Source organism: Manis javanica, chromosome 3, assembly GCF_040802235.1.
Source record: "Manis javanica isolate MJ-LG chromosome 3, MJ_LKY, whole genome shotgun sequence".
In the NCBI taxonomy this organism is placed as follows: Eukaryota; Metazoa; Chordata; class Mammalia; order Pholidota; family Manidae; genus Manis; species Manis javanica.
This window is the reverse complement of record NC_133158.1, coordinates 174,110,459-174,182,547: the sequence shown is the minus strand read 5'-3', so window position 1 is coordinate 174,182,547 and position 72,089 is coordinate 174,110,459. Positions and strand designations below refer to the sequence as shown.

At 44.6% G+C, this 72,089-nt stretch overlaps 1 protein-coding gene across 1 annotated transcript; it reads left to right on the top strand.

Moving 5' to 3' along the window:
* The first annotated feature begins 45,102 nt into the window (after positions 1 to 45,102).
* On the top strand, positions 45,103 to 70,240 carry LOC108401019 (mRNA export factor GLE1-like). Its single transcript, XM_073230442.1, is given in 17 exon segments — positions 45,103 to 45,201; positions 50,092 to 50,316; positions 51,691 to 51,801; positions 53,226 to 53,374; positions 53,606 to 53,693; positions 53,915 to 54,169; positions 59,172 to 59,403; positions 59,963 to 60,075; positions 60,223 to 60,292; positions 63,796 to 63,938; positions 64,032 to 64,222; positions 64,754 to 64,791; positions 64,794 to 64,882; positions 65,755 to 65,859; positions 66,964 to 67,046; positions 67,724 to 67,787; positions 70,066 to 70,240. Coding segments are annotated over 17 exon segments (2,124 nt in total). The 3' UTR covers positions 70,135 to 70,240.
* The last annotated feature ends 1,849 nt before the right edge of the window (positions 70,241 to 72,089 follow it).

The following is a 72,089-nucleotide window of genomic DNA, read 5'->3' as shown; positions in this document are numbered from 1 at the left end:
ATTATTAACTTATCCTTTCCGCACAACAGACAAACCAGTAATCCAAACCGTAGCAATGAATTTTTCACCTGTCCTTTCACCGTAACCTTTGGCATCACCCACGGTTCACCGTAATCCTGAAACTCAATCTCGCACGTGCCCTCACATCAGAGAGAAACACTAAATCTTTACGTGATCCTATCCTTCCTGTACACCTTACGGAACACAGTACCCTAACTCTAGCCCTGGCCAATTTACCTGAACCAACACCATCAGCTTCAACATCTCCCAAGCCGCACCATAAACCTGAAGCTCAATCTGGCCATCGTCCTCACATGAGGTTCAAGTGCATACTCTAAATGTAACTTCATATTCCTGTAAATCTTACTGAACACCTAACCCTAACCCTAGCCACAAGCCCTGGACTAGCTCCTTCACCTTCAACATTGCTGTCAACTACGACACAACTTAAACCTGAGCCTCAATCTCACACTCGCCCTCACATCAGAAGTGAACCCTAATTCTCTCAGTAACCATGTCATCGCATAGATTTTCTCTTACAGGAAAACCTAACCCAATCCCAGGCCCCTTTCACTGAACGGTAACCATCAGCATTGACGTCTGTCATTCCTCCCCATAATGCTGAAGCTCATTCTGGCCATTGCCCTCATAATAGAGTCGGATCAGAACTCTATCAATCAATCTTCTGCGTACTCCTTACCTTGCAAGTAATGCTAAGCCTACCCCTGGCACCAGGATCTGACACTTCACCTTCATCATTGATGTCACCCATACTTCACCTTAAACCTGAAAATTATTCCCTCACTGGCCGTCACATCAGAGCCAGATCCGAAGTATAACTGTAACCCTGTCTCACGCGTACTCTTTACAAACACCTATCCCTAACACTTGACACGACCCGTGGACCACATACTTGACTTTCACCATTGATATCCATTATGACTACCTTAATCCTGTGACTCGATCTCACACTCGCCCTCACTTCAGAATTGCACCCTAATTATGTTCATACCCATATCTTCTGCATAGACATTTCCTTACAGAAAACCTTAACTCTAGTCCAGGTCCTTTAACCTGAACCCTCACCTCAGCATTGATGTTACCGAAGCAACACTAGAATGATGAAAATCAATCTGGCCTTCTCCCTCACATCAGAGCAGAATCATTACTCTACCCATAACCCCATCCACCACATACCATTTAACATTTACCTAACCCTAAAACTAGCACATAGCTGTGTCCTGACCCTCCAGCATCAGCATGGTTATCACACTTGCCTCAGTGTAATCCTGAAACTGAATTGTACACTCCCACTATCATTAGAGAAGGACCCTAAGTATAAGCGTAACAATAACCTACGTCTACAGCTTTCCAAAAACCTAACCCTAACCCTAGCCCTGGCTCATGGCCCTGACAGCTCACCTTGAACATTGACGTCAACCATGCCTCACGATAAACCTGAACCTCCATCTTGCACTCCCTGTGAGATCAGACCCAGAACCTAACTCTTCCCATATTGGGAATGTCTCTGTAAACTAGAGAGAACACGTAATTTGGCACTAGCACTCAGTCCTGGACCTATACACACAACGTCAGATCGACATCACCGATGGGCTCTCCTCAACACTGAATGGCAATTTCACACTAGCGCTCACATCACAGCTGGACCCTAACACTAATTATTAACTTAACCTTTCTCAACAACAGAACAAACCAGTAATCCTCACCCTAGCTATGACTCTTTCACCTGTCCCTTCTCTGTAACCACAGGCATCACCCACGCGTCACCATAATCCTGAATATCAATCTCGCACTTGCCCTCACATCAGAGACAAAACCTAAATCTTTACATAACCCTCTCCTTCCTGTACACCTTACAGAACACAATACCCTATATCTAGCCCTGGCCACATTACCTGAACCAACACCATCAGCTTCAACATCTCTCAAGCCACACCATAAACCTGTAGCTCACTCTGGCCATCGTCCTCACATCAAGTTCAAATGCGAACACTAAATGTAACCCCATATTCCTGTAAATCTTACTAAACACCTAACCCTAACCCTAGCCACAAGACCTGTACTAGCTCCTTCACCTTCAACATTTATGTCATGTACGACACGTCTTAACCCTGAGCCTCAATCTCACACTCGCCCTCACATCAGAAGTGAACCCTAATTCTCTCGGTAACCATCTCATCTGCATAGATTTTCTCTTACAAGAAACCCTAACCCTAGCCCAGGCCGCTTTCAATGAATGGAACCATCAGCATCGACGTCTGTAATTCCTCCCCATAATACTGAAGCTGATTCTGGCCATTGCTCTAATATCAGAGTTGGATCAGAACTCTGTCACTCAATCTTCCGCATACTCCTTACCTTGCAACTAATGCTAAGCATAGCCCAGGCGCCAGTATGTGACACTTCACCTTCATCATTAATGTCACCCACACTTCTCCTTAAACGTGAAAGTTATTCCTGCACTCGCCCTCATGTCAGACCCGGATCCAAAGTCTAACTGTAACCCTATCTTACCCGTACTCCTTATCAAACACCTAACCCTAAACCTAGAACCAACCCGTGGACCAGATACTTCACCTTTACCATTGGTATCAACTATGACTCCCTTAATACTGTGACTCGATCTCACGCTCGCCCTCATATCAGAATTGCACCCTAATCATGTTCATAACCATATCTTCTGCATAGACATGTCCTTACAGAAAACACTAACCCAAGCCCGGGACCTTTAACCTGTACCCTCAACATCAGCACTGATATCACCGTTGCCACACCATAATGATGAAGATGAATCTGGACTTTGCACTCACATCAGAGAACTATCCTAACTCTACCCATAAAATCATGCACTGCATACCATTTAACGATCACCTAACCCTAACCCTAGCACATTTCTGTGACCTCATGCACCAGCATCAGCATGGATATCACACTTGCCTCACCGTAATCCTGAAAATGAATTGCATAGTCCCACTAACATTAGAGAAGGACTCTAAGTATAAACGTAACAATAACCGGCATCCAGAGCTTTCCAAAAACCTAACCCTAACCCTGGTCCTGGTTCGTCGTCCTGACACCTCAACTTGAACCTTGAAGTCAACCATGATTCATCATAAACCTGAATCTCCATCTTGCACTCCCAGACACATCTGACCCAGAACCTAACTCTTTCCATATTGGGAATGTCTCCGTACACCAGAGAGAACATATAATTTTGCACTAGCACTGACTCCTTGACCTTTACAGACGTCAGATGCACAACACCCTTAGGCTCTCCTCAACACTGAATCGCAATTTCACACTCGCACTCACATCAGAGCTGGACCCTAGGCCTAATTATTAACTTATCCTTTCTCCACCACAGAACAAACCAGTAATCCTAACCCTAGCCATGACTCTTTCAACTGTCCCTTCACCGTAACCACTGGCATCACCCATGCATCACCGTATTCCTGATACTCAATCTCGCACTTGCCCTCACATCAGAGATAAACCCTAAATCTTTATGTAACCCTCTCCTTAGTGTACACCTTAAGGAACACAATACACTAACTCTAGCCCTGGCCACGTTACCTGAACGAAACACCATCAGCTGCAACGTCTCTCACGCTGCAACATAAACCTGAAGCCGAATCTGGCCATCGTCCTCACATCAGGTTGAGATGCGTACACTAAATGTAACTCCATGTTCCTGTAAATCTTACTGAACACCTAACACTAAATCTATCCCCAAGCCCTGGACTAGCTCACTCACCTTCAACATTGATGTCAACTATGACACATATTAACACTGAGCCTCAATCTCACACTCGCCGTCACATCAGAAGTGAACCCTAATTCTTTTGGTAACCATCTCATCAGCATTGATTTTCTCTTACAGGAAATCCTAACCCTAGCACAGTCCCATTTCACTGAATGGCCACCCTCAGCATCGACGTCTTTCATTCCTCCCCATAATACTGAAGCTCATTCAGGCCATTGCCCTAATCTCAGAGTCGGATCAGAACTCTAACTGTCACTCAATCTTCCGCATTCTACTTACCTTGCAACTAATGCTAAGCCTAGCCCTGGCACTAGAATCTGATACTACACCTTCATCATTGATGTCACCGACACTTCACCTTAAACCTGAAATTTATTCCTGCACTCGCCCTCACATCAACCCGGATTCGAAGTCTAACTCTAACCTTATCTCACCCATATTCCTTATCGAACACCTAACCCTAACCCTAGACCCGACCCATGGACCAGATACTTCAACTTCATTGATATCAACAATGACTCCCTTAATCCTGTGACTCGATCTCACACTCGCCCTCACATCATAATTACACCCTAATCCTGTTCATAACCAAATCTTCTGCATAGAGATTTCCTTACAGAAAACCCTAACCCTAGCCCAGGTCCTTTATCCTGAACCCTCACTGAAAGCATTGATGTCACCGTTGCCACATCATACTGATGAAGATCAATCTGGACATGGCCCTCACATCAGAGTAGGATCCTAACTCTACCCATAATGCCATGCACCACATACTATTTAAACATTACGTAAACTTAACCCTAACACATACCTGTGGCATGACCCTCCAGCATCAGCATGGATATGACACTTGCCTCACTCTAATCCTGAAAATGAACTGAGCAGTCCCACTAACATTAGAGAAGGACCCTACGTATAAATGTAATAATACCGTGCATCCACAGCTTTCTAAAATCCTAACCCTAACCCTAGACCTGTCTCGTTGTCCTGACACCTCACCTTGAACATGGAAGTCAACCATGCCTCGTCATAAACCTGAATCTCTGTCTTGCGCTCCATGTTACATCAGACCCAGAACCTATCTCTTTCCATATTGGAATGTCTCCATGAACCAGAGAGAACACACAATTTAGCACTAGCACTAAGTCCTGGACCTATACACACAACATCATATCGACGTGAACCTTGGGCTCTGCTCAACACTGAATCGCACTTTCACACACGCACTCACAACAGAGCTGGACCCTAACCCTAATTATTATCTTATCCGTTCTGCAGAAGAGAACAAACAAGTAATCCTAACCCTAGCCATGACGCTTTCACCTGTCCCTTCACCGTAACCACTGGCATCACCCACGCGTCACCGTTATCCTGAACCTCAATCACGCACTTGCCCTGACATTAGGGAAAAACCCTAAATCTTTACAGAACCTTCTCCTTCCTGTACACCTTACGGAACACAGTATGCTAATTGTTGCCCTGGCCACTTTACCTGAACCAACACCAACAGCTTCAACGTCTCCCAAGCCCCACCATACACCTGAAGCTCAATCTGGCCATCGTCCCACATCATGTTCAAATGCGTACTCTAAATGTAACTCCATATTCCTGTATATCTTACTGAACACCTAACCCTAACCCTAGCCCCAAGCCCTGGACTATCTCCTTCGCCTTCAACATTGATGTCAACTACGACACATCTTAACCCTGAGCCTCAATCTCACACTCGCCCTCACATCATAAATGAACTCTAATTCTCTCAATAACCATATCATCTGCATAGATTTTCTTTTAGATGAAACCCTAAGCCTAGCCCAGGCCCCTTTCACTGAACGGCCACCATCAGCATTGATGTCTTTCATACTACCCCATAATACTGAAGCTCATTCTGGCCATTGCTCTAATATCAGAGTCGGATCAGAACTCTAACTGTCACTCAATCTTCCGCATACTCCTTACCTTAATACTAATTCTAAGCCTAGCCCTGGCGCCAGGATCTGACACTCAACTTCATCATTAATGTCAACCACACTTCACCTTAAACCTTATTCCTGCACACGCCATCACGTCAGACCCGGATCCATAGACTAACTGTGACCCTACCTCAACCATACTACTTATGAAACACCTAACCCTAACCCTAGACCCGACCCATGGACCAGATTATTCATCTTCACCATTGATATGAACAATGACTCCCTTAATTCTGTGTATCGATCTAACACTCGCCCTCACATCAGAATTGCACCCTAATCCTGTACATAACCGAATCTTCCGCATAGACGTTTCCTTACGGAAAACCCTCACCCTAGCCCATGTCCTTTAACCTGAACCTTCACCATCTGTATTGTTGTCACTGTTACCACACCATAATGATGAAGATAAATCTGGACTTCGCCCTCACATCAGAGTATGATCCTAACTCTACCCGTAACCCCATGCACCACATACAATTTAACAGTTACCTAACCCAAACCCTAGCACATACCTGCGGCCTGACCCTCCTGCATCAGCATGGATATCACACTTGCCTCACTGTTATCCTGAAAATGAACTGCACAGTCCCAGTAACTTTAGAGAAGGACCCTACGGATAAATGTAACAATACCGTGCATCTACAGCTTTCAAAAATCCTAACCCTAACCCTAGCCCTTTCTCGTTGTCCTGACACGTCACCTTGAACATTGAAGTCAACGATGCCTCGTCATAAACCTGAATTTCCTTCTTTCACTCCACGTCACATCAGACCCCGAACCGAACTCTATCCATATTGGGAATGTCTCCCTAAACCAGAGAGAACACATAATTTAGCACTAGCTCTGAGTCCTGGACCTATACGCAAAACGTCAGATCGACATCACCCTTGGGCTCTGCTCAACACTGAATCGCAATTTCACACTCACACACACAACAGAGCTGGACCCTAACCCTTATTATTAACTTATCATTTCGGCACAACAGAACAAACCAGTAATGCAAACCTAGCCATGACAATTTCACCTGTCCCTTCTCAGTAAACACTGGCATCACCCACGCGTCACCGTTATCCTGAACCTCAAACACGCACTTGCCCGCACATCAGAGAAAAACCATAAACCTTTACATAACCCTCTCCTTCCTGTACACCTTATGGAAAACAGTACCCTAACTCTAGCCCTGGCCAGTATACCTGAAATAACACCATCAGCTTACATGTCTCCCAAGCTGCAACATAAACCTGAAGCTCAATCTGGCCATCGTCCTCACATCAGGTTCTAATGTATACTCTAAATGTATCACCATATTCCTGTAAATCTTACTGAACACCTAACCCGAACCCTAGCCCCAAGCCGTGGACTAGCTCCTTCACCTTCAACATTGATGTCAACTACGACACATCTTAAAGCTGAGCCTCAATTTCAAACACGCCCTCACATCAGAAGTGAACCCTAATTCTCTTGGTAACCATCTCATCCGCATAGATTTTCTCTTACAAGAAACCCTAACCCTTGCCAAGGCCCCTTTCACTGAAAGGCCACCATCAGCATCGACGTCTGTCCTTCCTCCCCATAATCCTGAAGCTCATTATGGCCATTGCCCTCATATCAGAGTCGGATCAAAACTCTAACAGTCACTCAATCTTCCGCATAATCCTTACATTACAGCTAATGCTAAGCCTAGCCCTGGCACCAGGATCTGACATTTCACCTTCATCATTGATGTCACCCACACTTCACCTTAAACCTGAAAGCTTTTCTGCACTCGCCCTCATGTCAGAACCGAATCTGAAGTCTAACTGTAACCCTATCTCACCCGTACTCCTTATCAAACACCTAACCCTAACCCTAGAGCCGACCCATGGACCAGATACTTCACCTTCACCATTTATATCAACTCTGACTCCTTAATCCTGTGACTGGATATCACACACGCCCTCACATCAGAATTGCACCCTTATCCTGTTCATAAACGTATCTTCTGCATAGACATTTCCTTACTTAAAACCCTAACCCTATCCCAGGTCCTTTAACCTGAACGGTCACCATCAACATTGATGTCACCATTGCCATACCATAATGATGAAGATCAATCTGGACTTTGCCCTCACATCAGACTACGATCCTAACTCTACCCGTAACCCCGTGCACCACATACAATTTAATGATTACCTAACCACATCCTTAGCACATACCTCTGCCCTGACACTCTAGCATCAGCGTGGATATCACACTTGCCTCACGCTACTCATGAAAATGAATTTCACAGTCCGTCTAACATTGGAGAAGGACCCTAAGTATAAACGTAACAATACCCTGCCTCTACAGCTTTCTAAATACCTAACCATAGCCCTAGCCCTGGCTCGTGGTCCTGACACCTCACCTTGAACATTGACGACAACCATACCTTATGATAAACCTGAACCTCCATCTTGCGCTCCCCATCACATGTGACAGAAAACCAAACTCTTTCCATATTGGGAATGTCTCCGTAAACCAGAGAGAACACGTAATTTAGCACTAGCACTGAGTCCTGGACCTATACACACAACGTCAGATCGACATCACCCTTGGGCTCTGCTCAACATTGAATCGCAATTTCACAATCGCACTCACAACAGAGCTGGACCCTAACCCTAATTATTAACTTATCCTTCCTGCACAACAGAACAAACCAGTAATCCTGACCCTAGTCATGACGCTTTCACCTGTCCCTTCACCGTAACCACTGGCATTACCCAAGCATCACCATTATCCTGAACCTAAATCACGAACTTGCCCTAACATTAGAGTAAATCCCTAAATCTTTACAGAACCCTCTACTTCCTGTACACCTTACAGAACACAGTCCCCTAACTCTAGCCCTGTCCACTTTACCTGAAACAACACCTTCAGATTCAATGTCTCCAAAGCCGCACCATAAACCTGAAGCGCAATCTGGTCATCGTCCTCACATCAGGTTCAAATGCGTACTCTAAATGTAAATCCATATTCCTGTTAATCTTACTGAACACCTAACCATAACCCTAGCCCCAAGCCCGGGCCTAGCTCCTTCACCTTCAATATTGATGTCAACTATGACACATCTTAACCCTAAGCCTCAATCTCACACTTGCCTTCACATCAGTAGTGAACTCTAAATCTCTCGGTAACCATCTCATCCGCAGTACATTTTCTCTTACAGGAATCGCTAACCCTAGCTCTGGCCCCTTTCACTGAAAGGCCACTATTAGTATCGACGTCTGTCATTCCTCCCCATAAACCTGAAGCTCATTCTGGCCATTGCCCTCATATCAGAGTCGGATCAGATCTCTAACTGTCAGTCAATCTTCCGCATACTCCTTACCTTGCAACTAATGCTATGCCTAGCCCTGGCACCAGGATCTGACAGTACACCTTCATCATTGATGTCACCCACACTTCACCTTAAACCTGAAAGTTATTCCTGCACTCACCCTCACGTCAGACCCGGATCCAAAGTCTAACTGTAAACCTATCTCACCCGTACTCCTTATTGAACACATAACCCTAAACCTACAACCGACTCATGGACTATATACTTTACCTTCACCATTGCTTTCAACAATGACTCCCTTAATCCTGTGAATCGATCTCACACTCGACCTCACATCAGAATTGCACCCCAATCCTGTTCATAACCGAATCTTCCGCATAGACGCTTCCTTACAGAAAACCCTCACCCTAGCCCAGGTCCTTTATCCTGAACCCACACCATCAGTATTGATGTCACCGTTGCCACACCATACTGATGAACATCAATCTGGACATCGCCCTCACATCAGAGTTGGATCCTAACTCTACCCGTAACCCCATGCACCACATACTATTGAAACATTACCAGCCTTAACCCTAACACATAGCTTTGGCGTGACCCTCCAGCATCAGCATGGATATCACACTTGCCTCACTCTAATCCTGAAAATGAACTGCACAGTCTCACTAACATTAGAGAAGGACCCTATGTATAAACGTAACAATACCGTACATCTACAGCTTTCCAAAATCCTAACCCTAACCCTAGCCCTGTCTTGTGTTCCTGACACGTCACCTGGAACATTGAAGTCAACCATGCCTCATCATAAACCTGAATCTCCATCTTGCACTCCCCATCACATCTGACCCAAAACCTAACTCTTTCCATATTGGGAATGTCTCCGTAAACCTGAGAGAACACATAATTAAGCACTAGCACTGATTGCTGGACCTATACACACAACATCAGATCGACTTCACCCTTGGGCTCTCCTCAACACTGAATCGCAATTTCACACTCCAACTCCATCAGAGCTGTACCCTAACACTGATTATTAACTTATCCTTTCTGCACAGCAGAACAAATCTGTAATCCTAACCCTAGTGTTGACTCTTTCACCTATCCGTTCACTGTAACTACTGGCATCACCCATGCGTCACAGGATTCCTGAACCTCAATCTCGCACTTGACCTCACATCAGAGACAAACCCTAAATCTTTATGTTCCCTCTCCTTCCTGCACACTTTTGGAACACAATACCGTAACTCTAGCTGTGGCCACATTACCTGAAACAACACTATCAGCTTCAACGTCTCACAAGCCGCATCCTAAACCTGAAGCTCAATCTGACCATCGTCCTCACATCAGTTTCAAATGCGTACTCTAAATGTAACTCCATATTCCTGTAAATCATACTGAACACCTAACCCTTACCCTAGCCCCAAGCCCTGGACTAGCTCCTTCACCTTCAACATTGATGTCAACTACGACACATCTTAACCCTGATCCTCAATCTCACACTCGCCCTCACATCAGACATGAACCCTAATTCTCTCGGTAATGATCTCATCTGCATAGATTTTCTCTTACAGGAAAACCTAACCCAAGCCCAGGCCCCTTTCGCTGAAAGGCTGCCATTAGCAACGACGTCTGTCATTCCTCCCCATAATCCTGAAGCTCATTCTAGCAATTTCCCTCATATCAGAGTCTGATGAGAACTCTGTCTATCAGTCTTCTGCATATACCTTACCTTGCAACTAATACTAAGCCTAGCCTTGGCGCCAGGATGTGAGACTTCACCTTCATCATTGATGTCACCCACACTTCACCTGAAACCTGAAAGTGATTCCTGCACTCGCCCTCACCTCAGACCCGGATCCGAATTGTAACTGTAACCCTATCTCACCCGTACTCCTTATTGAACACCTAACCCTAATCCTAGCCCAGTCTCATTGTCCTGACAGCTCCCCTTGACCATTGACATCAACCATGCCTCACCATAAACCTGAACTCTATCTTGTGCTCCCCATCACATCTGACCCAGAATCTAACTCTTTCCATATTGAGAATGTCTCTGTAAACCAGAGAGAACAAAATATTTAGCACTAGCACTGAGTCCTGGACCTAAACACACAATGTCAGATCGACATCACCCTTGGGCTCTCCTCAAAACTGAATTGCAATATCACACTCACACTCACATCAGAGCTGAACCCTAACCCTGATTATTAACTTATCCTTTCTGCACAACAGAACAAACCAGTAATCCTAACCCTAGCCATGACTCTTTCACCTGTCCCTTCACCGTAACCACTGCCATCACCGACGCATCAACATAATCCTGAACATCAGTCTCGCACTTGCCCTCACATCAGAGACAAACCCTAAATCTTTACATAACCCTCTCCTTCCTGTACACCTTACGGTACACAATACCCTAATTCTAGCCCTGGCCACGTTACCTGAAACAACACCATCAGCTTCTACGTCTCTCAAGGTGCACCATAAACCTGGAGCTCAATCTGGCTATCATCCTCACATCAGGTTCAGATGCGTACTCTAAATGTAACTCTATATTCCTGCTAATCTTTCTGAACACCTAACCATACCTCTAGCCCCAGGCCGGGACTAGCTCCTTCACCTTCAACATTGATGTCAAATATGACACATCTTAAAGCTGAGCCTCAATCTCACAATCGCCCACAGATGAGAAGTGATCACTAAATCTCTTGGTAACCATATCATCTGCATAGATTTTCTCTTACAGGAATCCCTACAACTACCCCAGGCCCCTTTCACTGAACAGCCACCATCAGCATCGACGTCTGTTTTTCCTCCCCATAATCCTGATGCTCATTCTGGCCGTTGCCCTCATATCAGAGTCAGATCATAAATCTAACTGTCACTCAATCTTCTGCATTCTCCTTACCTTACAACTAATTCTAAGCATAGGCTTGGCGGCAGATTCTGACACTTCACCTTCATCATTGATATCAACCACATTTCACCTTAAACCTGAATGTTATTCCTGCACTCGCCCTCACATCAGACCCGGATCCAAAGTCTAACTGTAACCCTATCTCACCAGTACACCTTATCGAACACCTAAACCTAACCCTAGACCCGACCCAGGGACCAGATACTTCACCTTCACCACTGATATCATCTATGACTCCCTTAATCCTGTAACTCGATCTCACACTCGCCCTCACATCAGAATTGCACCCTAATCATGTTCATAACCATATCTTCTGCATAGACATTTCCTTACAGAAAACCCTAACCCTAGCCCAGGTCCTTTAACCTGAACCCTCACTGTCTGCAGTGATGTCACCATTGCCACACCGTTATAATGAAGATCAATCTGGACTTCGCTCTCACATCAGAGTAGGATCCTAACTCTACCCGTAACCCTATGCACCACGTACAATTTAATGATAACATAACCCTAACCCTAGCACATACCTGGGGCCTGACCCTCCAGCATCAGCATGGATATCACACTTGCCTCACTGTAGTCCTGAAAATGAACTGCACAGTCCCACTAACATTAGAGAAGGACCCTAAGTATAAACTTAAAAATACCCTGCCTCCACAGCTTTCCATTAACCTATCCCTAACCCTAGAACTGGCTCATTGTCCTGACACCTCACTTGGAACCTTGACGTCAACCAAGCCTCACCATAAACCTGAACCTCCATCTTGTGCTCCCAGTTACATCTGACGCACAACCTAACACTTTCCATATTGGGAATGTCTCCATAAACCATACAGAACACATAATTTAGCACTAGCACTGAGTCCTGGACCTATACACACAACATCAGATCGACATCACCCGTGGGCTCTTCTCAACACTGAATTGCAATTACAAACTCGAACTCACATCAGAGCTGGACCCTAACCCTGATTATTAACTTATCCTTTCTGCAAAACAGAACAAACCAGTAATCCTAACCGTAGCCATGTCTCTTTCACCTGTCCCTTCACGATGACCATTGGCATCACCCAGGCGTCACTGTTATCCTGAACCCAAATTCGCACTTGCCCTCACAACAGAGACAAACCCTAAATCTTTATGTCACCCTATCCTGCTTGTTCACCTTATGGAGCACAATACCCTATCTCTACCCTGGCCTCTTTACCTGAACCAACACCATCAACTTCAACGTCTCCAAAACCGCACCATAAACTTGAAACTCAAACTGGCCATCGTCCTCACATCAGGTTCGGATGAGTTCTCTAAATGTAACTCCATGTTCCTGTAAAACTTACTGAACACCTAACCCTAACCCTTGCCCCAAGCCCTAGAGTAGCTCCTTTACCTTCAACATTGATGTCAACTACGACTCATCTTAACCCTGAGACTCAATCTCACTCTTGCCCTCACATCAGAAGTGAACTGTAATTCTCTCGGTAACCATCTCATCTGCATAGATATTCTCTTTCAGGAAACTCTAAACCTAGCCCAGGCCCATGTCATTGAACGGCCACCAACAGCATCAACGTCTGTCATTCCACCCCATAATCCTGAAGCTCATTCTGGTCATTGCCCTCCTATCATATTCAGAACACACCTCTAACTGTAACTCAATCTTCCGCATACTCCTTACCTTACAACTAATGCTAAGCCTAGCCTTGGCGCCAGGATCTGACACTACACCTTCATCATTGATGTCACCCACACTTCACCTTAAACCTGAAAATTATTCCTGCACTCACCTTCACGACAGACCTGGATCCAAAGAGTAACTGTAACCCTATCTCACCCGTACTCCTTATCGAACACCTAACCCTAACCCTAGAACCTACCCACGGACCAGATACTTCACCTTCACCATTGTTTTCAACAATGACTCCCTTAATTCTGTGACTCGAACACACATCGCCCTCACATAAGAATTGCACCCTAATCCTGTTCATAACCGAATCTTCCGCAAGGACGTTTCCTTACAGAAAACCCTCACCCTGGCCCAGGTCATTTATCCTGAACCCACACCGACAACATTGATGACACCGTTGTGACACCATACTGATGAAGATCAGTCTGGTCATCGCCCTCACATCAGAGGTGGATCCTAACTCTACCCGTAACCCCATGCACCACATACTATTTAAACATTACCTAACCTTAACCCTAACACATACCTGTGGCGTGACCCGCCAGCATCAGCATCGATATGACACTTGCCTAACTCTAATCCTGAAAATGAACTGCACAGTCCACTAACATTAAAGAAGGACCCTACGTATAAATGTAACAATACCGTGCATCTACAGCTTTCCAACATCCTAACACTAACCCTAACCCTGTCTCATTGTCATGACACCTCACCTTGAACATTGAAGTCAACTGTGCCTCGTCATAAACCTGAATCTCCTTCTTGAACTCAACGACACATCAGACCCAGAACCTAACTCTTTCCATATTGGAAATATCTCCCTAAACCAGAGAGAACACATAATTTAGCACTAGCACTGAGTCCTGGACATATACACACAACGTGAGATCGACATCACCCTTGGGCTCTGCTCAACACTGAATCGCAATTTCACACTGCCACTCACAACAGTGCTGGACCCTATCCGTAATTATTAACTTAACCTTTCTGCACAACAGAACAAACCAGTAATCCTAAACCTAGCCATGACTCTTTCACCTTGTCCCTTCTCCGTAAACACTGGCATCACCCACGCGTCACCGTTATCCTGAACCTCAAACACGCACTTGCCCTCACATCAGAGAAAAACCCTAAACCTTTACATAACCCTCTCCTTCCTGTACACCTTATGGAACACAGTATCCTAACTCTAGCCCTGGCCAGTTTACCTAAAACAACACCATCAGCTTACATGTCTCCCAAGCCGCAACATAAACCTCAAGCTCAATCTGGCCATCGTCCTCACATCAGGTTCTAATGTATACTCTAAATGTATCTCCATATTCCTGTAAATCTTACTGAACACCTAACCCGAACCCTAGCCCCAAGCCGTGGACTAGCTCCATCACCTTCAACATTGATGTCAACTACGACACATCTTAAAGCTGAGCCTCAATTTCAAACATGCCCTCACATCAGAAGTGAACCCTAATTCTCTTAGTAACCATCTCATCCGCATAGATTTTCTCTTACAAGAAACCCTAACCCTTGCCAAGGCTCCTTTCACTGAATGGCCACCATCAGCATCGACGTCTGTCATTCCTCCCAATAATCCTGAAGCTCATTATGGCCATTGCCCTCATATCACAGTCGGATCAGAACTCCAACAGACACTCAATCTTCCACATAATCATTACATTACAGCTAATGCTAAGCCTAGCCCTGGAGCCAGGATCTGACATTTCACCTTCATCATTGATGTCACCCACACTTCACCTTAAACCTGAAAGCTTTTCTGCACTCGCCCTCATGTCAGAACCGAATCTGAAGTCTAACTGTAACCCTATCTCACCCGTACTCCTTATCAAACACCTAACCCTAACCCTAGAGCCGACCCATGGACCAGATACTTCACCTTCACCATTTATATCAACTCTGACTCCTTAATCCTGTGACTGGATATCACACACGCCCTCACATCAGAATTTCACCCTAATCCTGTTCATAAACGTATCTTCTGCATAGACATTTCCTTACTTAAAACCCTAACCCTATCCCAGGTCCTTTAACCTGAACTGTCACCGTCAACATTGATGTCACCATTGCCATACCATAATGATGAAGATCAATCTGGACTTCGCCCTCACATCAGAGTACAATCCTAACTCTACCCATAATCCCGTGCACCACATACAATTTAATGATTACCTAACCACATCCCTAGCACATACCTCTGCCCTGACACTCTATCATCAGCGTGGATATCACACTTGCCTCACTCTAATCCTGAAAATGAATTCCACAGTCCGTCTAACATTAGAGAAGGACCCTAAGTATAAACGTAACAATACCCTGCCTCTACAGCTTTCTGAAAACCTAACCAATGCCCTAGCCCTGCATCGTGGTCCTGACACCTCACCTTGAACATTAACGACAACCATACCTCACCATAAACCTGAACCTCCATCTTGCGCTCCCCATCACATGTGACAGAAAAGCAAACTCTTTCCATATTGGGAATGTCTCCGTAAACCAGAGAGAACACGTAATTTAGCACAAGCACTGAGTCCTGGACCTATACACACAACATCAGATCGACTTCACCCTTGGGCTCTCCTCAACACTAAATCGCAATTTCACACTCACACTCACATCACAGCTGGACACTAACTATGATTATCAACTTACCCTTTCTGCACAACAGAACAAACCAGTAATATTAACCTAGCCATGACACTTTAACCTATCCCTTCCCCATTCAAATGGCATCACCCACGCATCACTGTAATCCTGAACCTCAATCTCACACTTGCTCTCACATCAGAGACAAACCCTAAATCTCCTTCCTGCACACCTTTCGGAACACAATACCCTAACTTCAGCCCTGGCCACTTTATCTGAACCAACACCATCAGCTTCAACGTCTCTAAAGTGGCACCATAATCTTGAAGCTCAATCTGGCCATCTTCCTCAAATCAGGTTCAGATGCGTACTCTAAATGTAACTCCACATTCCTGTAAATCTTACTGAAAACCTAACCCTAACCCTAGCCCCAAGCCCTGGACTAGCTCCTTCAACTTCAACATTGATATCAACTACGACACATCTTAACCCTGAGCCTCAATATCACACTCGCCCTCACATCAGAAGTGAAACCTAATTCTCTCAGTAACTATCTCATCCACATAGATTTTCTCTTACAAGAAACCCTAACCCTAGCCCAGTCCACTTCCACTGAACGGCCACCATCAGCATCGACGTCTGTCATTCCTGCCCATAAAACTGAAGCTAATTCTGGCCATTGCCCTCATTTCATAGTAGGATCAGAACTAATGCTAAGCCTAGCCCTGGTGAAAGGATCTGACACTACACCTTCATCATTGATGTCACCCACACTTCACCTTAAACCTGAAAGTTATTCCTGCACTCGCCCTCATGTCAGACCCGGATCCGAAGACTAACTGTAACCCTACCTCACCCGTACTACTTATGGAGCACCTAACCCAATCCTTAGACACGACCGATGGCCCAGACACTTCACCTTCACCATTGATATCAACAATGACTCCCTTAATCCTGTGACTCGATCTCACACTCGCCCTCACATCAGAATTGCACCCTAATCCTGCTCATAACCGAATCTTCTGCATAGACACTTCCTTACAGAAAACTCTAACCGTAGCCCAGGTAGTTTAATCTGAACCCTCACCCTCAGCATTGATGTCACCATTGCCACATCATAAAGATGAAGATCAATCTGGATATCACCCACACATCAGATTAGGATCCTAACTCTACCCGTAACCCCATGCACCACATACTATTTAACGATTACCTAACACTAACCCTAGCACATACCTGTGGCTTGACCCTACAGCATCAGGATGGATGTGACACTTGCCTCACTTTAATCCTGAAAATGAACTGCACAGTCCCACTAACATTAGAGAAGGACCCTACATATAAACGTAACAATACCCTGCATCTACAGCTTTCCAAAAACCTAACACTAAACCTAGCCCTTTCTCGTTTTGCTGACACCTCACCTTGAACATTGACTTCAACCATGCCTCATCATAAACCTGAATCCCCATCTTGTGCTCCCATCACATCAGACCCAGATCCTAACTTTTTCTATATTGGGAATGTCTCTGTAAACCAGGGAGAACACATAATTTAGCATTAGCACTGAGTCCTGGACTTATACACACAACGTTAGATAGACATCACCCTTGGGCTCTGCAAAACACTGAATCGCAATTTCACACTCGCACTGCCATCAGAAATGGACCGTAACCCTATTTATATGCTTATCCTCTCTGCACAACAGAACAAACCAGTAATCCTAATCCTAGCCATGATGCTTTCACCTGTCCCTTTCTGGTAACCAGTGGCATCAACCACTCGTAAATGCAACCCTGAACCTCCACCTCGCACTTGCCCTCAAATTACAAAAAAAACCCTAAATCTTTACATTGCCCTCTACTTCCTGTACACCTTATGGAACACAACTTTAGCCCTGGCCACTTTATCTGAACGAACACCATCAGCTTCAATGTCTCCCAAGCCACACCACAAACCTGAAGCTCAATCTGGCCATCGTCCTCACATCAGGTTCAAATGCGTACTCTAAATGTAACTCTATATTCCTGTAAATCTTACAGAACACCTAACCCTAACCCTAGCCCCAAGCCCTAGACTAGCTCCCTCAACTTCATCATTGATGTCAACTACGACACATCTTAACCCTGAGTATCAATCTCACAATCGCCCTCACATCAGAAGTGAACCCTAATTCTCTTGGTAACCATCTCATATGAATAGATTTTCTCTTACAGGAAACCCTAACCCTAGCCCTGGCCCCTTTCACTGAACGGCCACCATTAGCATCGACGTCTGTCATTCCTCCCCAGAATCCTGAAGCTCATTCTGGCCATTGCCCTCATATCAGTGTAGGATCAGATCGCTAACTGTCACTCAATCTTCCGCATACTCCTTACCTTGCAACTAATGCATACCCTAGCCCTGGTGCCAGGATCTTACACTACACCTTCATCATTGATGTCACCCACATTTCACCTTAAGCCTTAAAGTTATTCCTGCACTCGCGCTGACATCAGACCCGATCCTGACTTCTAACTGTAAACCTATCTCACCCGTACTCCTTATCGAACACCTAAACATAACCCTGGACCCGACCCATGGACCAGATACTTCACCTTCACCCTTGATATCAACATTGACTCCCTTAATCCTGTGACTCGATCTCACTCTCTCAATCACATCAGAATTGCACCCTAATCCTGTTCATAACCGAATCTTCTGCATAGACGTTTCCTCACGGAAAACCCTAACCCTAGCCTAGGTCCTTTATCCTGAACCCTCACCGTCAGCATGGATGTCACCGTTGCCACACCATACTGATGAAGATCAATCTGGACATTGCCCTCATATCAGAGTAGGATCTTAACTCTACCCGTAACCCCATGCACCACATACTATTTAAAGATTACATAACCCTAACCCTAGCACATACCTGTGGCGTGACCCTCCATCATCAGCATCGATATGACACTTGCCCCACTCTAATCCTGAAAGTGAACTGCACAATCCCACTTACATTAGAGAAGGACCCTACATATGAACTTAACAATACCGTGCATCTACAGCTTTCCAAAATACTAACCCTAACCCTAGCCCTGTCTCGTTGTCCTGACACCTCACCTTGAACATTGAAGTCAACCATTCCTCATCATAAACCTGAATATACATCTTGTGGTCCACGTCACTTCAGACCAAGAACCTAAATCTTTCCATACTGGGAATGTCTCCCTAAACCAGAGAGAACACATAATTTTGCACTAACACTGAGTCCTGGACATATACACACAACGTCAGATAGACAACACCCTTGGGCTCTGCTCAAAACTGAATCGCAATTTCACACTCGCATTCACAACTGAGCTGGACCCTAACCCTAATTATTAACTTATCCTTTCTGCACAACAGAACAAACCAGTAATCCTAACCCTAGCCATGACGCTTTTACCTGTCCCTTCACCGTAACCACAGGCATCACCCACGTGTCACCGTTATCCTGAACCTCAATCACGCCCTTGCCCTCACATCAGAGAAAAACCCTAAATCTTTACAGAACCCTCTCCTTCCTGTACACCTTAGAGAACACAGTACCCTTTCTCTAGCCCTGCCCACTTTACCTGAACCAACACCATCAGCTTCAATGTCTCCAAAGCCGCACCATAAACCTGAAGCTCAATCTGGCCACCATCCTCACATCAGGTTCAAATGCGTACTCTAAATGTAACTCCATATTCTTGTTAATCTTACTGAACACCTTACCCTAACCCTAGCTCCATGCCCTGGACTAGCTCCTTCACCTTCAACACTGATGTCAACTATGACACATCTTAACCCTGAGCCTCAATCTCACACTCGCCCCCACATCAGAAGTGAACCCTAATTCTCTCGGTAACCATGCCATCTGCATAGATTTTCTCTTACAAGAATACCTAACCCTAGCCCAGGCCCCTTTCACTGAACGGTAACAATCAGCATCGACGTCTGTCATTCCTCCCCATAATCCTGAAGCTCATTCTGGCCATTGCCCTCATATCAGAGTCGAATCAGAACTCTGTCAATCTTCTGCACACCCCTTACCTTAGAAGTAATGCTAAGCCTAGCCCTGGCGCCAGGATCTGACACTTCACCTTCATCATTTATGTCACCCACACTTCACCTAAAACCTGAAAGTTATTCCAGAACTCGCCGTCACATCAGGCCCGGATCCAAAGTCTAACTGTAACCCTATCAAACCTGTACTCCTTTTGGAACACCTAACCCTATCCCTAGACCCAATCCATGGACCAGATACATCACCTTCACCATTGATTTCAGCTAAGACTCCCTTTATCCTGTGACTCGATCTCACACTCGCAATCACATCAGAATTGCACCCTAATCCTGCTCATAACCGTATCTTCTGCGTAGACATTTCCCTATAGAAAACCCTAACCCTAGCCCAGGTCCTTTAACCTGAACCCTCACTATAAGCTCTGAGGTCACTGTTGACACACCATAATGATGAAGATCAATCTGGACTTCGCCCTCACATCAGAGTAGGATCCAAACTCTACTCGTAAACCCATGTACCACATACCATTTAAGGATAACCTAACCCTAACCATAGCAGATACCTGTGGCGTGACCCTCCAGCATCAGCACAGATATGACACGACTCACTCTAATCGTGAAAATGAACTGTACAGTCCCACTATCTTTAGAGAAGGACCCTACGTATAAACGTAACAATACCCTGCATCGACAGCTTTCCAAAAACCTAACACTAAACCTAGCCCTTTCTCATTGTCCTGCACCTCACCTTGAACATTGACGTCAACCATGCCTCATCATAAACCTGAATCCCCATCTTTTGCTCCCCGTCACATCAGACCCAGAACCTAACTCTTTCCATATTGGGAATGTCTCCATAAACCAGAGAAAACACATAATTTAGCACTAGCACTGATTCCTGGACCTATATATACAAGGTCATATCGACATCACCTTTGGGCTCTGGAAAAAAAACCTGAATTGCAATTTCACACTTGCACTGACATCAGAGCTGGACCCTTATCCTAATTATTCACTTATCCTTTCAGCACAACAGAACAAATCAGTAATCCTAACCCTAGCCATCACGCTTTCACCTGTCCCTTCACTGTAACCACTGGCATCACCAAGTCTTCACCGTAATTCTGAACCTCAATCTCACACTTGCCCTCACATCAGAGACAAACACTAAATATTTAGGTAAACCTCTCTTTCCTGTACACCTTACAGAACACAGTACCTTTACTCTAGCCCTGACCACTTTACCTGAACCAACACCTTCAGCTTCAATGTCTCCCAACCGCACCATAAACCTGAACTAAATCTGGCCATCGTCCTCACATCAGGTTCAAATGCATACTCTAAATGTAACTCCATATTCCTGTAAATCTTAATGAACACCTATCCCTAACCCTAGCCCCAAGCCGTGGACTAGCTCCTTCAACTTCAACATTGATGTCAACTACGACGCATCTCTAGTCTGAGCCTCAATCTCACACTCGCCCTCACATCAGAAGTGAACCATAATACACTCTATAACTATCTCATCCGCATAGGTTTTCTGTTACAGGAAACCCCAAACCTAGTCCTGGCACCTTCACTCAACGGCCACCATCAGTATCGACGTCTGTCATTCCTCCCCATAATCTTGAATCTCGTTCTGGCCATTGCTCTAATATCAGAGTCGGATCAGAATTCTAACTGTCACTCAATCTTCTGCATACTCCTTGCCTTGCAACAAAGGCTAAGCCTAGCACTGGCGCCAGGATCTGAGACTACACCTTCATCATTGATGTCACCTACACTTCACTTTAAATCTTAAAGTTATTCCTGCACTCGCCCTCATGTCAGACCCGGATCCGAATTCTAACTGTAACCCTGTCTCACCTGTACACCTTATCGAACACTTAACCCTAACCGTAGATCCGACATATGGACCAGATTCTTCACCTTCACCGTTGATATCAACAATGACTCCCTTAATCCTGTGACTCGATCTCACACTCGCCCTCACATCAGAATTGGACCCTAATTCTGTTCATAACCGAATCTTCTGCATAGACATTTCCTTACAGAAAAGCCTAACCCTAGCCCAGGTCGTTTATCCTGAACCCACACCGTCAGCATTGATGTCACAGTTACCACACAATACTGATGAAAATCAATCTGGACATCGCCCTCACATCAGAGTAGGTTCCTAACTCTACCCGTAACCCCATGCACCACATACTATTTAAATATTACCTAAGCCTAACCCTAGCATGTACCTCTGGCGTGACACTACAGCATCAGCATGGATATGACACTTGCCTCAGTCTAAACCTGAAAATGAACTGCACAGTCCCACTAACATTAGAGAAGGAGCCTACATATAAACGTAACAATACCGTGCATCTACAGCTTTACAAATTACTAACCCTAACCCTAGCCATGTCTCGTTGTCCTGACACCTCACCTTGAACATTGAACTCAACCATGCATCGTCACAAACCTGAATCTCCATCTTGTGCTCCACGTCACATCAGACCCAGAACCTAACTCTTCCCATATTGGGAATGTCTCCCTAAACCAGAGAGAGCACATAATTTAGCACTAGCACTGAGTCCTGGACCTATACACACAAAGTCATATCGACATCACCCTTGGGCTCTTCTCAACACTGAATTGCAATTACAAACTCGAACTCACATCAGAGCTGGACCCTAACCCTGATTATTAACTTATCCTTTCTGCAAAACAGAACAAACCAGTAATCCTAACCATAGCCATGTCTCTTTCACCTGTCCCTTCACGATAACCATTGGCATCACCCAGGCGTCACTGTTATCCTGAACCCAAATTCGCACTTGCCCTCACAACATAGACAAACCCTAAATCTTTATGTCACCCTATCCTTCTTGTTCACCTTACGGAACACAATACCATATCTCTAGCCCTGGCATCTTTACCTGAACCAACACCATCAGCTTCAATGTCTCCCAAGCCACACCACAAATCTGAAGATCAATCTGGCCTTCATCCGCACATCAGGTTCAAATGCATACTCTAAATGTAACTCCATATTCCTGTAAATCTTACTGAACTTCTAACCCTAACGCTAGTCCCAAACCGTGGACTAGCTCCTTCAACTCCAATATTGATGTCAACAACGACACATCTTAACTCTGAGCCTCCATCTCACACTCGCACTCACATCAGAAGTGAACCCTAATTCTCTCGGTAACCATCTCATCTGCATAGATTTTCTCTTACAGAAAACCCGAACCGTAGCCCAGGCCCCTTTCACTGAACGGCCACCATCAGCATCGAAATCTGTCATTCCTCCCCATAATACTGAAGCTCACTCTGGCAATTTCCCTCATATCTGAGTCTGCTGAGAACTCTGTCAATCAATCTTCTGCATATACCTTACCTTGCAACTAATACTAAGCCTTGCCTTGGCGCCAGAATGTGACACTTCACGTTCATCATTGATGTCACCCACACTTCACCTGAAACCTGAATGTTATTCCTGCACACGTCCTCACCTCAGGCCCGGATCTGAATTGTAACTGTAACCCTATCTCACCCGTACTCCTTATTGAACAAATAACCCTAAACAGAGCCCAGTCTCATTGTCCTGACATCTCCCCTTGTCTATTGACATCACCCATGCCTCACCATAAACTTGAACTCCATCTTGCGCTCCCCGTCACATGTGACCCAGAATTTAACTCTTTATCCCACTAATATTAGAGAAGGACCCTACGTATAAATGTAACAATACCCTGCCTCTAGAGCTTTAAAAAACTAACCCTAACCCTAGCCCTGTCTCATTGTCCTGACACCTCACCTTGAACATTGACGTCAACCATGCCTCGTCATAAACCTGAATCTCTATCTTGTGCTCCCCGTCACGTCAGACCCAGAACCTAACTCTTTCCATATTGGGGATGTCTCTGTAAACCATAGAGAACACATAATTTAGCATTAGCACTGAGTCCGGGACCTATACACACAACGTCGGATCGACATAACCCTTGGGCTCTCCTCAACACTGAATCGCAATTTCACACTCGCACTCACATCAGAGCTGGACCCTAACCCTGATTATTAACTTATCCTTTTGCACAACAGAACAAACCAGTAATCTTATCCCTAGCCATGACTCTTTCACCTGTTCATTCACAGTAACCACTGGCATCACCCAAGCGTCATCGTAATCCTGAACCTCAATCTCACACTTGCCCTCACATCAGAGAAAAACCCTAAATCTTTACGTAACCGTCTCCTTCCTGTACACCTTATGGAACACTATAAATTAACTCTAGCCCTGGCCACTTCAACTGCAACAACACCATCAGCTTCAACGTCTCTTAAGCCGCACCATAAAAATGAAGCTCAATCTGGCCATCGTCCTCACATCAGTTTCTCATGCGTACTCTAAATGTAACTCCATATTCCTGTAAATCTTACTGAATACCTTACCTTAACCCTAGGCCCAATCCCTGGACTAGCTCATCCACCTTCAACAGTAATGTCAACAATGACACATCTTAACACTGTGCCTCAATCTCACACTCGCCCTCACATCAGAAGTGAACACAAATTCTCTAGGTAAGCATCTCATCCTCAGTAGATTTCCTCTTACAGGAAACGCTAACCCTACCCCAGGCCCCTTTCACTGAACGGCCACCATCAGCATTGACATCTGTCATTCCTACCCATAATACTGAAGCTCATTCTGGCCATTGCCCTCATATCAGAGTAGGATCAGAACTCTAACTGTCACTCAATCTTCCGCATACTCCTTACCTTACAACTAATGCTAAGCCTAGCCCTGGCGCCAGGATCTGACACTACACCTTCATCATTGATGTCACCCACACCTCACCTAAAACCTGAAAGTTATTCCTGCACTCGCCCTCAGGTCAGACCCGGATCTGATGTCTAACTGTAACCCTGTCTCACCCATACTCCTTATCGAACACGTACCTCTAACCCTAGAACCGACCCATGGAACAGATACTTCACCTTCACCATTGATATCAACTATGACTACATTAATCCTGTGACTCGAAATCACACTCGCCCTCACATCAGATTTGCACCCTAATCCTGTTCATAACCATATCTTCTGGATAGACATTTCCTTACAGAAAACCCTAACTCTAGCCCAGGTCCTTTAACCTGAACCCTCACCTCAGCATTGATGTTACCTAATCAACACAATAATGATGAAAATCAATATGGCCTTCTCCCTCTCATCAGAGCTGAATCCTAATTCTACACGTAACCCCATCCAACACATACCATTTAACGTTTACCTAACCCTAAAACTAGCACATAGCTGTGGCCTGACCATCCAGCATCAGCATGGATATCATACTTGCCTCAGTGTAATCCTGAAACTGAATTGCACACTCCCACTATCATTAGAGAAGGACCCTAAGTATAAACATAACAATTCCCTCAGTCTACAGGTTTCCAAAAACCTCACCCTAACCCTAGCCCTGGCTCGTGGTCCTGACACCTCAACTTGATCATTGATGTCAACCATGCCTCAACATAAATCTGAATCCCCATCTTATGTTCCACGTCATATCATACCCAGAATGTAACTCTTTCCATATTGGGAATATCTCCCTAAAAGAGAGAGAACACATAATTTAGCACTAGCACTGAGTCCTGAACCTCTACACACAACGTCAGATCAACATCACCATTGTTCTCTGCTCAACAGTGAATTGCAATTTCACACTCGCACTCACAACAGAGCTGAACCGTAACCCTGATTATTAACTTATCCTTTCTGCAAAACAGAACAAACCAGTAATCCTAACCCTAGCCATGACACTTTTACCTGTCCTTCAACGTAACCACTGCCATCACCCACGAGTCACTGTTATCCTGAACCTCAATCACGCACTTGCCCTCACATCAGAGAAAAACCCTAAATCTTTACGTAACCCTATAATTCCTGTACACCTTATGGAACACACTACCCTAACTCTAGCCCTGTCCTCTTTACCTGAACCAACACCACCAGCTTCAACATCTCCCAAGCCGAACCATAAACCTGAAGCTCAATCTGGCCATCGTCTTCACATCAGGTTCAAATGCGTACTCTAAATGTAAGTACATATTCCTGTAAATCTTACTGAACGTTTAACCCTAACCCTACCCCCATTCCATGGACTAGCTCCCTCACCTTCAACATTGATGTCAACTACGACACCTCTTAACACTGAGCCTCAATCTCACACTTGCCCTCACATCAGAAGTGAACCCTAATTCTCTCGGTAACCATCTCGTCCGCATAGATTTTCTCTTACAGGAAACCCTAACCCTAGCCCAGGTCCCTTTCACTGAACGGCCACCATGAGCATCGACTTCTGTCATTCCTCCCCATAATACTGTAGCTCGTTCTGGCCATTGCTCTAATATCAGAGTCAGAATAGAACTCTAACTGTCACTCAATCTTCTGCATACTCCTTACCTTTCAACTAATGCTAAGCCTAGCCCTGGCACCAGGATCTGACACTACACCTTAATCATTGATGTCACAGACACTTCAACTTAAACCTGAAAGTTATTCCTGCACTCGCCCTCACGTCAGAACTGGATCCAAAGTCTTACTGAACCCTATCTCACCCGTACTCCTTATCGAACTCCTAACCCTAACCCTAGACCCAACCCATGGACCAGATCCTTCACCTTCACCATTGCTTTCAACAATGACTCCCTTAATCCTGTGACTCGACCTCACACTCGCCCTCACATCAGAATTGTACCTAATCCTGTTCATTACCGTATCTTCCTTATAGACATTTCCATACAGAAAACCCTAACCCTAGCCCAGGTCCTTTAACTTGAACCCTCACCATAAGCATTGATGTCACCTTTGCCACACCATAATGAAGATCACTCTGGACTTTGCCCTCACATCTGAGTAGGATCCTTACTCTACCCGTAACCGCATTCACCACATACCATTTAACGATTACCTAACCCTAACCCTAGCACATAAGTGTGGCGAGAAACTCCAGCATCAGCATGGATATGACACTTGCCTGACTCTAATCCTGAGAATGAACTGCACAGTCCCACTAATATTAGAGAAGGACCCTATGTATAAACGTAACAATAGCCAGCCTCTACAGCTTTAAAAACCTAACCCTATTCCTCGCCCAGGCTCATTGTCCTGACACCTCACCTTGAACATTGACGTCAACCATGCTTCATCATAAACCTGAATCTCCATCTTCCGCTCTCCGTCACATCAGACCCAGAACCTAACTCTTTCCATATTGGGCATGTCTCCGTAAACCAAAGAGAACACATAATTTAGCACTAGCACTGAGTCCTGGACCTATACACACAACGTCAGATTGACACCACCCTTGGGCTCTGAGCAACACTGAATCGCAATTTCACACGCACTCACAACAGAGCTGGACCCTAACTCTAATTATTAACTATCCTTTCTGCACAACAGAACAAACCAGTAATCGTAACCCTAGCCATGACTCTTTCACCTGTCCCTTCACCGTAACCATTTGCATCACCCACGGTTCACCGTAATCCTGAACCTCAATCTCACACTTGCTCTCACATCAGAGACAAACACTAAATCTTTACTTGACCCTATTCTTCCTGTACACCTTATGGAACACAATACCCTAACTCTAGCCCTGTCCACTTTACCTGAACAGACACCATCTGCTTCAACATCTGTGAAGCCGCACCATAAGCCTGAAGCTCAATGTAGCCATCGCACTCACATCAAGTTCAGATGCCTACTCTAAATGTAACTCCATATTCCTCTAAATCTTACTAAACACCTAACCCTAACCCTAGTCACACGCCCTGGACTAGCTCCTTCACCTTCCACATTGATGTCAACTATGACACATCTTAACCCTGAGCCACAATCCCACACTGGCTCTCACATCAGAATTGAAGACTAATTCATACCATTACCATGTCATCTGCGTAGATATTCTCTTGCAAGAAACCCTAACACTAGCCCAGGCCGCTTTCACTGAACCGCCATCATCAGCATCGACGTCTGTCATTCCTCCCCATAATTCTGAAGCTCATTCTGGCCATTGCCCTCATATCAGAGTCAGATCAGAACTCTGTCAGTCAATCTTCCGCACACTTCTTACCTTGCAACTAATGGTAAGCCTGGCCCTGGTGCCAGGATCTGACCCTTCACCTTCATCATTGATGTCACCCACACTTCACCTTAAACCTGAAAGTTATTCCTGCACTCGCCCTCACGTCAGACCTGGATCCGAAGTCTAACTGTAAACCTATCTCTCCCTTACACCTTATCAAACACCAACCCTAACCCTAGACCGACCCATGGACCAGAAACTTCACCTTCACCATTGATATGAACTTATGACTCCCTTAATACTTTGATTCGATATCACTCTCGCCCTCACATCAGAATAGCACCCTCATCCTGTTCATAAGCGTATCTTCTCAATAGACATTTCCTTACAGAAAACCCTAACCCTAGCCCAGGTCCATTAACCTGAACCATCAACATCAGCATTGTAGTCTCCGTTGCCACACCATAATGATGAAGATCAATCTGGACTTTGCGCTCACACTAGAGTACTATCCAAACTCTACCCATAAAATCATGCAACATATACCATTTAACGATGACCTAACCCTAACCCTAGCACATTCCTGTGGCCTGACGCAGCAGCATCAGCATGGATATCACACTTGCCTCACCGTAATCCTGAAAATGATTTGCATAGTCCCACTAACATTAGATAAGGACCCTAAGTATAAATGTAACAATAACCTGCATCTAGAGCTCTTCAAAAACCTAACCCTAACCCTGGTTCTGGCTCATCATCCTGACACCTCAACTTGAACCTGGACGTCAACCATGACTCATCATAAACCTGAATCTCCATCTTGCACTCCCAGACACATCTGACCCAGAACCTAACTCTTTCCATATTGGGAATGTCTCCGTACAACAGAGAGAACATATAATTTAGCACTAACACTGACTCCTGGACCTATACACACAACGTCACATCCACATCACCCTTGGGCTCTCCTCGACACTGAATCACAATATCACACTCGAACACACATCAGAGCAGGACCCTAACCCTGATTATTAACTTATCCTTTCTGCACAACAGACAAACCAGTAATCCTAACCGTAGCCATGAGTCTTTCACCTGTCCCGTCACCGTAACCATTGGCATCACCAATGGTTCACCGTAATCCTGAACCTCAATCTTGCACTTGCCCTCACATCAGAGACAAACACAAAATCTTTACGTAAACCTATCCTTCCTGTACACCTTACGGAACACGATACCCTAACTCTTGCCCTAGCCACTTTAACTGAACTGACACCATCAGCTTCAACGTCTGTCAAGCCGCACCAGAAGCCTGAAGCTCAATGTGGCCATCGCATTCACATCAGGTTCAGATGCGTACTCTAAATGTAACTCAATATTCCTGTAAATCTTACTGAACACCTAACCCTAACCCTAACCCCAAGCCCTGGACTAGCTCCTTCACCTTCAACATTGATGTCAACTATGACACATCTTAACCCTGAGCCTCAATCTCACACTTGTACTCATATCAGAGGTGTACCCTAATTCTCTCAGTAACCATCTCATCCACATAGATTTTCTCTTACAGGAAACCCTAACCCTAGCCCAGGCCCCTTTCACTGAACGGCCACCATCAGCATCGACGTCTGTCATTCCTCCCCATAATCCTGAAGTTAATTCTGGCCATTGCCCTCATATCAGAGTCGGATCAGAACATTAACTGTCACTCAATATTCTGCATACTCTTTACCTTACAACTAATGCTAAGCCTAGCCCTGGCGCCAGGATCTGACATTTCACCTTCATCATTGATGTCACCCACACTTCACCTTAAAACTGAAAGTTATTCCTGCACTCGCCCTCACGTCAGAGCCGGATTCGAAGTCTAATTGTAACCCTATCTCACCCGTACTCCTTCTTGAACAACTAACCCTAAACCTAGACACGACCCATGGACCATTGGGTCCACTGATATCAACAATGACTCCCTTAATTCTGTGACTCGATCTCACACTCGCCCTCACATCAGAATTGCACCCTAATCCTGTTCATGACCATATCTTCTGTGTAGACATTTCCTTACAGAAAACCATAACCCTAGCCCAGGTCCATTATCCTGAACTCTCACCGTCAGCACTGATGTCACCAATGCCACACCATAATGTTGAAGATGAATCTGACATCCTCCCTCACATCAGAGTAGGATCCTAACTCTATCCATAACCCCATCCACCACGTACCATTTAACGATTGCCTAACCATAACCCTAGCACATACCTGTGACCTGACCCTCCAGCATCAGCATGGATATCACCCTTGCCTCACTGTAATCCTGAAACTGAATTCCACAGTCCCACTAACATTAGAGAAGGACCTTGAGTATAAACGTAACAATACCCTGCCTCTACAGCTTTCTAAAAACCTACCCCTCAACCTAGCCCTGACTCGTGGTCCTGACACCTCACCTTGAACATCGACGACAACCATGCCTCACCATAAACCTGAACCTCCATCTAGCGCTCCCCGTCACATCCGACCCAGAACCTAACTCTTTCCATATTGCGAATGTCTCTGTAATCCAGAGAGAACACATAATTTAGCACCAGCACTAACTCCTAGACCTATAAACACAACGTCCCACCGACATCACCGTTGGGCTCTTCTCACCACCGAATCGCAATTTCACACTCCCAGTCACATCAGAGCTGGACCCTAACCCTAATTATTAAGTTATCCTTTCTGCACAACAGAACAAACCAGTAATCCTTACCCTAGCCATGACTCTTTCACCTGTTCCTTCACAGTAACCATTGGCATCACCCACGCTTCACCGTAGTCCTGAACCACAATCTCACACTTGCCCTCACATCAGAGACAAATCCTAAACCTTTACGCATCCCTATCCTTCCTGTACTCCTTACGGAAAACAATACCCTAAGTCTAGCCCCGGCCACTTTACCTGAACAGACACCATCAGCTTCTACGTCTGTCATGCCGCACCATAAACCTGAAGCTCTATCTGGTCATCACCCTCACATCAGGTTCAGATGCGTACTCTAAATGCAACTCCATATTCCTGTAAATCTTACTGAACACCTGACCCTTAACCTACCCCCATGCCTAGAACTAGATTCTTCACCTTCAACATTGATGTCAACTTCGACACATCTTAACCCTGAGCCTCAAACTCACACTCGCCCTCTGGTCAGAATTGCAACCTAATTTGGTCCATAGCCATATTTTCTGCATAGACTTTTCCTCACAGAAAACCCTAAACCTAGACCACTTCCCTTAACCTGAACCCTCACCAACAGCATTGATGTCACTGATGCCACACCATAGTGATGAAGAACAATCTGGCCTTCTCACTGACATCAGAGTAGGATCCTAAATCTAACTTTATCCCCATCCATTGCATACCACTTGATAATTACCAAAACCTAACCCTAGCACATACCTGTGGCCTGTCTATCCACCATCAAGATGGAGATCACCCTTGCCTCACTGTAATCCTGAAAATGAATTGGACAGTCCCTATCATTAGAGTAGGAGCATAAGTCTAAACGTAACTATACCCTGCCTCTACAACTTACCAAATTCCTAACCCTACCCCTTACCCTGGATCATGGTCCTGACACCTCCCTTTGACCATAGACGTCACCCATGCCTAGCCATGAACTTGTTCCACCATCTTGCACTCCCCATCACATCAGACCCAGAACCTCACTCTTTCTGTAATGCGATTGTCTCCATAAACCAGAGAGAACACATAAATTTAACCCTAGCACTGAGTCTGGGACCTATACACACAACGTCAGCATGGATATCTCCCAGGGCTCTCCTCAACACTGAATCGAAATTTCACACTCGCACTCACATCAGAGCTGGACCCTATCCCTAATAATTAACTGATCCTTTCTGTACAACAGAACACACCAGTAATCCCCACCCTAACCATGACTCTTGGACCTGTCCCTTCACCGTAACCATTGGCATCACCCACTCCTCACCGTAATCCTTAACCTAAATCTCACACTTCCCCTCACATCAGAGACAAATCCTAAATCTTTCCATAACCCTATCTTTCCTGTACACCTTAAAGAACACAATAAACTAATTCTAGACCTGGCCGCTTTATGTGACCTGACACATCAGCTTCAGTGTTTGTCATGCCGTACCATAAACGTGAAGCTCAATATGGCCATCGCGCTCACATCAGGGTCAGATGCGAACTCTAAATGTAACTCCATATTCCTGTAAATCTCACTGAACATGTAACCCTAACTCTAGCCCCATGCCCTGGACTAGAAACTTCACCTTCAACATTGATGTCAACTACGACACATCTTAAAGCTGAGCCTCAATCTCACACTCGCCCTCACATCAGAGCTGGATCCGAAGTCTAACTGTAACCCTATCTCTCCCGGACACCTTATCGAACACCTAACCCTAACCATAGAAAAGACCCATGAACCAGATTCTTCACCTTAACCATTGATATGAACTGACTACCTTAATACTGTGACTCGCCCTCACACCAGAATTGCACCCTAATTCGGTCCATAACCATATTTTGCGCATAGACCTTTCCTTACAGAAATCCCTCACACCAAACCAGGTCCCTTAACCTGAACCCTCACCGTCAGTTTTGATATCACCGATGCCACATCATACTGATGAAGATCAGTCTGGCCTTCACTCTCACATCAGAGTAGGATGCTAAATCTAACAATAACCCCAATCACCGCATACCACTTGACGATAACCTAACCCTATTCCTAGCACATACCTGTGTCCTGACCATCCACTATTATCATGGATATCACCCTTGCCTCACTGTAATCCTGAAACTGAATTGGACAGTCACCCTGAAATTAGAGTAGGACCCTAAGTCTAAACGTAACAATACTCTGCCTCTACAGCTTACCAAAAACCTAACCCTAACCCTAACCCTGGCTCGTGGTCCTGACACCTCCCCTTGACCATTGACTTCACCCATGCCTCATCATAAACCTGATCCACCATCTTGCACTCCCCGTCATATCAGACCCAGGACCTAATTCTTTCCATAATGCAAATGTCTCCGTAAACCAGAGAGAACACAAAATTTTAACCCGAAAAGTGATGCCTGGACCTATACACACAAAATCAGCATCGAAGTCACCCAAGGAACACCTCAACACTGAATCGCTATTTCACATTCGCACTCATATCAGAGCTGGACCCTAACCCTAATAATTAACTTATCCTTTCTGTACAAAAGACCAAAGAAGTAATCCTCACCCTAGATATAACTCTTGGACCTGTTCCTTCACCGTAACCATTGGCATCACCCACGCTTCACCGTAATCCTGAACCTCAATCTCGCACTTGCTCTCACATCAGAGACAAACCCTAAATCTTTCCATAAACCTATCCTTCCTGTACACCTAACAGAACACAATAAACTAATTGTAGCCCTGGCCACTTTACCTGAAATGACACCATCAGCTTCAACGTTTGTCATGCTGCACCATAAACCTGAAGCTCAATCTGGCCATCGTGCTCACATCAGGGTCAGATGTGAACTCTAAATGTAACTCCATATTCCTGTAAATCTTACTGAACACCTAACCCTAACCCTAGCCCAACGCCCTGGAGTAGATACCTCACCCTCAACATTGATGCCAACTATGACACATCTTAACCCTGAGCCTCAGTCTCACAATCGCCCTCACATCAGAGCCGGATCCGAAGTCTAACTGTAACCCTACCTCTCGCGTACACCTTACCGAACACCTAAACTTAACCCTAGACACGACCCATGAACCAGATACTTCCCCTTAACCATTGATATTAACTATGACTCCATTAATCCTGTGACTCGATCTCACACTCGCCCTCACATCAGAATTGCACACCAAATCTGTCTGTTACCATATTTTCCGCATAGACTTTCCCTTACAGAAAACCCTAACCCTTGACCAGGTCCCTTAACCTGAACCCTCACCATAAGCATTGATGCCACTGATGCCACACTGTAATGATGAAGACCAATCTGGCCTTTGCCCTCCCATCAGAGTAGGATCCTAAATCTAACCATAACCCCATCCGCAGCATACACTTAAACGAATACCTAACCCTAACTCTAGCACACACCTGTGGCCTGACCCACCACCAACACCATGGATATCACCCTTGCCTCACTGTAATCCTGAAAATGAATTGGACAGTCACCCTAACATTAGAGTAGAATGGTAAGTCTAAATGTAACAATACCCTGCCTCTACAGCTTACCAAATACCTAACCCTAAACCAAACCCTGGCTCGTGGTCTTGATACCTCCCCTTGATCATTGATGTCACCCATGCCTCACCATAAACCTGATCCAACATCTTGCTCTCCCTGTCACATCAGACCCAGAACCTCACTCTTTCCATAATGTGAAAGTCTCCGTAAACCAGAGAGAATGCATAAATTTAATCCTAGCACTCAGTCCGGAACCTATACACACAACGTCAGCATGGACATCTCCCAGGGCTCTCCTCAACACTGAATCGAAATTTCACACTCGCACTCACATCAGAGCTGGACCCTAACCCTAATAATTAACTTATCCTTTCTATACAACAGAACAAAGCAGTAATCCTAACCCTAGCCATGACACTTGGACCTGTCCCTTCACCATAACCATTGGCATCTCACATGCTGCACCGCAATCATGAACCTCAATCTCGCACTTACACTCACATAAGAGACAAACCCTAAATCTTTCCATAAACCTATCCTTCCTGTACACCTTACAGAACACAATAAACTAATTCTAGCCCTGGCCACTATACATGAAACGACACCATCAGGTTCAACGTTTGTCATGCCGCACCGTAAACCTGAAGCTCAATCTGGCCATCGTGCTCACATGAGGGTCAGATGTGAACACTAAATGTAACTCCATATTCCTGTAAATCTTACTGAACACCTAACCCTAACCCTACCACCATGCCCGGGACTAGATCCTTCATCTTCAACATTGATGTCAACTACGACACATCTTAACCCTGAGCCTCAATCTCACACTCGCCCTCACATCAGAAGTGAGCCCTAATTCTCTCGGTAACCATCGCATCCGCATAGATTTGCTCTTACAGGAAACCCTAACCCTAGCCCAGGCCCCTTTCACTGAACCGACACCATCAGCATCGATGTCAGTCATTTCTCCCCATAATCCTGAAGCTAATTCTGGCCATTGCCGTCATATCAGAGTCGGATCAGAACTCTAAGTGTCACTCAATCTTCCGCATACTCCTTACCTTACAACTAATGATAACCTTAGCCCTGGTGCCAGGATATGACACTTCACCTTCATCATTGATGTCACCCACAGTTCACCTTAAATCTGAAACTTATTCTTGCACTCGCCCTCACATCGGAGCCTGATCTGAAGTCTAAATGTAACCTTATCTCACCTGCACTCCTTATCGAACACCTAACCCTAAACCTAGACTCGACCCATGGACCAGATACTTTACCTTCACCATGGATATTAACTATGACTCCCTTAATCCGGTGACTCCATCTCACACTCACCTTCACATCAGAATTGCACCCTAATTTGGTCCATAACCATATTTTCCATATAGACTTTTCCTTACAGAAATCCCTAACCCTAGACCAGGTCCCTTAACCTGAACCCTCACCGTCAGCATTGATGTCACCGATGCCATAATGATGAAGATCAATTTGGCCTTCGCCCTCACATCAGAGTATAATCCTAAATCTAACCATAACCCCATACACTGCATACCCTTTAACGATAACCTAACCCTAGCCCTAGCACATACTTGTGTCCTGACTCTCCACCATTGAAAGGAAAGGAGCTACACACAGCAGCAATTCACCGGAGAATTCCGCTTTATTAGGGAAAGGTGCTGGGTTATATAGGAAGGGGCATGGGGTGATTGTGGTGTTACTTCTACGGGACTGGTGGCTATTGGCTAGGTCCTGGGATTGGGAGTTGGGTAAGAGGTGATTGGGCTTCAGGTTGTGCCAGCGGGAACTGAGGACCCCGAAGAGAAGCTGGAAGTTCGCCACCTTACTGATGGGGGCCCTTCATTTCCCCCTTTCTCCTCTATGGGGTTGTGGACGTTGCTTTGTCTCTGACTTCTTCCTTCTGAATGGGGGCGGAGAAGGGAGTGAGGGCTTGAGGATTGGGAGGAAAGGTTTGATAGGACTCCCCACAGTAAGGACGAGTAGATGTGGACTTCTTCAGGTTGGAAATCAATGAAGGTTCCCTGTAACCATAGGTCGAGGACTTGTTGATTCCAATGGTGCCAAGAGGATATGGGTGTCAGGAGCCAGGCATCTGCGTCCATTGTTTCCAGGAACAGTTTCCAGTGGAGAGAGGGGTCCATCTCAGCATGTGGTGAGGAGGTTACGTGAGGGTGAGGGATCTTCTGTGGCCAGAAGCTGATACTTCCTGAGTAAAAGCTGGTTGAAAGTTTGATTAGAGATTTTTCCAACTTGGGATTAGATGAACTTTATTTTACAGGGTAAGAAGAGACAGGCGAGAAGAATGATTATTATGGGGCCTGCAATGGGCCAGAGCCAGGTAAAGAGGGGGTTTGTTAGAATTGAAGAGAATGGGTTAGAATTGGAAGCAGAGTGGAGGCTGGAGGCAAGGTTGGTGAGTCTGGTGATGTCAGTTTCCACAATGCCAGATTCATTGCTGTAATAGCAGCACTCCTCTTGAAGGAAGATGCAGGTGCCGCCCTTCTCAGCTGTAAGCAGATCTAAGGCCTTCCGGTTTTGAAGGGTGACTTTAGCTAGCGAAGTGACCTGTCTTTGGAGAGAGGCTAGGGAATCGGCAGTGGATGTCAGGGCTCCCTCAAGTTTGGCGTTGAGATCTTTAATTGCCCATAGAGAGTGACCCAAGTCTCCTCCCGGAAACCCTGCCCCAATGGCTGAGGTGGTTAAAGAGATACCGACCATGATGGGAAGGAAAGCAGCCCTTTTTGTGCCCGAGGGCAAGAGAGGTTGGAGCTCAAGAAAGTCTGCCATGCTGTAAAGTGTAAGCTGTGGGATTAGGGTGATGAGAATGCAGGGTGTATCGGAGTTGGGGGGCAGTGAGTTGAAAAGACTGCCATTACACCAAAAGAAGTGTCCCGGTTGCATAAAAGTCTTAGTGCCGGAGGTAGGGGTGTAGATAGAGAGGCAGTGAAGTGCGCTGGAGGGGGGTGGAGTCAGGCCTACACAGTGGTGGATGGTGAGATTATGTGCGTATTCTGGTTCCCATAGGGGTATGTCTGCCAGGGGATGGAGGGGTTGTCCTTCTGCATGGAAGGAGTAGTTGGAAATATCGAGGGGTACAGCGGCCAGCAGTGGGCGCTGTGGTGATGCACACAAGAAACAATTGGTGGTGTTGAAGGTGTGGTTGAGAAAGATGGTGGTGTCTTGAATGAGCTGTAACCAAGAGTAGGAGGAATAAGAAGATGAAGAGACGCCGTCAAGCGTTTGGATAATGACTTTTTCAGAATGTCCGATATCTGATGCAACTTGAGAGATCTGGGAGTGAGAGGGAACATACTCTCAAGAGATATGAAGGGTACCGCGGGGGGTCACGGACCCCCCACAGTAACCTGAGGCTGTGACTCTGGCGGCCCATCGAGAGTCCCAGGGATCTGGGATTGATAAGGGAAATGAGCCGTTGGGATATTTCATGAAGTGGTTGGAGGAGTAATAATGTGGGTACCGGGAGTTACCCATGTAGTGAATGGTGTAAGACCAGTTGGGACATCCCCTGTAAGTGTCTTGCCATTGCCTGCAATAGGCTTGTCTTTGGTCATAGAGGAAGCAGAGGTAGGGAGAATAAAGGTAGCTGCTAGTGAACACTTCAGTGGAGGGAGGAAAGTGGAGGTATAAAAGCTCAGAGCAGCCTTTCAGAGGGCAGTCTGATGTGGCAATGAGGGCAGTAACCTTTGTTTTATGCTGTGTGTAAGTTTGTCTGACTTTGAATCACCATACAAAGTAGGCTGGGGTGGCGGGGAAAACTATAGGAATGAGGGAAAAAAGCGAGAGAGAAGTAAAGGAGGAAAAAGTCATGATTCGGGTATGGATGGCAAAGGGGGTGAACGGGAGATGCGGAGTTTTAAGGGATCCAGAGGGATGAGGCGTGGCAGAGTAGACAGCGTCTTGGGCTGTATCCGAAGGACTCTGGATTGTGACTGATGGGTCTTGGGTATCCAGAGAAGGTGGGTCCTGGGTATTTGATTTCAACCTGGAGATATGAATCCAAGGGGTGACAGAGTTATCAGGCAGTAAGAGCTTGGCAGCCAAGGGCGTGCAGAGAATAACTGGGTGTGGACCCTCCCATTTCAGGGTGGGAGAGGGCCAATCCTCTGGCGGCTTATAAAACACTAGTTGGCCGGGCTGTAAGGCAGGAGGATTTTGGGAGGCGGATGGATCAGAGAGGAGCCAATCCTGATATTTCCACAATTCAGTGTGGAGGAGAGAGAGAGTAGTGGAAGGGCCATATTGAGAGGAATTGGTCCTTTGTGGGAAGGGAGCCCCGGGGGTAGAATCGGGCGGCCATACATGATCTCAAAGGGCGACAAAAAGGAAGGTTTCTTTGGGAGGGCCCGAATACGGAGTAGAGCTAAGGGAAGTAAGCGAACCCAGTCAAGGTGTAGTTCTAGAGATAGTTTGGTCAGCATGTCCCTTAGAGTCCTATTGGTTCTTTCTACTTTTCCCGAAGCCTGTGGTCGATAAGGACAATGTAAATGCCAGGGGAGCGAGAGCGACTTGGAGAGGTTCTGGATAATTTGGGCAGTGAACTCAGGGCCGTTATCTGATTGGAGGGAAGTGGGCATCCCGAACCTAGGAAAGTTCTGGGTGAGGAGGATAGAGGCAACTGCGGACGCTAGTTTGTTAGTCGTAGGGAAAGCTTCGACCCGTCCTGAAAATGTATCTACTAACACGAGTAGGTATCTGGTATGCCTTACAGGGGGCATGTTAGTGAATTCTATTTGCCAATCTACGGCGGGGACATTGCCCCTTGCTTGATGAGCCAGAAATGGTCAGGCCTTGAGGGGGGTATTAGGGTTAGTGCGTTGGCAGATGGTGCACTTGCAGGTGATTTGGTTAAGTAGGGTTTTATCTTCAGGAGAGAAAGGAAAAAAGGATGGTAAAAAATGGATCAAGGATTGGGGGCTGGGATGGAACAGATCGTGTAAGACGCGGAAGAGAGACTCTTTGTCCTGGGAACAGAGGGTGTCTTGTGATAAGGCTAAAACTGCAAGGGCAGATGGATTGTTGTCTGGTGTGTCTTCTGATAGGGCAACTGACCGGGCTACTCTGTTGGCTTTGTTGTTACCTCTTGCAATGGGGGAGTCATCCTTTTGATGTGATTTGCAGTGGACTATGCCTAGTCGGTGTGGGAGTTGTGAAGCCTCTAGAAGTTTAGTAATTAAGGCTGAATTAGTTATGAAATTTCCTTTTGTGGTGAGGAGGCCTCATTCTTTCCATACTGCTGCGTGAGACAAGAGAATGTGGAATACGTATTTGGAGTCAGTGTACAGTGTGAGAGACGTGTCCCGGGCTAGAGTGCAAGCTCTGGTGGCTGCAATGAGTTCGGCCTGTTGATTGGTTGTACCGGGGGGTAGGGCTCATCCCTCAATAACATCTTTGAGGGAGACTACTGCGTATCTTGCATAGTGGGTGCCCTCATGTTTAAAGGAGGACCCATCAGTAAACCAGATGAGATCGGAGTGTGAGGGGGCTCCTTCAGAGATCGTGGAGTGGCACGGAAGGAAGTTGTGAAGGGCTTCCAGGCAATCATGCGAGGGAGTATGAGGAGAGTAGGGTAGAGGAAGAAGAGTGGCCGGATTCAGGGGCTGGCAGGGGAGGAAAGAAATGTCTGGATTTTGGAGGAAAGAGGACAGTAAGATCAGGAGTCTGGAGGGAGGGAGAGTCTGTAAACTTTTGTAGGTTAAGTGATCTTTTAGGTGATATGGGGACAGAATGGTAAGGGGTGCTCTGAATGTCAGTTTATGAGCTTCTTTCTGCAAGAGCTGTCTAGCGGCTAATGCCCATAGTCAGGGGGCCCATCCCCAAACTGTGGGGTCTAATTGCTTGGAGAGATAAGCTACTGGGGCAAAGGATGGGCCATAATATTGGCCTAGGACTCCTAGAGCTTGACTGAACCTCTCATGATTGTATAATGAGAAGGGTTTCGACAAATCAGGGAGATGGAGAGCTGGGGCTTCTACAAGGGCTCGACAGAGCTTAATGAAGGAGTGTCAGGGTGAGGAGGATAATGGTTCTTCAGGGGGGCTCTTGCTGAGGTCGTATAGTGGTCTTGCTAACAGGGAGAGGTTAGGGATCCACACTCTAAAATACTCAGCTAGGCTTAGAAAGGAAAGGATTTCTGTCTTGGTTTGGGGAACAGGCAGGTCAGAGAGGAGCCATTTTCTGTCTAAGGTAATGGACTTTCTTTGTTGAGATAGGAGGAATCTGAGGTAAGTGACAGAAGGGGAAGAGATTTGAGCTTTGATGGGGGATACCCAGTAACGTCTGGAAGCTAGAAGGTTAAGTAGGGAGGCAGTGTCAAGTTGAGACTATTCTCACGAGGGACTGCAGAGTAGAAGATCGTCCACGTATTGTAATAAGGTGGACTCGGAGTGATTATGATTAAACTGTTTGAGGTCTTGAGCTAGGACATATCTAAAAATATGGTTACAATCTCGGAAGCCTTGTGGCAAAACTGTCTAAGTGAGTTGTTCAGAATGTCTTGTGTATGGGTCCGTCCAGGTGAAGGCGAAAAAATCTTGGGAGGAGGGGTCCAGAGGGATAGAAAAAAAAGCATCTTTGAGATCTAGGACTGAGAAGTGGGATGCCGAGGCAGGGATCTGCGATAAAAGGGTGTATGGATTTGGAACTAAGGGATGGATAGGGACAATGGCCATGTTGATGAGGCGAAGGTATTGGACAAGGCAGAAAGATCTGTTGGTTTTTTTAACAACTAATATGGGGGTATTAACAGGGAGTGAGTGGGTCTGAGGTAATTTTTGTTTAAGAAATCTTGAATGGTGGGTTGGAGGCTTATGAGGGCTGAAGTGGTTAGGGCATGTTGGGCCTGACAGATATACTGAGCGGGGTCACGTAATTTGATAGAGGCAGGAGGACATAGAGCTATGGAGGGGCTTGTAATGTCCCAAACTTTGGGATTTACAGGGTGTACGAGGGCAGAACTGGAGCTTTCATTGGGTAGAGGGGGGTCGTTGGCTATGAGGGCCATCAGAAAGGGAGTACTGGGGGCTGTGGGAGTGGATATAGTTATGGAAACATGGAGGAGGGAAAGGATGTCCCGTCCTAGTAAAGGGATGGGACATTGGGACATAACTAGGAAGGAGTGGGAGAAAGGTATGGGATTGTCTTGGATTGTGCATTAAAGGTGGGGGGAGGTTTAATGGGAAAATCTGTTTACCTCCTACCCCGACTATAGGAGTAATGGCAGGCGTGGTAGGGCCCCGGTATTCTTGCAAGACTGAGAAGGTGGCTCCTGTATCTAGGAGGAAGGAGATGGGGCGACCGTCTACTATTAAAGTAACCCTGGGCTCCTGTTTGGTGATGGAAATGGTCGGGCGAGAAGCCCCCGGGCACCGTCAGTCTTCTTCTGCCAGCCCCACTACGGCGGGCTTAGGATGGGGGTTGTTCATCCAGCCTCCCCTTCGGGTGGCTGGGCAATCAGACACCCAGTGGCCCTTTTTGTGGCATCTGGGGCATGGGGTGTTAGGAGATCTGGGGGAGGGGCACGCCCTTGACCAATGTCGTTCTTGTCCGCACTTGAAACAATCTCCTGGGGGGCGCTTGTTTGTAGAAGGGCACCGAGGTTGTGGTTTTATCAGCTGGGCTAACATTTGGAAATTGGCCTGATCAGCCTTTTGTTTACGGCGTTCTCTCTCCTCCTCTTGGTTATAGAAGACTTTGAAGGCCACTGTTAGGATCTCAGTCTGTCGGGTAGTGGGGCCCTGTTCTAACTTTTTGAGTTTAGCTTTAATGTCGGGGTAGCTTTGAGCTAGGAAGTATGTCATAAGGACATGTCTTCTGTCAGGCGTTTCTGAGTCTAGGCTGGTATACTGTAATAGGGCTTGAGTGAGTCTGTCTAAGCTACGTCCCAGAGGGGGGGGGGCGATAATTTTGGGAGGCCTTCGGGACCGAGTCTGAGGGGGACTGAAGGGTTCTGGCTCAGTCTGTGGGGGGGGGGGGGGTGATGCAGTCCATCCACGCTTAGTCGATTAGGTCCTGAAGTGTGGAAGGGGGGCGAAGAAAATAAAGAAAGATAGAAAGAACTGGGAGGGCTGATGCTCCCATGCATCGCCAGCCAGCAGCCCAGCTGCTTACCTCTGCCGCTCCAGTTGGGCTTAAACTTGCAACTCTGAGGTTAAGAGTCCCATGCTCTACCAACTGAGCTACAGCAGGGCTCCTGTTAGTTGCTTATGGAATGCATAAACAGAATGTTCTTTGTTTTCCATTCTTGCTACATCGGCGAGTAGGGGAAGGGCATAGCTAGAAGCAGGGGTGGTGTTTCTACACATCTTCAAGGTCTCCCTATTTTCAGAGTGAGGAGTCTTGGCTCATCTTCGAGGACAAGATATGTTTTTGTGGACAGATAACTTCCAAGGACTGCACCGGTTGTTCTCAAGCTTGTGCTTTCTCATGCTGCATTCGGGGAAGGTGTTTTCTTATTCTGCTTACAAATATGTGAGAAGACAAAGGCAGTCTCTAACAGGGGAGAAACAGGTGATGATTGCAAAGATGGAGGAGGCCCCCGGGACTTAGTTAAAGGGGGGCTGAAAGGCTCAAGCTCGATCTGCCAGAGGGGGGAAGATGAGGGGGATGGAGGCGGAGGGGGTGAGGTGGGGGAGGAGATGGTGGTGGAGGGAGGAGAGGAGGAGGAGGGAGAGGATGGGATGCTTCTTCAGGGGGTGGAGGCAGTAACAGCAGTGGAGGGTGGAGGGATTGTAGGAGGGGGAGGGGCTGAAGGGGGAAGCCTGTATGGCGGAGGCTCGTCAGCTGGGTCAAATGTAGTTGAAGAGGGACTGGGAGTGTGGGGAGGGGAGGGAGACAGCTTGCAGGCTAGGAGAACTTGGTACGGGGAGCAGGTGGTGCAGAGGCTGGGATTTTGGGCTAGGAGGCGAAAAGCGTCGATATAGGGAATCTCCTTCCATTTTTTCAGGTGCTGGCAGTAGTTAAAGAGATTGCGAGTGATGTTAGGATCAAGAGTTCCCCCTGCAGGCCATTGGTTGTTATTGTCTAGGGAGTATGTCGGCCAATCTTGGGAGCAGTATTTATGGAGAAGTTTTGGTTTTATATGAGGTGTCAGGGAGAGGGTAGCCAGATGCTTAAGCAGGCATTCAAGAGGTGAACTTTCAGGGAGGGATGAGGAGGCTCCCATGGTTAAAGGACAGAGAAGGAGACAAACAGGGGAAGACAAACGGAAATCCTTGGACCAGAGGCAGACGGCAAGGAGACAAAAGGCGTCCCCGATGATCCTTGGTGGTCTGCGGAAACTTGTATACGAGTCGGAATTTCTTAAGAAGTGTGGGTCATCACCCAGACTTCCCTAAGAAGGCAGAGTGCTGGAGTCATAAGGTGCTTAGCGCTAGGAATTTTCGGCGGACGGAACGGATTTCGGCAGACAGAACGGAAGGACGAAGGGGGAAAAGGGAGCGTTCTCATCCACAAAGGAGTCACCTCATGTATGGCTGTTGGAGGAGGGGCCTGAGGGCCTGTCACAGCTGTGAAGGCCTGAGGCGGGGTTTATGGCTGTTGGAGGGGGGCCTGAGGGTCTGCAGCAGCTGTGAAGGCCGGAGGCGGCAATTTATGGCTGTTGGAGGGGGGCCTGATGGTCTGCTGCAGCCGTGAAGGCTGGAGGCAGGGAGAGTTCCCTACTCGTCCCTGAGCGTCAGAGCCTTGCCGGATGATCATGGTCAATGGCACTGTGATAGCTCGGGGAAGAGTGGCCCACTCCGGGGGAAAACTTACCTAAAGTCCAGAGAGGAGTGGTGAGTGTGATGAGCCAGCACCAGAAAAAGAGGATGAGGGCAAGCTGCTGCTGGTGTCGGGGGGAAGACGGGGCCCAGTTGGGGTGTCCCGTCTCCCGGGTTTTGGCAACAATGAAAGGAAAGGAGCGACACACAGCAGCAATTCACTGGAGAATTCCGCTTTATTAGGGAAAGGTGCTGGGTTATATAGGAAGGGGCATGGGGTGATTGTGGTGTTACTTCTATGGGGCTGGTGGCTATTGGCTAGGTGCTGGGATTGGGAGGGGGGCGAGAGGTGATTGGGCTTCAGGTGGCACCAGCAGGAACCGAGGACTCCGAAGAGAAGCCGGAAGTTTGCCATCTTACTGGTGGGGGCCCTTCATTTCCACTTCTTAATTATTATGAATAATGCTGCTACGAACATTCTGCAAGTTTTGTGTGGATGCACATTGCATCTCTGTTGGGTATATACCTAGGAGAAGAGTGGCTGGTTCAATGGTAACTCTTTGACTCTTCCAGGCGTGCTGGAAGACTGGCTGGGCAGCGGAAGCGGGCTCTAAGCCTTTAGGGCAGGGGTTGCGCGTGCGTGCCCGGAAGAGTGCACCAGTTTGGGCGTGGCTGAGTCAAGCTTCTGTGTTGCCACAAGAGAGTCTGCGAGAAGGCATCTGCGAGAAGGCATCTGCAAGAAAGCATCTGTGAGAAGGCATCTGCGAGAAGGCACAGGAGCCTTAGCCATGCCGTGGTAGGGTCGCTGTTGGGAGACCCTGGAGGTGCTGCGCAGTTCAGACAAAGGTCGCCTCTGCTACGACTGTGACTTGCTGCTGTGGAGCGACGTGAGCGGTGGCGCTGGAGGGGGCGGTGGCCCTTCTGATCCCTCGCCACGGACCCCTGCTGTTACAGAGCCCTGGGCGTGTCCTGCCTGGGACCCAGTGCGTTCTTTCTAACCTGCATTTGTTTCTTGACTCCTGTGTGTGCCTCACCCTTTCTACGGTTTCTGCCCTCTCCTGCCTATTCGAGCCCTTCCGGGGAGCTCTCTGTACTTTAGAGGTGCTTTTTTCTCTGAAGGCTTCATTACTGCCCACAGCCAGACCAATTCTAGCTCACAGGGTCAGTTAATTTGCTGTGCATCTCTTGTACTGGGCGATCCACATTTTTAGCAGCGAATGGTAAACTTGACCTAACTTACTGCTGCCAGTGAAAAGACCAGATTTTCAGAAGACATTAGGCAGACCGGAATTGTTTAATGGTGGCATGGTCACAGTTCCTAGGATTTGCAAAGCTCTGTATTAGTATTAGACCGTGGGGGTGAGGGTGATGTAGAGACAATTAAGGCATAATTCTTGTTCTGGAGTTGCTAATGATTTAGCTACAGATAGGAAGCATTTGCCTGTCTTTTATGTCTTTGACAGTTTTAAAGAGTAGATACCTTACATTCTATAGGATAAATCCCAGTATGGATTTATTTGGTATAGACTGCGGATATTCATTCATGGCAGGAATACCACAGATAATGATGCTGCATTCTAGTAAGTCACACCAGGAATCACAGATGCTTCAATCCATCCCCAGTACTGGAGATGCTAACCTTGATCACCAGGTTGCATTAGTATCTGTCAGATATAACCACCTAATTCATCAGTTTTTCTCTTTGTAACTAATTAGTATTTTGTGGGGAGTTATTCCAAGATTACACTAGTATTGTTTCCCCCATGAAACTTCCACCTTTAGCATTCATTAATGGTTTCTGCCTAAATCAGGAGCCTCTCTGCTGTAGCCTAATAGTGTTTCTTTCTATTCATCATTCCTTCTACACTTGTTAGCTGGCAGTCTACCTTGATGAAGAGTTTTAATTCTATCAGCATGGACTCCCGGGTTGCTGTTTTATTAATGAGTATAATCCATTACTTGTGACCTTGTGCGTGTGCATTTTCAATTTTGTGGCAAGTGTGTCTTACAGATACTCTGAATTGAGATTTCTAGGTCAGAAGGGAAACAGATTTAGTTCTGTTATATATTGCCATGTTCACACACTTCTCCCCCCAATAATGGATGTATCAGTTTGCTTTCCAGTCAGCAATACATGATCTTGCCTGTTGGCCCATTGCCTTGCCAACAGAATGTGTTACTCTGATTTTTATTTATGCCTAGCTAATGGGTAAAAGTGAGATCTCAGGATAGTTTTGCAGTGCATTTCTCTTTTGATAAGATGGGATGTTTTTTCATATTTTCAAGAGCCAGTTTTATTTGTGAATTGCTGGTATTGTGTCTTTTGCTCACTTTTCTTTTTAGGTTTTGGTATATTGAAGTTTACACATTCTTTATGTGCTAGGAATAATAATAGCCCTTATCTGTATATACATTGCTTTTTTCCCCCCCTAGTCTGTTAGTTTTTTCTGGTTATGGCGTTTTTGCTTTTTACATCTGAAACTTCAGCCCTGGGATTTATTTTGGTGTAAGGAATGAGAAAAAAAAAATGTTGTCTCAACATTACTTGGACAGTGTCTTTAAAATGAGCTTCATTATTGTTTAAAATGGGCATACAGCCTGTTTGCTTCTCTGTTCTGATTATTTTCCTTGGGTTTATTGTCCATGGGTTGTGTACCTCTGGTGCAGGTCACATCTCCAGTGCAGCATTATTGACCTTGTGGGCTGGGTTGGGTAAGTCTTCGTTGTCAGGGGTGCTTTATACGGTGTTTACCGGCATCCCTGTCCTCTTCCACTAGCTGCCGGTGGCACCCTCCCACTTGTGACAACCAAAAATGTTCCCAGGCATTGCTGTATGTCCCCTGGGGGTAAGACTGACTGTACTTGAGGACCGGTGATCTAGGCAAAATAATTGTTTGCAGTTTTTGAGTAGTTATGTGTCAGGTACTGTTCTAGGTCCTTTATGTCTATTGCTAACTTAATCCTCCCCAAATCCATTGAGGTGGAGCCTTTTTACTATGCCATTTAAGGAGTGATGAAGTTCAGGCACAGAGGGGTTAGATAACTTGCTTGCTGTCATGCAGCTAAATGGAATGCAGATATGGAATTCAGACCAAGACAGTTTGATTCCAAACTCAGTACTCTGGATCACTGTTACAATGTTTCTCCATATTCCTGGTAATAATTTCCTGACCTTGAGTACAGTTTTCAGCCAAAATGTGCGGCGTGCTTTAACTGTAGTTAAATGGTGTAAGTTTCTCTGGTTTAAAGTGCTGTAGACCAGACATCTTAGAGACAATAGTTATAAATCCCACTTTATTTAAGCCATTGCTTTTTATGTAAGGAACTACTTTTTTATTGGAAATATAGTTGATATGCAATATTATGTTGATTTCAGATGTACAGCATAGTGACTCAGTAATTACAAACATTACTAAGTGCTCATTAGGTAAGTATAGTCCCCCCCATCATGACTATACCAAGATATTACTCTATTACTGGCTATATTCTCTATGTTGCACTCCCATTCCTATGACTAATTTATTTTATAGTTTGAGGTTTGTACTTTTCTATCCCCTTCACCTATTTCATCTATCCCCCCAACCCCTCCCCTGTGGTAACCAACAGTCTGTTGTATTTATAGGTGTATTTCTTTCTGTTTGTTTTGTTTTTTGGATTCTACATTTAAGTGAAATCATGTGGCATTCGTCTTTCTCTGACTTATTTTGCTTAGCATGATACCCTTTAGGTCTATCCACATTCTCTCAAATGTCAGAATGTCCTACTTTTGTATGGCTGAAAAATATTGTGTATATGTATAACATCATCTTTATCCATTCATTTCTTGGTAGATAATTTTGTTGCTTCTGTATCTTGCCTACTGTAAATATTGTGCAGTAAACATAGCTGTAATATATCTTTTTGAATTAGTGATCTTGTTTTCTTTGGGTTAATTCCCAGAAGTGGAGTTGCTGAGTCATATGGTATTCCTGTTTTTAGTTTTTTGAGGAACTTTGATACTGTTTTCCACAGTGGCTGCACCATTTACATTCCCAGCAACAGTGTAGGAGGGTTCCCTTTTCTCTGCATCCTCGCCAGCACTATCATTCATGTCTTTTAGGCAGTGGCCATTCTGACTGGCATGAGTTGGTACCTCATTGTGACTTTGATCTGCGTCCCCACTGATGAGTGATGTTGACCGTCCTTTCGTGCATCTGTTCACCATCTGTATGTCTTCTTTGCAAAAATGTCTATTCAGGTCCTCTGCCAATTTTTGAATTGGGTTTTTTGGGTTTTTTTGGTGTTGAGTTGTATGAGTTCTTCAGATATTCAGGGTATTAGTCCCTTCCTGGCTATATCACTCACACATATATTCTCCCATACAGTAGGTTGCCTTTTTATTTTGTTGGTTTCCTTTGCTGGGCAGTTTTCAGTTTGATGTAGTCCCACTTGTTTATTTTTACTTTTATTTTTCTTGTCTGAGGAGATGTATTCAGAAAAAAAATTACTTGTGCTGATGTTCACAAGATTCTTGCTGGTGTTTTCTTCTAAGAGTTTTATCATGTCATTTCTTATGTATAGGTCTTTAATCCATTGCTAGTTTACTTTTGTGTATGACATAAGACAGTGATCTTGCATGTAGCTGTCCAGTTTTCCCAACACCATTTATTGAAAAGACTGTCCTGTCCCCATTTTATATTCTTGCCCCCTTTGTCATGTATTAATTGACCACATATGTGTGGGTTTATTTCTGGTCACTAATTCTGTTCCATTGATCTATATATCTATTCTTGTGCCATTACCATACAGTTTTAATCATTGTTGTAACCACTTTTTATGCCTTTTTTTAATAAGCCTATTTTCATTTTAAGAATTACATGTTCATATCAAAATTAAAAACAAAATTTAAGGAGAAATATGTCACTCATCACTCAAGTATAACTTTATTTCCTTTATTTAGTCTTTTTAGTGTAGTAGTATTTTTTATTTCTGGTAATTGTAGCCATATTGATTCATCCCCTTGGTTTTTTCGCTTAGAATTGAATCTTGGGAAGAGCAAAATGGAGGAAAGTTGTCAAATGATACAAACTTCCACTTATAAAATAAATAAGGAATGGTTATATAATGGTTATATAACAACATGATAAATATAGCTAACACTGTGTGCAATATAAAGAAAGTTAAGAGAGTAAATCCTAAGGGTTCTCCTCACAAGGAGAAGTTCTTTTTTCCTTTTTTATTCTTTTTATTGTATCTATTTATGAGAAGAGAGTTGTTAGGTGAACTTACTGTGATAGTCACTTCACAGTATATGTAAATCAAGCCATCATGCTGTACACCTTCTACAGTGATGTATGTGAATTGTTTTTCAATCAAACTGAGAAAAAAAATTTAACGTTAAGTATATTACATAGGATTCACAGTATTTTTAAGTGACTGATATTCCACTGATCATGTATACGGTAGTTTACTTCAAAATTCCTCTTGTGTTCATTTCTGTTCCAGCGTTTCAGGTTGCTTTCAAATATGCTTTAATGACCTTCTTTGTACATTGTTCCTTTTTCTGTAGTTAGGGTTATTTAGTCCCATACCCTAAAAGTAGTCAGGGTCATTATCAAGAAACTACTGTGCTTTCTCTTCAGCTCTGATTGTTAATACAATTACTTTGCATCTTTGGTATGTATTGGGCATTCTTAGATTCTCAGTAAGGCTTGTAGTGGATTCTAAGGATAAAATTCTCTTTGATTGCTAAAATCAGATGACATGCAAGTTGGGCTTCACCCTCTTCTTCACTCTAGGATATTTTAGAAGAAAGTATGCCTCCTCCCAAACTATCTTCTTACTGTGGATGGGTGATAGATCATGTCTTAGCCCATCAGCAAGAGAGCCCACTTCCCTGGAAAACTTCAACATACTCTAGATCTACTTCAGACCTAGACCAGACTTCATTTGTTCCCACATCTCTTGTCACAAGCTCTGCCTTCCCACTGGCCTCCTCAGCACCAAAAGGAACCAAGGGAAGGGTTTTAATGAGCTTAAGACAAAAGACAATGGTGGCTGTCTAAAGCTGAAGTGTTTAATATATCCTACAACACTTGAACTTACCCGGAGAAAAATAATGACTGCTGCTTCTTGTAGCTGTTTGTAGGGACAATGTTTACTACATCACCCAGTGTGCTTTTTACGGAGACTCAGAGAGAGAAATTCCCCTCTGTTCTTAACACCAAGAATACTAATTAATTTTATGAGCAGTTGGATTGTTTTTTCTCATGAGCATTGCATCTGTTTAACTCATAAGGTCTCCCTTTTTGTGTTGGCTGCTGGAAGACTAAGTGTAAAATTTATACCAGCTCTTGAATTTATTTAGCATTTGCTCTGCATGAATTTTTACCCTCTTTCGGCTCTTTTGTCCCCAACTTTGTTTCTCCTACTTAAAAAGAGTTAAATTGTTATTGGTGGTGTCCTTCCTATCTGCTGCTGGACAGAATTGCTGAGATCCTCTCCAGGTATAAACTTCAGTCATTCTTGAGGTGAAATGAAGTTTTGGAGGGCTTTCTATAATGGATTATTGTATCATTTAGGAGTGGTGTTTAAGAAACAGAAAACCAATTTAAACCAGCTTGAGCAAAACAAGGGAGAGAGAAAGGAATTAATTAAATAATTTATTATTAATTAATTTCTAAGTAGACAGTCTAGGGGTGCATTTAGAATCAGTTAGGTGATCTATTTTCTGCTTATCTCTGGTTTACATCATTTCTGGCAAGATCCAGTGACCCAGACACAGGCCTTTGCCTCTCCGTCTCTTGATTCTGCCTCACTCTTCCTGGTTTATTTTTCATGTATACTCCATATGGCAAGATGGCTGTTGGTAGCTCTCGACACACATCTTCCTAGGTTAACATCCCCAGATGAAGGGAAAGCCCTCTCGGAAGCTCCATCAGAAAAAGAGAGGTGGACTCTGCCCCAGCTTGGGTCATACACCTCATTCCTGAAGCAGATACAGGGTGACAGAGTCCTTTGATCGTAGGCTGGTTGTATGATTACCCCTGAGGCTAAGAGTGCAGAAGAATTGGGGATGTGGGTTGGGGTTGCTCCATCCACATGACCTGGGCACAACTGGATACTTAACAGAAGAAGGGGGAAAAGTTTTCTGGGAAGAGCAAAACAAATAGTTAAGAGAGAAGAAAAATCTTCCCGAATCAACAAACATCCAGTTTTTAAGGAAAACAATTCGAACAGGGTCAGTATCACATAAAGCACACTGGTCTGTCCTAAGTTGTTTCGTTGTTGCTTTTATTAGTTGTTGTTCATAAGTAAGGATGTGGTGTTTGTATAGAGAGGATAATACCAACTCTATCATCCTAAAAGCTTGATTTCGTCATCTTCTGTCTGTACAGAGCAAACGTGAGTCCCAGCATGCAGGATATATGGCATGTCCATCCCCCCGGGTGGTCACAGTGGAAGGCTGCCTCCGGCTGTATGAGGTAGTGTGCAGACAGGAAGCATGGGTAAGTGACCTCTGAAGTAAGGCCAGATGGGCCACCTAGGGAGCCGCATGTAAATACATTTCCTCGGGGACTATGAATGCCCACCTTGTGCTACTCATCATGCCCCCACTAGCCTGCTCAGGGTGAAATAGAGGGCATGGGAGGATGTCAGAAGATTTGCAGATCTCTGTAAATCATTACAGTACAAGTGCCTGGTATCCGCCAATTTTAGACTAATGATATGGGGAAGGGGGCAGGAGTTGACTGTCCACAAACATTCCAGCCGATGTCTCTACTTTCAGCCCCATGAGCCCCACCTGATTTCAGGCCTGCCATCTCCCAGTCCTCAGCCTCTTGGAGGTTCTGCTGGTAGGCAGGCCTCTACCTGAGAGGAGTAGTCTGAGTGTGTATGTCCTCGGGCTTTCTCCGCTCTGCCCTGTCAGTCCGTACTCCTCCATGGACTCCTCCCTTGTAGAGGATGTTGACAGTTTTTCCCTCCTGACGATCTCCCTCGTGTGCTCTCTGATGTTGTCTTTTTTTCTTCTTATTCTTCTCAACTCTTATTTAAACAGAGGCTCTGAGGAGAAGATATATATGCTTTGTTTAATTTGCCTTCTTGCACTGGAAGCTTTAAAAAAAGTTTTAAAATAGAGTAACATAATGTATTTTGACATATCTCCATGACAGTGTATGTGGTATCTCATCCTCTTGAAAGGCTGCAGAGTATTCTCCATTATGACACACTGTAATAAATTTAACCAATCCCCATTTAATTTGTTTAAAATTTATTGCCATTATCAACAGGGCTGCAGTGAATGATATTGCTCATAAATCTTTGCACACGTATGCAACTATTTCCTTTGGATAAATGCCTAAAGGGGAGCTAGAGTCAAAGTATATGTATATGCTTCAGATTTTGACAGTTAAGATGTCATATCACCCTTAAAAACCATATGGGGACCCTCATGAATAATAATAGAAATACATGGTCCTCTCAGATATAAAGGAAAGGGACTTAGCTAAGTGGAGGTTGGCAAAAAACCTAGGGAAAATAATAGGACAAGGAAAGAAGTGAGATAGGAATGTGCATAATGTGTTGGTGGAGTCAGAGCAATGATTTCTTTAGAATACCCTGAAACCGTCGTAAGATCACAGAGGATGGAGGCTTCAACACTCGGGGCTATTTGGTACTGTGTTGGTGAATTCCCACCCATTTCCAGCTTATACTGGAGTGACATAAAGGGGATAGGGCAAATTGGAGGAGTTCACCAAACAGCTGAAGTATCAGCCCAAAGGGGCGAACTGACTTGAGCAAAGTTTCCGAGAAAGCAGCAGATGATTCCATGCCCTGGAGTAGCCTTGGCGTTGTTGCTCTGATGGGAGGGCATTCCAGGGGGTGAGGGAGCAGTAAAGGTGCTCCAGAGAGCGGTGCTGCTTCTCTCCAGGAGAGACTGAGGCGCGGGCAGGAGTTGATAGAGAAGATGATGCAAGCCTTTGCTGACATGGCCTCTGAACAACTGAAGCCGTATGATGAGCGGAAGGAGCTGGAGCGCCGTAAAGAACTGCAGGGCCTACGGGAAATGATGGAGAAGAGGTGGGTTGCCCTGGAGGGGTATGACCAGGAATGTCAGTGTGCTCAACTGGAACTCTTTCCCAGCCCAAAACCCAAAGGGAAAAAGAGTCCAACTTATTTTGAATCCTTAAAGATTCAAAATAACAGAGAAGCTTTTAATGTAGAAACTGAGCAACCTTGGGAAGAGGACCAACATCTGACCGAGAGGGAGGCTGTTAGGAGAGGTCAAACGACCACAGGAAGCATCCCCAGCTCTTCTTCCTTCCATTTTCCCCTCACCTCTAGAGAAGCCCTGGCCCGGCACGAGAAGCTCAAAGCCGAGCATCGTCGCAGAGCAGAGGTCAGAGCCTGGGCAGTCCGTGTGGGTGGTTCAGCGTCTGGCTGTACACTGCCTGCGGAGTCATGTTCTGGCAGTCATGGAGGACCTGGCCCATAGGCCTCTGTATGCCTGGCCTTGGGCTGTCCTCTTCCTGCTATGGGGCCACACAGGACTTGAAGAATGTAGAGAGAGAAGGCCCAGGAGCCCCTCGAGGAGAGGTAACCTGACAACCCTTTCTACAGATTCAAAATAAGAAGCTGCGGGAGGCAGAGCAACAGCACCTGCAGCGAGTGGAACAGGAGCGGCTGCGGAAGGAAGAAGGCCGGATCCGCCTGCGGAGACTCTACGCCCTGCAGGAGGAGATGCTGCACCTCATCCAGCAGCTGGACGCCTCGGAGCAGCAGCACAGGGGCCTGAAGGCTGACCTTTCTGCCTTCCACACCCGAGGCAACCGGCTGTGTGGCGTCATCTCGGGCATCATCTGGGCCAATTGTGAGGTGAGGGGGCTTCAGAGGGACTCTGTCTTCTGTCTTTGACATGGAGAACCTTAAAAACAAAATTGTTCTATGATTCAAAACTAGTGCCTGCTTATTGTAGAAAATGGCAAACATCACTTGTCATCTCCTAAGCTAGAGTTAGCCACTGTTACATTTTCTGTTTCTTCCCTGCCAGTGTGTGTGAGATTCCCCACCCCAAACTGGACTCATCTAGGTAGAGTTTCATATTGTAACTTAAAAAGTACATGTTTCTTCTGATTGCAAAATACTTTAATTCATTCGGTAATATTTACCTGTCGTGCTTATGGTAAAAATGGAAACTTTACAGAAATGCATATGGTTTTTCTTTGAGCACGTAACTACTGTAATCGTTAAGAGTATTTTGATGTTTTTAAGGTGCTGTTAAGAAATGCAGGTATTGCCTTGACACATAGTAGATATGAAATAAATATTTGATAAACAGATGAAATTGGAAACTTCCAACATATGCCATACTAAAATTTATTGAAAAAAATACTGCCTGTTGAACAGTTAAGTTTCTTTATTCTCACTACCATGTATAACACAGCAGCTTATATGTCTTATCCATATTTCTGATTATTTGAGATAAATTCCTAGAAGTGAATTAGTGAAGGAATTTTAAGGTTCTTGATTCACATCCAAAAGTTATACCAATTCACACTTGTTGTATAAATTGTATGTTCTCACCCTTAGTTCATATGTCTACCAGAGTTCACGATTTAAAAAACCAACTTATATGACCTATAAATTATTAAGAACTTTAAGCACTTATCATATCTGAGGAAGAAATTTATTTTTATAGCCTGTTGTTCCCTTTGAATTCTCTCCATGGCTTTTGCTTACTTTTCTTTTTGTAAAATCTCAAACCTGTACAGAAGTAGGACAGCCCAGAGGGCCTCATGCACCCATTCCCCAGCTTCAGCAAGACTCAACACAGGGCAGTCTTGTTTCATCTATTCTTCCACCCGTGCCCCTCCCCGAGATGGCAAACACAGAAACATGTCGGTTTATCTGGGAAATACTTTGGTATGTACCTCTAAAAGGGGTTTGTACCTCTAAAAGTATGGCCCTCGTATGTACCTCTAAAAGATAAAACTCTGTTAACGTAACCAAATACTAATCTTACATCTATAAAACTAAAAAGTTTCCTTAATATGACCAGATATCAAGGCATTGTTCAAATTTCTGTAATTGTTTCAAAATGTTTTAAGAATTGGTTAGAAAATTAACATCCACACAGCGTTCAGCCTTTTGGTTTGCTTTATATATGTCTTCTTCTTCCCAGATAAAAGATAGCTTACTGGATGTGCTATTCTAGACTTTGCTTTTTTTTTTTCGATTTAGGGGTTGTTTGAGGGGTGTGGCCCAGTGCTTCCAGGCTGCCACCCCCTGCCCCTATTTTTTTTATTTAAGTGTCATTGATATACAATCTTATGAAGGTATCACATGAATAACACTGTAGTTTCAACATTCAACCATATTATCAAGTCCTCACGCCACAACCCCCCCCTTTGCAGTCACTGTCTATCAGTGTAGTAAGACTCTATAAAGTCATTACTTATCTTCGCTGTGCTGTACTTCCTTCCCTGAGACCTACCTATATTGTGATAATGGATTATAGTGTCCCTTAATACCCTTATCCCTCCCCATCCACCCTCCCCAACCCCTCCCCTTTGGTAACCACTAGTGCTTTCTTGGAGTCTGTGAGTCTGCTACTGTTTTGTTCCTTCAGTTTTGCTTTGTTCTTAATACTCCACAAATGAGTGAAGTCATTTGGTACTTGTCTTTCTCCGTCTGGCTTATTTCACTGAGAATAATACCCTCTAGTTCAACCCATGTTGTTGCGAATGCTAGGATTTGTTTTCTTCTTATTGATGAATAATATCCCATTGTGTATATATACCACATCTTCTTTATCCATTCATCTATTGATGGACACACAGGTTGCTTCCATACCTATTGTAAATAGTGCTATAATAAACATAGGGGTGTATATGTCTTTTTGAATCTGGGATCTTGTTTTCTTTGGGTAAATTCCTAGGAGTGGAATCTCTGGATCAAATGTTATTTGTATTTTTAGTTTTTTGAGGAACCTCAATAATTGCTTCCCATAGTTGTTGAACTAATATACATTCTCCCTAACAGTGTAGGAGGGTTAACCTTTCTCTGCATCCTTGCCAGCATTTATTGTTTCTTGTCTTTTGGATGTTGGCCATCTTAACTGGTGTGAGGTGATATCTCATTGCAGTTTTAATTTGCATTTCCCTGATGAGTAGCGATGTGGAGCATCTTTTCATGTGCCTGTTGGCCATCTGAATTTCTTCTTTCGAGAACTGTGTGTGCATATCCTCTGCCCATTTTTTAATCAGGTTGTTTTTTGGGTGTTGAGGCATGTGAGTTCTTTCTATATTTTAGATGTTAACCCTTCTTCAGATATGTCACTTATGAATATATTCTCCCATACTGTAGAAAGCATTCTTGTTCTAGTGATGGTGTCCTTTGCTGTATAGAAGCTTTTTAGTGTGATATAGTCCTACTTGTTCATTATTTATTTAGTTTCCCTTGCCTGAGGAGATGTATTCAGAAGACTCTGCTTTTTTACACATAATTTATCCTGGAGATAACTGCTTAGCAACACGTAGAGTTTCCCTCATTTCTTTACATAACTGCATAGAACTCTATTGTGAGGATGTATGTAGTACAACCATAGTTTATATGCCATTTTTGATGTAAAGAAATTCTGGGGTTTTTTCCTCATTTAATCCATCTGCAATTTGTTTGATGATTGGTGGGAGATAAAGATCTTAATTTAAAAATATTCATACTGTTTTATCACCACTTTTCCATCCTGATTTGTAAATCTCTTCTACCAAACTAAATACTACCCTGGGAGCTCTTTTGCAATAATCTTTTCTGTTTTCCTGATATGGGTTTTTATTCTTATACCAGAATCATCCTCTTTTAGATATAGCTGTGTAATATATTTTAGTATCAAAAAGGGAAAACCAAACATGAATTTCCTGTAGAATTTTCTTATTCTACTACCTTGGACAAGTTGGTTTAAAATGAGAGGTGTCATTGATTTACTGGACAAAACCATGAAATGTGTTTATAGGACAGAACATAGAAAATAATGTAGAATGTCTCAATTCATTTTATAATCCTGATAGCCAAATTCTAACGCAATAGCACACACACAAAAATGTGCATTCATTCTGATTTATGCAATCTCATTTATGAGCAGAAGTTCTAAATAAAAGATAAGTAAATAAAATTTTTCAGAGGCACAAAAGAATAATGCATTATAACCACAGGTGTTAGGCAAAGAATAACGTGAAGCTGGTTCAGTTGTTATGAAATCTGTTCGTGAAATTCATTTCATTAATAGGTTATGAAGCAAATCATGTTTATCTCATCTGATATTATGAATGTGTATGTTAAAATTTGATGTCCTTTCCTAATTAAAAAAACTTAGACGGTAAGCAGAATAAAAACATGTTTCTTGTTAACATGATCAAGAATATGTATCCATCTATGACTACATTCCAGATAACACTGTTAAAAGTGGGAGACAAGTAATATAGCACATTATTACCTTTCTTCAATGTTGTTTTTAAAGTTTTAGCCAATACAAAATAATTATAACAAAATATAAATATTTAAATGAAGAAATGTGATTTGGTGACAGCATGTCTACGTCAAAAGCTAAGAGTAAGAAAACTGGAAACTATGAGGTTTTTTTAATGAGATTTTAGTAATGTGGCCAAGTTAAAAATACTCTGTCAAAAAAAAAGTTAAAAAATAGTGATGAAATACAAAATACCTGGAAATAAACTAGCATGAAATAGACGCAATTTACATGGAGAAAAGTATGGAACTTAGTTGAATTTATAAAATGAGGCTTGAATGAACAGAAGAATTTACCATGTTCCTGAGGCCTCCTTAAAGTAAGTTACCAAATTTGCCCAAATCAATAAATCTAGTGAAATTCTAATAAAAAATATGTAGACTGTTTCAAAAAGAAATCTACTGATGGGGAACTTGCAATCAAATAAAAAAACATTTTCTAACACCATAGTTAAAGCAGTTTCTTCTTGCCTGTGTACAGACAGCAAGATTAGTGGAACAGAATAGCAAGCCCCAGAAAGACACACATTTTTATAGGTAATTAATATATTACAAAGGTATCATTTCAAATCAGAGGGAAAAGAGTGATTATTTAGAACCATAAAAGCAAATATTAAATTTGTACCATTCTTTTATCTTACTCCATATTTCTGGCGTGTTTAAATGTAATATTGTAGAGAAACAAGAAGAAAAAATTATGTTCAGTGGGAAAAAATTCAGGTGAATATTTGAATTAAGGCATGGAAACCCTGTGTAAGCATAGCAATAAAAGCCAATGTAAATGGAAAGGATCAATAACTGTAAGCACATAAATGTTAAAGACACATTTTATAAGTTAGGAAATGTATTTGTGGCATATGCAGCAGAGCTATATTCAACGCCCGTGATACAAAGAGTGCTTGTGATTTATGGGAAAAAAAAGATAAGTACATCACGCTCTTTCTACCTACCTCCATCCCACTAATGGAAAAATGAGCAAAGGACAGAACAAGCAGCTTATAAGAGCAGAAATATAATTGCCTAGTAAATGTTAAAGTAAGTTCAAAATCACCATTAGCATATGGAATACACAGTATCATTTTTATCTGGAGTGTTGTCCGAAGCTTTTAAGGAACTATTCCAGCTATTATTGGTGACAGCATAGAAAAATCTATCTTCAGATACTGTGGATATGATGGTAAATCAGTGTTACCTATAAGACAACAGACGACAGTAGGTCTGAACGCATTGAATGCGGGTACTCCATTGGCACAAAAATCCCAATTCTGGAAGCATATTGATTTGTGTGAGGTATGATTCCATTCCCAGGTGCCTAGGCAATAACCGCTAAGGTCTGTCTCTGTCACCCTCACAGAACAGCCTTCCCACAGCAGAGGACCAGGCTGAGGCCGAGAGGGCTCTGCAGGAAATGCGGGACCTCCTTAGGAACATGGAGCAGGAGATCACCACGGCCTGTGAGGACAAGAGGAGGCAGGAGGCGGAGGAAGCCCGGGTAAAGCAGCAGGAGTCCCAGGGGAAGCGGGGGCCTGAGGTCCACACAGAGTCCCTGGCTCCCAGCCAAGGCCTAGGAAGGAAACAGAATGAAGGTGAGTTTTGGTGTGGCAAGAACCCTTTAACTCTGAGTGTGGAAAGAAAAACGAATGTGCTTTACATATTGTGTTAGGCCACAGGACGGTTTCCAAGAACTTTTACATAATGTGCTTTTACTGAATTGCAGTCAGTTTGGTTGCTGTGGAGCCTGACCTCAGATTGCAGCCATGAGGATTGAAATTGTGTGTAATCCTAGTAGATGTATTATTCCAAGCATTTCTGCCACTGAGTATTTTAGACAAACGTGTGTGAACAAGATATGTGTTCATTTACTACATCAGGGAATAAGTATAGCATACCAGTTGAGAATAATGCTGGTTTTGGAGCCAGATTGGTGGCAATGTAGTTTTTCTGCTTCCTAACAGTGTGACTTTGGAAATTACTTAACCTTTCCATGCTATTGCCTAATCTATAAAATGAAGATAATTACAGTGTCTCCTTCACAGGATTATTATGATGCTGAAAGCAGTTCATAGCATATGTAAGGAGATGAGAAAAGTGCCTGGCTCATCAGCAAATGCTGGCTATTAAGAAAGCCTCTCTGTTACCCCTCAGAACTCCAGTTCAAGGCACAAGACAGCACAATGCAGTGGTACCAGCAGCTACAGGACGTTACCAGTCAGTGTGTGTTGGCCTTTGAGGGACTGACCAGCAGCAAAGACAGTCAGGTAGGCAGCAGTGTAAATCAGGAGTTCTCTGGGCCTTCTCGTGCTGTGTCCCCCAGGAAGGTCTCTAGCCCCTCATGTTCCCTGACCCTAACGGCCTCTACTCAGCTCTTCAAAACTCTCTGCCTTCTCACTGTTTTCTTCGGGCAGGTCAGAAAGATGAAGATGGACCTCCAGAAGGCTGCCACCATCCCAGTGAGCCAAATCTCCACCTTATCAGGTTAGTCAGAGGGGTTAAGAGCATGGCCCTTCACTTCATTTTATTGCTTTTTAAGATTCTAAATCTATTTACATGTAAGGTTTCTATAAACAGAGTATGTTCAAACAAGCGTCCACAGTTGAATCAGGTACGTGTCAGTTCTGTGCGTCCTGTTTTACTCCACTTTATTTCCTCTTCAGCACACAGAAGGTAATTGTTATGTGTTTGTTGACTTGTGTTTTAAAAATAAGCTGTGTAATAGTAGTAAATTATTTAGCAAGGCTCTTAGCTGGAGTTGAAAGTTACTGCTGAAAACATTTCTAAGGGAACCTAGGATGTGACCTATTCTTTGCTTTTGTCCTGTTTCATCGTCTTTCCAAACTTGAAGCCTGCCTAAATACTTTAAAACAAGTCTGTTTCTGCCCAGAGACTGAGATTTAGAGTAAAAACCAGACAGAAAAGACCCTTCTTCCTCTTCTATAGAAACAGGTTCCAGTTCACAGAAGCCTCCGGATTACTGCCTGTGGCCAAGTGGCCAGGGCGTGTGTACAGCTGGAAGGCTGCTCTGACTTAGCATGGCTCCCAGGGCCCCTGATTAACTTATTACCTAAAAAGTATAGGAGAGTCTCAGCTTCCGCCCTTGAGAGGCTATGTCACAATGTGGTAGGGAGCCAGGGAGACAACTTTTCTGTTGAGGCTTCAAGAATGTAGAGGAATCACAAGGGGCTTGGGTGCTTGAGATTGAAGCAATGTCACAATGTGTTCATATTGTGGGACTCAGTAGTACGGAACAGCTTGTTGATCATAGTCGTGGAGGCCCATTCGTTTATAATACAGTATCTGGGTAACCTTTACAGACATAGATTAAAATATAACTAGCATCCTGGGTACACCTGGGTGCTGACTCCCCCCCACCAAACCTTCTGGTGAATGTATAGAAGACATGGCCCCACTGCACTTGGGGCTCAGCCTGTGGATAGGAATCCGCTGAGCCAGGGCCGGCACTAATAAATGCTGCTGCTCCCCGAACGTGTCGGCGTCCCAATGCCTTGTTCGTCGATACCTGCCACAACAGAACTCAGTAACACTTTGCTGCCCAAAATTCTCTCTGGAGCAGGCAGGGTATAAATAAGTAAGAACGTATAGCTTTCAGGAATGTGAAGTGCCTTTTCCTGTGGTAGCCACAGGGGAGATGCTGACTAGATGGCCGTTCCTCACCTGTATTGCCCTCCTTAGCTCATCCCCAGGCCCCCTGAGTGACCGCAGTCAACCCTGAGAGCCGGAGGTGCTTGCCCCTCCCACCTGTCCACAGCTGTATTTCCCCCTTAGCATCCTGGTTCAAAGGACAGGTGTCCTTCCTGCCCACGGCTCCTTCTCCCTCCGCTTGTTCCCATCCCTTCCTTCAAGACTTCGCCTCATCATTTCTTGCCCTTCTCTCCTGTTTGCTGCAAATTGTTCCCTTCTGTAGGCTCCTTTCCCTTTAAACATACTTAAATGCCTCACATCCTAAAATGTTCCCTTTGATTCTATATGTAAGTATTTTCTAGTCTTCCTCGTGGGTGTGCTTGGTGCCAGGGATTATTCCCTTCCTTGTGGCCTCTGTTTTGTGGCCCCCTGTGACAGTATTCTCTTCCAGGTTCTCCTCCTACCCCTCTTCCTCCTGTGTGGGCTTCTGCTCTCTCTAACTGTAGGTGTTTCCTAGGAACCCACCTCACCCCTCAGTGCTTCTCATTCTGCACACACCGTGGCTTCCAAGGTGACCTCCAGTGCCGGTGACTCCGCAGTCTGGTTCGTTCCTTTCCACTGAGCTCCAGGTTCCCTGGCTTCAGCTGTCTGAGCAGCGTCTCTGCTGGGTGTGAGTGAGAGGCTCCCGCGTGCCTGGGGTTCAGCGCGTTCCGGTCTGACCTCGTCATCTTCCCACGCCTGCTTTCCTCCTGCTCGTGCTAAGTGACCAGCACTGTTCCCAGCTAGTCACTGAGCTGGAAATCTGCAAGTCCACTTGACTGCCTCCTCTGTTTCACTCACTCTCCCCGTCTGACTAGGCTCTAGTTTTGCTGTTCTTCACTTTTCTGTGTGTCTCCTGACTCTGTCCCTTTGTCTCTGTCACTTCTGTAAGCCCTTGTCCTGCAGCCAGACACAGACGTGTACTAGCGTCAGTGCTCAGTAAACGTCAGGTCACTGAGAGAGCACCCAGTTCCTGTCTCTGTACAGGTGGATGTCCACGAGTCATTAGATTCAAGCAGAATTTAAGTATCTTTGGTGCTGGTGTGGTATATGGGACGTGGGAGTCCGTGGCAGCCATCGGGTGGGGAGCTGGCTTTCCTAACAGGAGAAGCGTGGAGAAAGGGACTGGATGGGGGTTTGGGCCAGACAGCTTCTCTGAAACCCTCAGTAAACTAGTAAGTATGGATGTGAGCTGGGTGCGTTTGTATGGAAATGTATGTATTTTAATAATCTCTGTAAATATTGAGTCTCTATTTCTGTTTTTCTGGGAATTATTAGCCTTGGGGTTTCTGTGATATCTAATTATTTAATTCTTTGTTCCCTCCTCCTTTTTTTACTTCCTAAGAAATGGGGTTGGCTTTTTTTTTTTTTAATGAAATTGAATTGGTGGTTTGGGAAGGATATTTCTGAGATTTTTATAACATTTCTCCAAGTAATTAGGAATTGATCCAGTATTTCTAAACTACCGATGCTGTATTCATTCATGTAAATTTTCATTGCAAATAATGGAAACTAATTTAGAGCTGCTTAATTTAAAAAAAGGCATTTGTTCTGAAGGTAAAGGGGTTTTTCACAGAACGTAATGGCAGGAATGGGGCTATGTGGCTATGTTCTCCCGAAGCAGAAATGTTCGTGCCTTTCTCTCTTCCATCTTGTCTTCACTCTGTATATCTTTGTTCTTATTTTTGGTCCACATGGCAGGTGCTGGGCCCACTGCTCACAGGTGTGTGCTGTAGGCCAGCACTGCAAGGAGTTGACTGTCCATAGGCTGGTTCGGCCTGCCCACTCCTCCTCTAACTGTAGCCAGTGCTGGGGATGGGGCACGCAGGACCTGCAATCTAAACGGCTAATGTAGCCCACTCTTCTGTCTCTGAGGATGAAGGAGAGCAGGTCCTGGGGCAGTGGGGGTGGGGCATCATTATGTGTTGGGGAGACCTTTAGATGTTTTTTTTTTCTGGAGATAATATCTTTGTTTTGGAGATACCAACCACAGCCCTTAGGGTCTGTTACAGTTCACACCTTTTCCATACTGTTTGTCTCTCTGTTTGATGTGTCAATTTCAGAATTAGTTCGTTCCCAAGTGAGGAATTCTTTTGAGATGGTACCATGTTGTATGTACTTCTGCACCTCAGACAACATGCATTTGATTGTCAAATATTTATCGATACCAGTATTTTGACTTCAGGCTCTGAACTTCTATAGCACTTAATAGCTGGAGTTATATAGAGGCCTTGTTATTACAATGATGAGAAACAATGTGCAGTTGTGTCTTCTCACTAAACTATCTCTGTCATATCCAGGCTCAAAGCCGAAGGAGGTCTTTGACAAGATCCACGACCTGCTCTCTGGAAAATCTGTACAGTCTGGTGGGTGCACCATGTCTGTCGCACTTCACCCACAGGGCCTGAACTTTGTCCAGTACAAACTGGCAGAGAAATTTGTGGTGAGAAACCTTATTGCCAGAGGTACGGAAGAAGGGTACACAATGTTTAAGCCTCCCTTGAGTATTAAGATTGCCCCGTCTCTTTGTCCCCAGAAACAAGGAGCTGAGGAAGTGGCCTCGCACCACGAGGCAGCATTTCCCACCGCAGTGGTGGTGTCCAGGATCTAGGGACTCTTCCCCAGAGTGAGGGCCCTCATTCTGGCTCATCTGCACAAGAATTGCCCTTACTCGGTTCCTTTATACCCAGCCTTCAAGGAGGGCATGGCTTTGGAAGACTATCAGAGGTAGAATTGTTTCTCCTCACTGGCTATGAGGGTGATGAGTGAAAGAGAAATAGAATTGGGATTCGTTTCACCCCTGCTTTCAGCTCCTCTTAACGCCCCTTGAAAGAACTATCAGAAAACACAGTGTCTTTCATGCAAACTGGGTGACTTTTGGAATTTGTGGATTTAGGTACAATAATCAAGATAGTTTAATGGAAAGAATACTGGATCTAGAATCCAGGGGCTACCTGCTTTGTCATTTAATAGATTTGCAAAATGGGTAAATCATTTAACCCCTTTGAGCATCATTTTCCTTATTTGTCTATGGGGGCACAATATGTGTTACCTCCTGTGAGTTACCTAAAAGGGCTTAGATGATGCACAGATTCGATCATGGAGATGACTACTTTGTAAATTAAGTATTCTACAAATGTAATATCTAATAATTTAATAATGCTAAACATAATACCAATGTAGTGTTATTTTAGCCATGAAAATAGATTGTCACCCTCACTTCAGCCTTATCACATTGAGATTTTTCTTCCGACATAGGATGCTTGGCTACGTAGTGGAGAATTCCAAGGTGGAACACCCAGCAGATTTCTGAAATGCATGTCCGGGATGATCCGTCTGTATGCTGCCATCATCCAGCTCCGGGGGCCATATGGGAGCGAACAGAAGGTAGCCGACCAGGCCTCCTGGCAGTGATGAGCATCAGCCCTCATTCTCGTGTTCTAGCTGAAGCAGATACTCTATCCATGGAGTCCTCCAGAGAGGGCAGTCTAGTTGCATGTTAAGCTAAAGGATATTCCGGCTTCATGGGTATTCTCTAAAGAAGTTCATGTTAATTATTAGGAAACATTTGTATCATTAGAGCCATTTGTTCAAAGACTAATTCATATAAGACACTAAAGAACTGGGTTTGTAGAAGTGGCTGTCAGACAAGAGTAAGATAAATTAGTCATTAAGGTTAAAGATTTTATTAGAAAAAGTGTGAGCAAGAAAGTGTCATATTAGACCCAGTTGGGCCTTAGAGGTCATCTAGGTCGTGTCCTCACTGACGGACAGATGGAGGCTTAGCAAGCCACAGGGATCCACACTGTCAAGGACAGAGCCACGGCCCTATGCTTTTCCCAGGATACAGATTAGAGATGAAGAAGTTAATGGACTTGCAGACGGGGAGAGAAAGGAATATAAACGAACCGGATCTGAGCAGTTTTTATTGTGTACTTGCTGTGTCCCAGGTTCTGTGCTAAAGGCAGCAAAAGTGATGAGTAATAAGTAAAACATCTATAAGGGTAGCTGTTGGCCTGTGGAACTCCTCGAACTATAGCTGACAGATGTGTATTCAGGGGATCCTGAAAAGAATATGTGAGTTCCAGTGTGCTGGAACATTTAAAATCATGATTCGCTTGAGTTGTGCTTCTGCCCTGAGGCATGTGCTTGTTTTAGGTGATCTGCGGGTTCACATCTAATGGCTGGATTCTAACACTGGGAATTTAGATCACTGAATAAAATGAGATAGAATTATAGGCAAGCTTCTGTTCTCCCAGGCTTATCCTCATATCTTAAATCATGGCTGGCATTGGTTGGCACAGATCTTAAACATGGAGCCACTGTTGGACGTGACAGCCACCCTCCTCTTTGACTTTCTGGAGGTGTGTGATGTGGTTGTCCCAGAAGGGAGACAGTGGTTGCGGCAGCCCTGGGACCCCTGTGTGATGTGAATGGGGTAGCGGTGTGGAAGTAGAGGCGAGTGGTGAGCAGCTCTAGGACCCAGTGTCAGAACTGCTTCTGAGCCCCAACACAAACCAACCTAGCTCTCCACTTCTCCCACTGTTCTTTCCTTCTCTCTGGATGTTTTCTTGTTTTAAACAACAGAAAACTGCATCCTAACGTGAGGGAAAAAGGTGAGTTTATTTTAGGGTGGAGAGTGACACCAAGAACGAAGGGTGGGGCATGCGGTGGAATCTCACAAGGGCCGGGACCAGGAACCGAGTGTCGCCAGATACCAGGAGTCTCTCTGGGGCCACGTGATTGATCATTTGTGCTTCTCCTGCAAATTGCCTCATTCTTGCCATATAAGCCAACTTTCCTCCAGCTCCCTGTGCACAGTGGAGAAGATGGCCATCCAGGCAGTATCCCTCAGCCTCAGCGTGGTCACCCAGACTAGTGGAGCTGGTGTCCCACCACCGTGACCTCTAATTCCCAGGACAGAACATAAAATAAACCAGTGCTCCCACTCCAGGGTGAGGGTCAGGCTTCTGTGGGAAAGAGACACTTCTGAAAGAATAAAGGCTTGGCGTACATACCGTACAACCTGGGGTCATTTGGCCTATAATGTCAATAGTTTCTAGTCACCTTTCAGTTCCTGAAGTTACAAATGTGAGTAGTGATCCTGAATCACTGAGAACACAAGTGGTGTTCTGTATACTGTGCTCAGTGAGGTTGAGAGGTGTGCCACATGGTTCAAAAGACTTCCATTCAAAGAATCGAAGAATATTTAAGTTTGATTCACATTTTCTGGTTTTCTGAAATACCTGGCTACCTGGCAGTCTGGTTAAAGGGAGGTATTGGCATATACAGAGGAATGCTTCTGAAGAAAGTTGAATTTTCCCATCAGTTCCCGTAGTTAACTAGCTAAGTGGCATTGTGACTAAAATTCTTGATATGAATGGAAGGCAGAGGGCTGGTTGTGCTGGAAGGGGTCTCCCACGTGAGTGAATTTTCATTCTCTACTCTGTGCCTGTCTTCCCCTGCAGGTATGTGGGAATGCCCTCGTGAAGCAAAACCAGGTCCAGTTCTGGGAAATGATGCTTTTCATCAAGGAAGACTACTTACCCCGGTATTAGCTCACTGAGCTGACACTCGGGGATTGGTGGGTGAAACTCATGACAGCAGATACCTGTAGGCACTGTTATGTGCTGTTTTTGACTCAGTTAAAAACACCTGTGCAAAGTATGACATCTCGCATCTTTTCTTGATATTTGAACAAACAGTTCTTAAGAGTCTCTCTTACATATTATTAGCTAAAAGAAGAAAACAAATTAGGAAGATCTTAGATTCAGATACCAAACATTTTTAAAACTCTGTCCTTTTCCAAACTCCCCCAGATAATCTAGGATGGTGATTACATGCAGTTATGAATTAAACAGAGTCAAATCCCATCAATCAATAAATCTGTTGGAGAAGCTGATTTATCGACCATCTGGCTTGAATCTAGTGTGGCTTTTCCCCTATTTGTAGCCTTCTTCCCCTTCCCAGCTCATTGGCATTTCAATGGGGAGAAAGACATTGGCAGCCATATCCCACCTGACCACGGACACCTTGGGGAGGAACAGTGCTCTCTTCTCCTTTGTCTGGTTTGAAAAGAAGGTTGAGACCATTTGGAAAAGCAACAGCATTCTTAGTCTTTTAAGACATCTCTGCCCCTTCCTTCAGATCAACAGGGTGCTGAACTTGGCTCCAAAAGACAAGTGTAAATTGTAGGTGTCACTCAATGTCTCTTTTCTCTCCCTGTAGGATCGAAGCCATCACAAGCTCAGAGCAGATGGGTTCCTTCACATGCCTCAAACGGTTTGTGGAGGTAAGACACTCTTAGACCAGCATGTCCCGAACTGTTGCTGTCCTTGAATGGGCCTGGGTCTGACAAGCTTCAGATCTCTAGACTCTGATTGCAATCTTCTCTTGATTTTTCTGAACTCTACATTTTTTCATCTCTTCTCCATCCTTTCTGTAATTACATCTTCAAAGACCCTATTTTTTTTATTTTGTTATGATTAATCTACACTTACATGCAGAACATTATGTTTACTAGGCTCTCCCCTTCACCAAGTCCCCCCAACAATGCCCATTACAGTCACTGTCCATTAGCATAGTAAGATGCTGTAGAACCACTACTTGTCTTCCCTGTGTTGCATAGCCCTCCCCATGCCCCCCCCCACATTATACATGCTAATCGTAATGTCCCCTTCTCTTCTACGCCTTGTCCCTCCCTTCCCACCCATCCTGCCCAGTCCCTTTCCCTTTGGTAAGTGTTAGTACATTCTTGGTTTCTGTGAATCTGCTGCTGTTTTGTTCCTTCAGTTTTTCTTTGTTCTTATACTCCACATATGAGTGAAATCATTTGGTACTTGTCTTTCTTCACCTGGCTTATTTCACTGAGCATAATACCCTCTAGCTCCATCCATGTTGTTGCAAATAGTAGGATTTGTTTTCTTCTTATAGATGAACAATATTCCATTGTGTATATATACCACATCTTTATCCATTCATCTACTAATGGACACTTAGGTTGCTTCCATTTCTTGGCTATTGTAAATAGTGCTGCAATAAACATAGGGGTGCACCTGTCCTTTTCAAACTGGAGTGCTGCATTCTTAGGGTAAATTCCTAAAAGTGGAATTCCTGGGTCAAATGGTATTTCTATTTTGAGCTTTTTGAGGAACCTCCATTCTGCTTTCCATGATGGTTGAACTAATTTACATTCTCAGCAGCAGTGTAGGAGGGTTCCCCTTTCTCCACAACCTCACCAACATTTGTTTGTCTTTTGGATGGTAACGATCCTTACTGGTGTGAGATGATATCTCATTGTGGTTTTAATTTGCATTTCTCTGATGACTAGCGATGTGGAGCATCTTTTTATGTGTCTATTGGCCATCTGAATTTCTTCTTTGGAAAACTGTTCAGCTCCTCTGCCCATTTTTTAATTGGATTATTTGCTTTTTGTTTGTTGAGGTGGGTGAGCTCTGTATATATTTTGAATGTCAACCCTTTATCGGATCTGTCATTTATGAATATATTCCCCCATATTGTAGGGTACCTTTTTGTTCTATTGAAGAACCCTACATTTTTGCCCATGATTCTCTTGTAATATTATGGGCTGCCATTTCATCTACTAAGTTACTGTCCATATTGCCTGTGGAAAGCTATCCTAAGAGATAAATAAAATGTGTTGAATAGCTCTTGTCTCACCAGTACACTTTTTTGCATAATGGCCAAGGTTCTGGTCTCAGTCTCAGGTCTGAGGACCTGGTGAATGTGGTCACTTTTCTCCATGAGAACAAACCATACTTTCAGCCAGACTCCTGCCCTGTTTCCAAGAGCCAAACATTTTTTTTTGGTATCCTTAATCTACAATTACATGGGGAACATTATGTTTACTAGACTCCCCCCTTCACCAAGTCTCTCCCACAAATCCCACTACAGTCACTGTCCATCAGTATAATAAGAATCTATAGAATCACTTATTGTCATCTCTGTGTTGTACAGCCCTCCCCTTGCCCCTCCCCCACATTATACATGCTAATCGTAATGCCCCTTTTCTTCTTCCCCACCCTTATCCTTCCCTTCCCTCCCATTCTCCCCAGGCTCTTTCCCTTTGGTAATTGTTAGTCCACTCTTGGGTTCTGTATTTATGCTGCTGTTTTGTTCCTTCAGTTTTTTTCTTGTTCTTATACTCCACATACAAGTGAAATCATTTGATAATTGTCTTTTTCCTCCTAAGAGCCAAACATTTTTAAGAGGTTAACTTTGATAAATAATTTATAACTCTTTGGTAGGTCTTTCAAGACTGTCCACAGACTTCCAAATTCCAGTGGCCCAGCGGGGAGAACAAGTGACAGTGAACGACGAGGCCAGGCCCTGGGGGATGGGGCGGGGCAGGCACGGTGACTGCAGAACACTTGTCCCCTGTCATGCCTTACGCAGAAGCAGACGTCTTACACACAACATCTATATATTTTCCCTTCTGACTGCTGCTCCATAGGACTTAATGTGCTGCGCCTCAGAGTTTCTTCCGGCTTCAGAGGGTTGGACGGAGTGTTACGAGAAAATCATTGTTTTCTCCATCTTTCCCTGACCAGGAATGTTGGTAGCGCCAGGAGATTCCTGTGCCCAAGGGCTTTCTGCCCCCCTCCTTCTGGCATTCCTGATGTCTGCCATCATCCATCACCACCATTCTGTTGTGGAACAACAGTAATAAAGCAGCTCAAGACAACTGTATTTGGAAGAAGGCATGTCAGATGCAGAAATCTACCAATACCCACCTTTATATATTTGTGTCTTGTGACCAGGAATGAAGATTTTCATGGATCACAAAACCTAGGTGGCCCCTTAGTAGATTTGATGACTCCCTAAGGGGTCCATATGCTGAGCAATGGACTCAGAAAGTCCACTTTTACAGTGACTACAATGGAGCATGTGGGGGGGACTAGTTAATAGGGGGAGTCTAGAACCATAATGTTCAAATAATTGTATATTAACAATACCAAAATTAAAAAAATAATAAAATAATAAACATAATTTTTAAAAACAGTCCACTTTAATTGTCTTGGTTAGTAGCCACGGCCCAGTCCTTACCTGCATGTCAAGGTTATGGTGGCTTTTGCTTTCCTTAGCTTGTGACATAATTGTAAATTCAGAGGAAATGCCTGATGTCAACAAGGATTTATGTTAATATTTATATTAATAGCATACTTCAGCGTGGTGTCTCAAGTTGTGAAATCATTCATAGATGTCGCCATAACTAATGGCTACTTTAGGATACATAGTGCCTTATTTTACAGGGATGTAAGATATTTATCTCTAATAAAAAAATACCTGATCTCACATTGTTTAAATTGCATAGCTCCCCTTTATTGATTTGTACTTGGGACTCCATCATGTATTACATTTTGAATTCTAAGTAACAATTTCAGAAACTAGTTACTCTGAGGTAAGCAGCCTGCTCCAGAGGATCGGCTGTACCACACGATGGACTTAGGGCTGCTGCCTTGGGCTGTTTTGGTTGTAAAGACAAAATGAGATGATCAGTTCCCTTGAACTTTTTACTTTAGGATAATACTCTTAAAATAAATGTCATTCCTGTCACACTTAGCCATCTGGGCTTCAGTGTTGGTGATTCTGAGTTACTTGAGCTTGTAAGTTCCTTTCTTTTCTTAACACAGCGAACTTGCCAGCATTGCCTGTGGGTACCACTGGTCATCACTAAGCCGCCACTTGGGAACCCCATCTCTGGGAACACTCAGTCCCTGTTTGAACTCGGACACACCAGATGGCCCTAGCAATCTCACTCTGTCCCTTTATGGACCAAACATAATGTCTTCACATCTTCCATCTCATAAAACACTCAACTCGCCTTATGTAAGTCTGTACTGGTTTCTCCCTGCCCAAGCCTATGGCCTTCTCTTCCTGTTGTCCCAGTGTGTCTCCTCTTCCCAGAACTGTCCCAGTCGGCTCCTCCTCTCGACATCCCAGCCTCCTGCTGGGTCCCTCCCACTCTGGGGTGGTATCTCAAGATACCCATCAGGCCACCTTTTCCTCAATCACTTCTGATTTCAGACTCTCCTCTTTTCATCAGTCCTGGTTGTGCATAAAGTTTCCTTGAAAATATGTATCTGTTCCTTCTTATTCACCTAACTACCATCTAGTAACTCAGTCTTCTTTTTCTCTGAAACCCCTGTGCTTCTCTGTACATTTTAAAAATCATTTATAATAGGTTTCTTCATAGTCTAAGAACTGGCATTAGATAATCCACTCTTCTGACACTTCTCTCTAAAAACTCTTAATATTCCTTATTGCCAAATTCGAGGATGTGATCTGAAGCTCGAGATGCTCTAGGAGCACAGAATAATAGCCTTTATTCCTTTCATGGGTTACTTTTAACAGTTATGGAACATCTGCCTCATAGATGTCTCTTGAGAAATCAGTAATAAATCAGAGAACATTGAGCAGTTCTTATCTCTAGATGGTTTGCTCAGGTCTTCCCATTTGGTCCTCAGTAAATGACATACCTGAAGCTTACAGCAGTTCAGTGACCTTCCTGAGGCTCCATGCAGGTTAAGGGCCAAGCTCACATTCAAATTCAGATCTTTCTGACTGTAGAAAT